This window comes from Macrotis lagotis, chromosome 2 (assembly GCF_037893015.1).
Source record: "Macrotis lagotis isolate mMagLag1 chromosome 2, bilby.v1.9.chrom.fasta, whole genome shotgun sequence".
Taxonomy (NCBI): Eukaryota; Metazoa; Chordata; class Mammalia; order Peramelemorphia; family Peramelidae; genus Macrotis; species Macrotis lagotis.
Genome location: NC_133659.1, coordinates 184,957,138 through 185,029,226, shown reverse-complemented (window position 1 = coordinate 185,029,226; position 72,089 = coordinate 184,957,138). Strand labels below are relative to the sequence as shown.

The window sequence follows — 72,089 nt, the reverse complement described above, 5'->3', positions numbered from 1 at the left end:
TGATGCAGAATCTTTTGGGAGGTGTTTTTTTTGCAGAACCTATCTTCTCTTAGCCCAGGCTCCTCTTCTGATCAATGAGTTCCTTCTCAGAATCCCATTTGAGGAAATCTCCTTTCAGCCATTGTGCTTGCCTCAGACTGGGACTAACCTATGATCTTCCAGATTGGCTCCCTATCTTTCCCAGGCACATATTTAAACATTCAATAGCTACTTTATCAATCTATTTATCTGATGGCTTATATCCTCTTCTAAGCATGGAGGAAAAGGCTTCCACCATGATATTTTCTGCTATCTTGTCTTCTGTAAGGAGTATCTCTGGGGAATTGGGGAAATTTATCAGTCACCTGTGGCCCAGATGTGGAGTCTGAGCTCACCATTTGTTGGGGGGTGGGGTGGGAGGGTCGGGAGGTAAGAGGAGAGAGCTTCCTTTCTTTTCCTTCCTGTAAGACAAATGGCTTAGGGAACTACTAGAGATTCTGCCATCTGCAGCTAAATTAAGAGCTATGAGCTGTGGGAGTATGTCCCCCTTGACTCACATGAGCCCTCAGTGCTTTATTGGCTGACCCTGGTTCAGTGACTCTGTTGGTCTTGAAGGTGGCTCATGATGACAGTCTTTCTAGAGATCAGCTTGGCCCTATTCTAAATCTAATTTTTTGCTGGTGCAAGAGGATCCTTTTTCTCAGTCTGATTTTTAAAAAAGGCCAGATATTGCTTTTTAAGGGTTTATTGATGACCCTTATTTCTCATCTCTGTTCTTTCTATATAAGCACTCATCCCCCAAAACTGATTCATTCCTTTAACAAAGAAAAACAAGTAAAAATAGCTGGAAAAGTAAATACATCTGACAATGTACAAACATTCTGCCTTCGTAGTTCTCCATTCCCCTGCAGAGAGAAGAGAGGGGTATTTCATTGTCATATTTCCCAGTGTAGCATTCTTTTAATGATCTTTTAATTTATACTGTATGATCATATCGACTATTAGGTCATGATGCTTGGGAATAATTAATTCTGTGTCAAGCAATTGCATTACATTTCAGCAATCAAAATTATGATAATATAAAATATGATCATTGTTTCTAGCCCAATAGAAGTATGCAGTACAAATGTGAATAATGAAGTTACTTAGTGGGATTTATTTTTGCACTAAATGGGATTTAGTTGTATTATTATTGCGGTTCTGCTAATATTACTTTGAATCTGCTATACAAATTTTCCCATGTTTCTCTAAATGCCTCAATTTCATAATTTAGAGAAACAATAATATCCATTACATTAATATACCATAGTTTGTTGGGTCATGAATAATGACTAAACAACCTTTCTTAGTACTCAGTCACCTCAAAAAGATCTATGATGAACATTTGACTATATATTTGAATTTAGTTTTTGTCTCTCATCTCCTTGGAGGGGGGTGGGTGGGATTGTTGGTTCAAAGGACATGGACAACAGGTTAGTCAACTTTCTTGCAGAATTCCAAACTGTCCACAACTCTATCAACAGCATTCTAAGGTACCTTTATTCCCACATCCCCTCCAACATTGACAATTGTCTTTGCTATCTTTGCTGATTTATAGGTTAAGGTGAAATCAAAGAATCTTTTTTTTTCTTTTTATCAATCAGCAACTATTTATTAAATATCTACTGTATGACAGGCACAGGTCAGTTGGATTTTGTCCTTCATTATCAAAGAAGATCAAAATGACATCACTATGTTTGAGATAAATTACAGTGTGTACAACTGTGGCTGATCAGACCCATACGAGCTCAGAATGCTCTATCACAGGTTGGGCACAAATGATCCCTGTGGACCTGGGATGCTTACATATCTCACATTTCCTTTGAGCTGCTTCAATTCTGCCTTCCTCATAGAGTGCAGTACCTTCACTGATGAGGTCATGCCAGGCTGGGCGGTCTGTGCCAGTATCTCCCATGCTACACAATCAGTTCTAAAGCTCTCAAGAGAGACCTTTAGGATGTCTTCTGACCTCCTTGTGAATACTTGCCCTGTGTGAGTTCTTCATAAAAAGATGAGAATGAAGAGATGGTAATGAAATGTCTCTGATGGAGAATTTCCATTTTAATGGGGGTAGACAATCAGCATATACAATCTATATACAAGATGATCAGGGTGGGCAGAGGCAAGGATTGGAGGGTAGTTGAAGTTGGTGGGGAGGGATCAGGAAGAGGACTAGTAATTCAAAAATTTGTGGATGAGGAGAGAGAACAGACATGGGGGACCACCTTGGCAAAGGCTTGAAGATGGGAAATTGAGTACACTATATGAGGGACAGTAAGAAGGTCAGTTTGATTGGATTATAGGATCCATTGAAAGGAATTAATGTGTAATAAGGTTAGAAAGATAAATTGGGGCTAGGCTGTGAAGGAAGCTTGATTTAAATCTAAATAGGGTTGTTTTCTTTACCAAAGTACCTTGCCCTCAATAAAAAGTCATTGTGTATGAGAGAGAGAGAGAGAGAGAGAGAGAGTGTGTGTGTGTGTGTATATGTGTGTCTGTTTGTGATGTATTTTCTGTCCTGGTCTCAGGATGTAGTCTCTCTCTCCATTCTCTACTCCCATGGAACTCTAAGGAGGCAGCTTTGCCGAAAACATTGTCTAACTTCCTCCTTGACTACAGGCCCAGATCCCCTCTGACAAAGAGCTCCATTGTCCTCTTTCCCAAACTCTGGCATATATTACATACAGTAAATGATCAGGGGAAGAAGGAGCTCCAGGAAAGCAGGGGGCTCAGGGTAATTTAATGACCTCTCACATGATTTCAGCCCATCTAGCCTGGCGGTGTTTGTCTGAGAGGGAATAGTCAGCTGCCCCCAGAAGAGTCACAAATTTCCCAGGATCAAGAGCTGTGTGGTTCCAGTCAAGGAGATCCCACAGACACCCAGGCCCCACACACTCAACTCTCGCCTGCCCATCCTTGACTCGCACACCATAGTACCTCTCTTCCCTTCCTCTCCTTTCCCCCCCCAACCCCCCCCCCCACCTCTCTTAGAATAGGCCTCTAGAGAGGATGTGGAGAAGACATCACAGCCTTCTCCTTCAGCCTCAGCAGGCAAACAGGAGACAGTTTTGCCATTGTGGGCTCTGGACAGAAGCTTCTCTCCTGCACTGCTCGGGGTGGGGAGGGAGGGAACAGGTGGCTTAAGAAGTCATTAAGGGGGATATGGCACGGGGATTAGAAAGTGTTTGAAGGGAAATGGGGCTGTTCCTTTCCATTTTTTACCTTGTAGATCCCACTCTCACCCCCATGAAATGCAGCCATCCCCATTAAAATAAGACCTTCTGGGGAAAAATGGAGTGTTTGTTTTGGGCACTACCAGAATAGAGTTCTGGGAAAGGGCATACTGAAAACAGGCAACTCCTCCCTCAACCCTCTCCCCAATTGGATATTTTAGTCAGGGTTTACAGAAGATAATCCATGACAAACAATGGAAAGATGGTTAATTCATGGAATTATCCAGAGGCCCATTTCTTTAAGGAATGTTGAAGCTTCTCCTCTGGTTGACTCTCAGCATCTCAGTGGACCTTCTCCAAGATAGGGAAACCTCCCTAGTGCAGAACAGAAACATCTTTAGGAGGTCAGTGTCCAGGAAATCAGGATACTACTGTTCTCCCCTTCTCTAGAAAAGTGCCCATAAATCCTGATCACATATTAGGCTAAGGTTTGTGTTTTCAGTGTAGGCTGGGCAGGAGTCACTCTCCCCTGGAGTTAGGACTAATGGAATGGAAAAACCCATACTCCCTTTCAATCTCAGAAAGGTCATTTAAAGTCTAGAAAGTACCATGAGGGCAACTAGATAGCGCAGTGGATAGAGCACTGACCCTGGAGTCAGAAGGACCTGAATTCAAATCTGACCTCAGATACTTGATAATTACCTAGCTGTGTGACATTGGGCAAGTCACTTAACTCTACTACCTTGCCAAAAAAAGAAAAAAGAAAAAGAAAAAAAGGCAAAAGAAAGTACTATCAGAGTACAACATAGTAGTTGCATGTTGTTATTGGGTTGAGTACAATATTACATGACCCCATTTAGGGTTTTCTTGGCAAAAATACTGAAGTAGTTTTCTATTTTCTTCTCCAGTTCATTTGACAGATGAGGCAACTGAGGCAAACAAGGTTAAGTGGTTTGCCTAGGATAACACAGTGTCAGGATTTGAACTTGGGTCTTCCTGACCCCAGGCTTAGTGTTCTATCTACTGTACCACCTAGCTGCCCCAATGGTTGTATGACTCCTAGACAAGTCTCTTAACTCTGAGCCTCAGTTTCTACCTCTCTAAAATGGTAATAATGTTTGCTTTACCCATCTACACAGGTTTTTGCTAGAGAAACACATTAAATAAAGCACTAAAAACATGCATTTTGATGATGATCTCATAGGGTTAGGGCTATGGGGACATATTTCCTTCTTTATTCCCAGGAGAAAGACTACATTCTCACTATTGATGCAGGGAACAATCATGATAACCTACATTTATAAAGAACCCAGAGATAGAATCAGCATATGGCTGGGGCTTTGCCCAAGGTACTGTTAAGGGGCTGGTTAGTCTCTTCTTCAGGCTTCCATCCCACAGGATCCCTTGGCTATCCTGTATGTGTCTGCCTTCTCATCAGGGCAGATTAGTCCCATTCTGTTGGGACTCAAAGCAAACTTAAACATAGGCCTCCTCAGTCTATCCTCTTCTAGCTTTCCTTTTCCACTATTACCCTTTTTTTTAAGGCAAACCAGGTTAAGTGACTTGCCAAGACTCACACAGCTAGTACATGTCTGAGGCCAGGTTTGAACTTCCTGTTTCCAGGGCCAGTGCTCTATCTACTGTGCCACCAAATTTTACCTTATACCTTGTTCTCATTGTCCCCTCCATCTTATGATGCTCCCAGCTTTCTTCTGTAGATACCACAAACTCTTTCCAAAGTAGGCTTCCCTTCCCTCACACTTCTAGGAATAGTGGGCCAGGAGGAGGACTTGGTATGCTCCTTTCTCCTCACTGCCACTCTCAGATCATTTCTCTACCACTGACTCTCAGAATCTACTATTTTGACAATTTTTCCTAGGTCTTTGTGACTGCTATTTATGGATCTTTAGACCATTATCATAATTCCCAATAAAATCTATTTAGAGTATAATTCATAGTTTATAGAAGGAGAAAATGAAACTCAGATCAGTTTAGGGATTTTCATGAAGTCCCTATAGTTATTGGTGGAGTTGGCTTCCAGCCTTCTTTTCCTTCCATACCCTCATCTCCTTGAATACCCTGACTTACCAGTTCATTATTATCATCATCATCAACAATCCTATTAAAGTTTGCACAGCATTTAATATTCATTATTCCATTTGATTCTCACAATACATCCTATAACATAGGTACTATTATTACAGATGAGGAAACTGAGGTAGGAAAACTAAGCGATTTTCTTTAGGCACACAGTTAATCCTGAGGGAGGATTCAAACTCAGGTTTTTCTGACTCCATGCACAATATATCCACTATACCAACTAGCTGCCCCCTTTTATTAGTATCTTTAATTCCTATAATTTGTTTCCATTCTATCTCACCTGAGAAAGGGTGTTGTCATGCTTTGTAGCTTCTTCTCTCAACTGAACTTGACCTAGCTGCCAGAATGACTAGTTATCACTCTGATAAGCTATTTTCAAAGTATACATTGTACTTCAAAGCACTTGTGAAGTTCTTTGTCCCATTTGAGTCTCAATGCTCTGCAATGAGCTAGTTAGGGCATCATGCCCATTTAATAGATGAAGAAAATGAAATTCAAATCAATTAATAAATTTGCCTAAATTTAGGGAGGAGTCCAGGATTAATATCTAAGTCTCTTGATTCTAGTGTTCTTTCTATCATATTGTGCTGTTGAGACTAGTTCTGTAGAGAGGAACCTCTCTCCCTTTCTCTCATGACCTGCCATTATATCTGAGCATATGTCCACTGTTCTAGGAAATAACTCATCCATCCTTGTAGCTTTACTTCTATGGTTAAAAATACCTAGATATGATTATGTGTAAAATACTTATATGCATATGAGTATATATCTGTTTGTACATGAGAGAAAGAGAGAGAGAGAGAGAGAGAGAGAGAGAGAGAGAGAGAGAGAGAGAATGTGAGTTTGTCCAGGGGGATAAGTTGAATTGAATGACTTCCTTCATAGATCTGGAGGACTTAATTTCTGTCTTAGGTAATTAGACTATAAGTTCCAAAGGGGCAGGGAGTACCTGGGATTTAATCTCTTCCCCAGTACCTAGTACACTTTTTTACATACATTGGAAACTTAATAAATGTTTGTTGTATAACAGGACATGCACAGAGCTGTCCTACCTTCTTATGGCTAACTATGTATGTGTTGACTCTCAGGGTTTGGTTGCTCTGGGGATGATGAAGCCATCCACTTATTGTACACTGAGCAACAAAAGCTGGTGACTCAATGGAAGGGAACAACGCTATTTCTCTTCCTCTGAATCTCAAGTAATGCTCTCATGGAGAAGGTAGTGGTGCAGGGAGATGTTTCCCTTCATTCTACCCTAGTAGAAATGTGGATTTGTTAGCACATGGCAGTTGAAGCACATATCTTGTCTAGGCAAATCTGAGCTGCTGTTTCTGTGTTTGCTCTTTTCTGAGTATAGATTTCTGAACAGAGATCCTGAGATGGATAGGTCTAATCTTGGAGTGAAATTTATTAATTTGAAAGGTTTAGAGATCATGGATCTTCTGTAAGAACTGAATGGTGTCAGGGAAAGTTTCTGTACAGAGAGGATACCCTTGATAGGGGAGGAATTCAACCACTTGCATGGTTTGTCAGAAGACATAGAACTGGTGGGAGTTGATTAGAGTACAGAGTCAAAGGAAAATGTAACAATGCCTATTTAGCAGTCCTGAAAATGACTTAATGTTCTGATGGTTAAATTTCAACTTCTTGGCAGAGTACAGCAGTATTTATATTACAATAGCCTGTTTAAATTTTTTCTTGTGAGAGCCTTTTGTGTTATGTTTCTTTTCTGTATAGGACATAAATGACTGTTCCATAGTTGATTCATATACTAAACTGGGTTTATTTTTCTCCATTCCTTCCCTTTGGGGAGACCCTAGACAGGGGTCAAAAATCTAAGCTTTAAGTAACTTTTCCTTGGAGTGCTGGAATGGGGATGTTATGAACCAAAGAAGGTGAGGCAGTGGATCTGACCATTCTTTTAGATAGTCAAGGTTCTTCAGGACTGAACACAGTCCAATGTTCAACCCTCTTCATACACAGGAGATAGGTTCCTTAGTGACAAGTAAAAAGATATAATAATAGCCTCAGCTTCCTTGGGTCTAGTAGTTGTTCTAATGATTAGACTGGATTGAATGGAATCAGGTCTCTTTTATCTGATTTTTTAAAATTAAGTAGTTGAAGTCCTTGAAAGTTATGTTTTATCAATTTTTTTATCATCACCTATTGTTTTTTATAGGGGAAGCTAAGTGGGGCAGTTAGTAGAACACTGAGCTTACAGTTAGGAAGATCTGAGTTCAAATCTGGATTCAGATACCTATTAGCCAGTCACTTAGCCCTTATTTGTCTCAGTACCTTATCTGTAAAATGGCAATACATTGGAGAAGGAAATGACAAATCATTCTGGTATCTTTGCCAAGAAAACCCATGGACAAAAAGTCTAGGGAGCTACATGAAGTTGGACACAATGGAATAGCAACAATAACTGTTTTTAATACCTCACCAATTTCCCCTTAACAAGACCCTCTCCCTGCATAGAACCTGGATTTTAACAACAGAGCAAGATATTAAAATAAACTGCTATAGTATTGGAGGATGATGTAGATATAATATATTCCATATCTGTATCCTTCCACCTCTCTACTGGGAAGAAGTAGGTACTTGTTTCCTCAACAATACTCTGGGGCTGAAATTGTTCATTATGGTTTATTAACATTCAGTTGCTCCTATGATCACTTACATTATAAGTGCAAATCTCATCTCTGACAAATATTATCTTTGTGACCCTAAGTTTCTTAATATTTCTGTGCATTCAAGAAACTCTCTAAGACTATAAGTTTCTACTCATCTTTGCTAAGTTAGTTGCTTAATAAAAGTTCCCAGTACAGGTTCTGTAAAAATTTAAAAAAAGTTACATTATTGTATTCATTATGTATATTATTCTCTAGGTTCTGCTCACTTTACTCTGTATCACTTTTTACCAAATAATTAAAAAAAATCTTTCTTTAAATGTACCAGGTAGCTGGTTACTTAATAGAGCAATGCAATAAATTCTTTTTTAAAGGGAAGAATCCTTTATAGTTTGGATTTTTATGTTTGTTACATGATCCCCTATGCATGGGTATGCATATCACATACCCATGTGACATGTTACTGGAGTTTTCTTGAAATAGGGGCACATATGTACTGTCAACATGCAAAATGGGTATATAGTTAAAGGGACATAAAAACATCTGGTCCCACCCTCTCATTGGATGCATGAAAAAATAGAGGCAGTGTATAAGAGAAGCATGATTTGAAGTAATTTCAGGTGCATTTGATACTTTATGACCCCGTTTGGGGTTTTCTTTGGACAGATACTAGAGAGATACTAGTTTTGCTATTTCATTCTCTAGCTCATTTTACAGATAAGGAAACTGAGGCAAACAAGGTGAAATGACTTGTCCAGAGTCACACAACTAGTTAATCTTAGGCCAGATTTGAACTCAGGAAGATGAGTCTATCTACTTCTATCCACTGTGCCAATCTAGCTCCAGGGCTAATTCCAGATGTTACCATAGGATCTAGGGTTAGAATGAACCCCAACTGTCATCTAGCCCAATACCCAGTTTAAAGATGATAAGTAGCAGAACTGGGATTCAAACTCAGGTCCTCTAACTTTAAATCCTACTTTCTTCTATGTTGATGGTAACATCTAATTACCTTTAAACCTAATGCTCTCTCTAAAGCAAGGGAGTAAGCTGGGCATGAGTACCTGCAGTTCTGGTAGCTCTGCTTGGGGTCCTATTAGTCCCCACTAGCCAAGTCATCTGTTTCCCTAGTCTATAGTGAACGCAGAACAATTTCCTTCTTTCAGTGAGCATTTTTTTCTCTGTACACTACAATTCTGGGGACTTTGCATGTTGGCTGATTTTTATGCTATTCTTGTAACATCAGAATTAAATCCAAGCAAAAGACATTACTTCCCCAGCTCTGGGGAAGAGTGAGAGCTGGCAGTTCTGTTGAGAAAATTAATAAAGGGGGAGAAGTGCTCACAGACAGACTGAGCAGTGAGAAATGAGTTAGGTCATGTCTCTTTCTATTCAATCGGATATTAGTCTCGACCCTGATGTCACCCTAAAGCTATTAAATATCACACTTCATAGAAAAGGAACTTAGTCCTCTACCCAAGCTTCTTATCATGATTTTTTTTTTAGGTTGGCTTCTCTTATTGATTGTGGTCCATCTAAGCTTTTTTTTTGCCTGGCCCCAGGATCCCTAAATGACTAGACTTCAGACATGCCAATCCTATCTAGATTAAAAGATGAAGATATTAAATCTTGGTCTTGTGACAAGGATCAATGAGATATCTCCTGAAGGTTCTGTGTTTGAATAAGGTAGAATTAGGTTTGGGAAGTTTAGCAGTTTGGGAAGCAGTGTTCATGAGAAAATGTCTAAAAGGTGTCAGTTTGGAAAGGGTGTGACATAACAGTAAAAAAAAAAGCTAGTTTTGTCTTAGACTGGATTGTGTTTATTGGTACCTCCTTCAGGCTACCTCCTCAATCTGGTACTCACAGGTTTGTTGGTGATGTCCCTAAAGAGGTTATTACTCTCAGGTTCTAGGGTACCTGAAGATATATATTTCTAAAACTATAGTTCACAGGCCTCTATTGGTGAATTTCCTGTTAATAGTCAGTCAGCAGACATAATTAGCTCAGAGCAATAGTATTTATTAAGTTGGCACACTACTAACACTAACTACAAAACAGGTTCCCCATATACCACAGATGCACTTTCCCAGAAATAGACACAGTGTGTCCATGTGAAGAGTAGACACAACCTTAATGCCTAGGGTAGTGAGGAATTGTCTATGTATCTCCAGAGGGTGGAACCAGAAGCAAGGGTTGGAATTTCTAGAGAAGCAATTTTGACTCAATGAAAGGAAAAAACTTACTAACAATTATAACTGTTCCTGAGCAGAACAGACTTCTTTGAGATTGTGATGAATAAATACAATAAAAGTGAACTGAAGTACATACTCCAAGTAAAATCGATTAACAGTGATCCATTTAAGTGGGTCAGACTAGTCACCTCGGTAAAGCCAAAGACCTCAATGAGAGGGGGTGGGTCTCTTTATTTTGCAGGAATGGTTAGTTTTGGACCTTAACACTGGCTACACTAGGAAAAGGGGGTTGGCATTCACTTGTGGCTAATCACACCCTGCTCTTAACAATTAAGGAATGCTAATTGTTTTATGTAACTCATCAGCCTCTTGTAAATCTGGTTCAAAATTGGAACCACCAGGTTATTTGCTCCCTAGGGGGAGATCAAACCTCCCCTAATTGCACAGACAGGCAAGAACAAATGACTTGTCTTTTGGGGGAACCCAGGTTAAACTGATTGGGGTATACAAACAATGAGCAGCTGTCCTAGGGGCTAACAACTTGATTGATAACAACTTTCACTTTCAACCATACCTTTAAACTAACTTGGAGGGAAAACTAAAAATGAGCAAGATGAGTTCAGGCAGTTTATCAACTCAATTATAAAAATCAATACGGCATAAAATTAATTACATTGTAAATTCAGAGGTAATATTAAATTTTATCTTTTAATAAGATGTTGTGAGTACCTATGCTGGAAGTCTTCAAGGAACATATTTATGACTACTTGTTATCAAGGAGATTCCTGCTCACATTTAAGATGGACTATGTTACTTCTGAGATTATTTCAATTATGATTTCTGGCAATTATGGAAGGGGTGGCATTTTGCTTAGGAATTATGGGTGAATCCACAAAGAGACAATGCATGTGTTCAGAGAAGGGATGACCATTTCAGGAGAAGAGGATGAGTTGAGTTACAAAATGCCTCTGGAAGATAGAACCACAGTAAACTTTATTGATGCCTGTGAAGTTGGGTGTAAATAAAATCTTTCCAAGGCATGAAGGGAGTTTTTTTTAATTTAAAAGGAAACTCATAGTAAATCTTTTTTATTGACTTTTTTTTGCAAGGCATTGGGTTTAAGTGACTTGCCCAAGGTCACACAGCTAGGCAATTATTAAGTGTCTGAGGTCAAATTTGAACTCAGGTCCTCCTGACTCCAGGGCCCGTGCTCTATCCACTGTGCCACTGAGCTGCCCCTGAATCTTTTTATGATGTGCAGAATGTTATTGTATTATGAATCTATCATTGTTCATTCATTCAGTTGTGATTTTTTTAGATCATAGCACATGTCTCTTTTATCTTCTACTACTTTCTGAAGTCTGTCCAAGTTCACTTTCATTGCTTCCATGACATTATCTTTTCATCTACTCCTCTACTATTCCCTTCTCCTTTTGCCTTCAATCTTTCTCAACATCAGGGTCTTTCCCAATGATTCTATGTCCTCACTATTTGGCTGCAGTATTTAAACTTCAGCTTCAGTATTTGTCCTTCCATTGAGTAGTCTGAATTAATTTCCCTAAGTATTGACTTATTTGATCATACTGCCCAAAGGACTCTCAAAAGACTTCTCCATTGCCACAATTTGGAAGCATGGATTTTGTGGTGCTCAGCTTTCTTAAAAGTCTATCTCTTACAGTTATACATTTCTACAGGAAAAATCAGAGCTTTGACCATACAGAGAAAGAAGTGATTCAGGAGAGGTTATAGTATGAAGCCATTTTTAATTTATTCATAGTATCTCCTTTTCTAACATTCACTTACACTCTTGGGTTGCATCCCCAGTGGATGTCTGCTAATTTTAGATTCTTCTAAATCTACTTTTGTGTGTCTCTACTTTTACTATTATATTATAGCTCATGATTATTGACCATTGTTCTTCCCTTTAACAGCCTGCGACTGGACAGAATTAGTTCCTTAGCAAAAACATTTACTAAGATGGAGTAGTGAAAAGAGTGGCTACAAAATATGCCTCTCCTCTCTCTCCCTAGGGAACCTATAAACTGGGACTTGTTCTTCCACCAAAAAACATTCCACTTCCATAAGAAGAGTGAGTGAAACCTCAGAGTACAATGGAAACTAGGCACATAATAGCTAAGGCTATTCACTCCTCTAGTACTGATATACCTCAGAGTTCTTCCTCTCTTCTTGCAGTTTTTTCTGCAGTTCAACTGTCAGTTGAAAGAATTAGCTCTCTTGTGAGTCTATAATCAGCTTTCTCTATTGATGCCAGAGGTCCACTTCCTTGAAACTACTCTCTCCCTGAAGTGACTGCCTCTTTGTATCAGTGTCTGTCTGGAGAGGGTGTCTCTGTTTCCTCAACTATGTTTCAAACTGATTCATGAATTGCTGGATAGAATATTTCATCTTAGAGGGCTAGACCTGGACACAGGAAGACTCATTCCTGAGTTCAAATTGGGCTTCAGATACAAAACTAACTGTGTGACACCATGCAAGTCACTTAACCCTGTTTATCTCAATTTCCTCATCTGTAAAATGAGTTGGAGAAGGAAACAGCAAACTGTTCCAGGATCTTCACAAAAAAAAGCCCTAAAGGGGTTCACAGAGAATTGGACAAGACTGAAAAACCACTAAACAAATCTCTCATTTTAGGTTAGCAGCTTTACAGCTAATTGTTATGGCTAATGGTGGAGAGTAGGGGTAGAGGAGAGAGAGAGAGAGAGAGAGAGAGAGAGAGAGAGAGAGAGAGAGAGAGAGAGAGAGAGAGAGAGAGAGAGAGAGAGAGAGAGAGAGAGAAACCTTCCTTCCCTACAAGATTGATTCCCTTTTAGGAGCCAGCTTTTTCCTCTACATCTGGCTTCTAGAGAGCATTGTCTCCAGCTCTTGTCTGAACTACATAACCTTCATGTTGTAGTCAAATTGACTGGAATATATCTCTCAAGGGTTGCCTGGGGACTTGGTCAATCATTATGCAGTGATGTTGCTCTCTAAGGATGAAATCAGAGAAATGTTTTGCTTTGGCAGTATAGGAAGGTGAAACATCTCTAACCGTTTTAAAGATATTAATACATAATCATCTATACATAATTGCATCCTGTGATTATATCATGCTGGGAGGATGAGGTCCAACCAAATCTCTGCCTCTTCCTCATATATTGGTATTATGTTTGCAAATTAGGGCAATTTTTCAGCAAGTAAATGGATTCTTTCTGGGCACAAAAACATGGAATAAAGTGGAAGAATGAAGGAAGGAAGTAATGAAGGAGAGAGAGAAAAGAAGAGAAGTAACAGAGAAAGAAGGAAAGAAGGGAAAAAGAAAAGGAGAAAGGGACAAAATGTGCCAATATTAGCTATTTTGGAGAACTTCTTAGGAACAGAAAGTCAGAATCCATTAATGTTCTATTTAATTCAAAATATCCTGAAGGGTACTCAAAGGAGAGAATAAGGACAACGCATCAGTTTGACAGTGCACATAATTTACCTAGATGTAAAAAAAGACCCATGATTTTCTTTTTCCTTCCTTCTGTTTTTCTTTCCTTCCTTCATCTCATCCTTTTTCCTTTTCTCTTTCCCCCTTCTTTCCTTTCTTCTTTTTTCTTTCCTTTCTCTCTTCTCTTCTCTCTCTCTCTCTCTCTCTCTCTCTCTCTCTCTCTCTCTCTTTCTTTCTTTTATCAGAAGATCATACAATTTTAGAACTTCTTATGCTAGGTACTCTTGAAAAGGAATATCAATAGAAAATTGGTATTCTGGAAACAGAAGGAAGCAATAACATACCCTGTTGGCCAGTCTAACTGAAGGATAATGGGTGAGCCAACTTAATCCACATAACAGAGGGAACCCCTTCTTTCATATTGCTTCCCTCATGCTGTCATTATTTGTAAGAAAGGTTACAGGACTGAGAGGTTTGAAAACTACTTCAGTCAATAGAGTCTTGTTTTATAAATGACCTCTGGCTCAGTTGAGCAGCTTGGAACTAATTTCCAGTCCATGGAAGGGAAAGAAAGTCTCCCACTTTAGAATACTTCAGTTTTGAAGAGCGAGAAGGCATGGAACAGTCTCCCTGCCTGACACCATTTCCCTTCTGTAAGTGAGCAGAGACACATGGGACAATCTCAGGTTCCAAAATGCTGTCAGAAACAGGCACTGTCCAAGGTCCAGGCTTGGAGCTGCTGATGTGTTTCGGAAACACTGAGTATTTAACATGCATATGAGTTTTAAAGCTAGTTTTCCTCTGCCTGGTATTCACAGGCAACTTCTCACTTGGGAAAGAAGGGACTATAGAGTAACTCAAGTTAGGAGCTTAATAAATGCTTACTTCATCCTTGATACTCTCCCAAGAGGGAGAAACCACTCACTGAAAAAAAATCACAGCTTGGAATCTCCCTTATTTGGATCTTCACCAAATAGTTCTCTTCTAACACACTTGCCAAAAGTTGGAAAAGCTTGCCCTGAGTGGCATTTCCCACACACGGCTTTGTGAGGTAATGGAATCAGAGGTCCATAGCTCAAAATGTGGAGAATCTCTTAGTCTTGTCTTAATGAATATTTGGCAAAGGGTTAATGTCCAATATTAGACTGAAATGGACAATATTCCATGCTTGATTATAACCCAGAAAACACCTGATTGAATTGTGAGTGCACCTTCAATTTTGTGGGCAGGATTTTCTTGACTGATTTGAAAAAATTACTGTGACTGACTTAGGAAATTAAGCTATTCATATCTTAAAAGGAATTTGATTTTAGTTTATATTCTGTTAAACATTGTACTTGGTACTCAGTGAACTTTTAATAAACACTCTTTTATTCATTCATTCATTCATTCAGTGAACATTAGCCAGAAGTCTGTTGTAGAACATGAACTCTAATTTTTCTTAGAATATTTGAAAAGGATCTTAGAGATCATCTAGGTCAACACTCTTATTTTAGTTAATTCTTAATTATTATTTTTGCAATGGATAGAGTACCTGGCCTGGGGTCAGGAAAACCTGAGTTCAAATCTGGTCTCAGACATGTACTAACTGTGCAACTGTGGGCAAGTCAGTTTACTCTGTGTGCCTCAGTTTCCTCATCTATAAAATGAGAAGGAAATAGTAAACCACTCCAGTGTCTTTGCCAAGAAAACAAATGGGGTCCATGTCAGTCAGACACAACTGAGATGACTGAACACCACCACAAACAAATTTAATATAGATATTATAATAATTTTCAGAAGTGTTGAATATTATTACATCAATAGACTTAGCTTCTACAGTGACAAAAATGAGCACCATATTTGAGTAAAAAGATCATGAATAAGACTAATAGTAGGGAGTCCATTTAAGATGTATGATTTATTCAGATGTTTCCCTAAGTCTCATTCTCTTCTTCTTCCTCCTTATATTCCCCAGGTTCACCAGCAGTGGCATCCTGGCACTACTATTATTCAGGTATTCATGTTGTTTTCTGCATCTTAATTCCATCTCATTCATATCTTCATCTGTGGGCCAGTACAAGAAAACTTGATGGCAGAACATAGCTATAAATTGTTCCAGAATGCACCTGAACAACCTCCGTTAGCTGTGTTGTTGCCTAGAAGGGTGGAAATCATCTTTTGCTTACATGACAATGCCACATTTGTTATTCTTTACATTGCTAGGAATCTACTCTCAAAAACAGTTGCTTTCTTGTCCTGCACATAGACAAACATATGCTTATCTACCTCCTTTATGAACATGTGGCCCTAGAATATGGCAGGCATAGTCAGCTACTGTACTGGGGATATCCTATTTTTAGAACTAAATCTAGCATGAAGTGATAATGGGGGAATGGCACTGTTTTTTGCTAGTTTGTAGAATTGGAGTTAGGGGTGGTGACTCCATGACTGGTGGCAGAAGGTAAATGGTTGGGGTGTTCATAATTGGGTATGGTCAGTTTTAGGGTTTGGAAGTAAATATCATACAGAATTTTAGTGCCAATGGAATAGGTTCCTTTTGTGTTATCTACCAATGGATAGATTGACAGGTTTGCATTATTAGACTGAACTACACTGAAACCTTGGGAAAAGACAACATACTAAATTACTCATGATTCAATCTGGTCACTCTTCCCTTGATCTCCTTTCAGGGTTCTGTTTTCAGATTCAATGTTGCCTCCCAGTGAATAGGTCAGACAAATCTTGCAAACACACATCTTACTCCTTTATCCTTATATCAGTAGACTTAGAATCTACTAATTCAAGCTCCCTCTGTGCAGGGGCCTTTTACCCGGTTATTTCCTTTACCACAGTTGCCAAAAATGAAGTTATTTGACTTACAGGTGTAGCCAAATGTCCAACAATGATTGAATCCATTGTGCCAGGCCTCAAATCCACTGAGATACATTTTTGTTATCAGTAGTTTTATTGTAGTACACATTGATTCTCTCTAGTCACATTCACTATCTCCATGGTAACTGGCAGCAAGGGGAGGGAGGGGAAGGTCAATACCATGTTCAACACGGTTGACTTCTCAAACCTTGGCTCTCACTTAGTGGCCACATTGATCAGTCTAAATGTGTATGATGGTATCTACTTATGAAAGTGGTTGTCTTTTTTCCTCACATGGCCCAAGCATTCATTTTCCCAAGGATGCTATTGAGAGCAGTACTTCCATTTTTATAGACAAGGAAACTGAGGTTCAGGGAGATGATTTGACCAGGTTGCATAATGAGTAACAAGTTGGCTCCACATGCAAATATATTATTAGATAGTACCCCTGAACTGCCATGATTATGATCTGTTTGTTTTAAATACAACAATAACAATTGTTATTGTAGTTCAGTTGTTTGTGTCTGATTCTTTGTGATCTCATTTGGGATTTTCTTGGCAAAGATACTGGAGTGGTTTGCCATTTCCTTCTCTAGCACATTTTATAGATGAGAAAACTGAGGCAATCAGGATGAAGTGACTTGTTTAAGGTCACACAGCTAGTAAGTATTTTAAGTTGGATTTGAACTCAGATAATTCTGATTCTAATGTTCTATTTGCTGCCTTGATAATAATAGTTAAATTTTTATGGTTCTTTAAGCTTTACAAAACACTTTATGAATAGTTTCTCATTTTATTCGCACAAGAATCCTGGGAGAAAGAAACTATTATCATTTTCATTTTATGGATGAAGAAATGGAGACAAAGATTATATGATTTGCCCCAGCTAGTCAGTGACTGGGGCTGGATTTGAACTCTTTATGGATTTAAAGTCTTCCTGACTTTAGGTCCAGCTCTTCATCCACTGTACTATCTATCTACTACCTTTTTAGGGCTTAGATTGTTTTGGACCAGATCTTTTGATTTTCCGCATTTTCTTGCTTCTTCCATACCCATTTTGTGTCCTTATTGTTCTACAATCTTAATCTGTTCTCCTAGTTTATACTTTGTTCTCCTAGTTTATCACCTTTCTTCCATGTCCATTATACATCCAGCTAATGATAAATCCTTTCAGTAATGCCTTTTCCTCTTCCCTTGACCTTCCACCATTGCTTTCCTCTCACCTGAGGTAAGCTGCAATGCTTCATCTGTCTTTTCTCTTTCTATTCATAACCCTAGAGGCTGCTAAAGGAAATCATAGGCTGACTATATTCACTACAAGATTTACCTTAACTGAATCATAGAATCATAGAATCTAGGAAGTTGAGAAGTAGGAAAGTCTAGGAGAGATTTTTTTTTTAGTTATAGGAAGACCTGAGAATTCTGTAGTCTAAGGAGGAAGGAGTCAGCAATGAGGGAAAGAATGAAGACTTGAGAGGAAAAGAGATGATTAATTGAATAAAGCAACAAAGGACAAGGAAGGATATAGGTTCAAGGACAAACAGAATAGTGTTAGCAGGGAGGAAACCCACCTCATTAATCCACCAGTTAACAAGCACTGGCCTAGACACAGGAAAGACAAAGATAAGCATGAAATAGTAACCTATCTTCAAGCTTACATTCTATCAGCGAATATAAAATGTACAAACTTTTATATATATTATACATGTATATATAAAAATATATTATGTATATAAATAAATATACAAGTATATAAGTATTGGTAATTTCTAAATACATACAAATAAATAATGCACACACATATAATTGGAAATTGGAAGAAACCTCCTTGGTCATTTAACCCAACTCATACATGAAAGAAATTTCCTCTAATAATTGAGTATTATAAGTTTAGTTTTTCCTCCATACAACTTTCATACCCCCCCTCAATTTTCTCTTCTCCAGTTTAATTAGGTATAATTCCCTCAAAAAAGTCCTTCACTAGGGGTGGCTAGGTGGTGCAGTGGATAAAGCACTGGCCCTGGAGTCAGGAGTACCTGGGTTCAAATCCGGCCTCAGACACTTAATAATTACCTAGTGGTGTGGCCTTGGGCAAGCCACTTAACCCCACTTGCCTTGCAAAATCCTAAAAAAAAAAGTCCTCCACTATCTTAATTGCCTTTTCTGTATACTTTCCAATTTATCAACGTCCTTCTTAAACCATAGCAACCATAACTTTACACAATACTCCAAGTGAAGTCTGCTGTGGGTAGAGCATGGTATCACCTCCCTATTTCTGGTGGTTATGCCCCTTGTGATTCAGTTCAAGAGCTCATTAGCGATGGCAGAAAGTAAAGAATTTATCCTCTTGATCAGAGTGAAAGAGAAGAGTGTAAAATCTGGCTTGAAGCTTAACATAAAAAAGCCAAAAAAACAAATGCAAAAGATTTTGGCAACTGATTCCATCACTTCCTGACAAATAGAAGGAGAAGAAATGGAAGCAGTGTCAGATTTTATATTTTTGGACTCTAAGATCATTATCGGCAGAAAATGTGGTCATGAAATTAAAAGAAATTTGTTCCTTGGAAGAAAAGCTATGGCAAACTTGGATAGAATATTAAGGAGCAGAGAAATTACTTTGCCAATAAAGTCAATATAGTCAAAACTATTATTTTTCCAGTAGCAATATATGGTTGTGAGATTTAGCATTGCAGAATTGATACTTTCAAATTGTGGTGTTGGAGAAGACTTTTGAGAGTTCCTGGAACAGCAAGGAGATCAAATCAGTTAATACTTAAATTAATTCAGTTGATTCACTGGAAAGTCAAATACTGAAACTAAGGCTTAAATATGTTGATCATATAATTAGAAGATAGGACTCCATTGGAAAAGACGCTGATGTTGGGTAAGATTGAAGGCAAAAGGAAAAAGTGATGATTGAGGATGAGATGGAGAGATAGTGTCATGGAAAGAACAAACATTATCTTGGACAGACTTTGAGAGATAGTGGATGATAGAAGGACCAGCATACTATTGCCCACGGGGTCACAAAGAATCAGACACAACTGAACAACAACAAAAAATGTCAAAATCACAGAACTGATTCATATTGACCTTTGAGTCTTCTAAAACTTCCAGATCTTTTTCAGAACATCTGCCAAATATTAATATTCCCCCCATCTCAAACTTATGAGGCTGCAAAATTTACATTTATCCCTACTGAATTTTTTCTTATTAGATTAAGCTCAATGTTCTTAACTGTTAAAAATCCTCTTGAATCTGACCTTATCACCTTTGTATTAGCTATTCCTTGGTATTATCTAGGATCTCATAAGTTTACCCAACTATGTTTTTAATCTGTCACAGCATTTCTTATCTTGCTTTTACTCTGCTTCACTGTTTACTTTCTGTTTCCCCACAAACTACCTCTCTGCAAGACTCCACCGTCACCGTCATCCCATCACTTTCCCTTCCAGGGAAAGACTAGACTATCCCATACAATCTCCCCCATTCCCCCCTTCCACATCATAGACACTCTCTCATCTTTTGTATCTCTGCTTTTGAACAAAATGCTTGGATCCTATTTCCTCTTTATTTCTGCCTCTTAGAATTCCTAGTTTCTTTAAATCTCAGTTCAAGTATCATCCCTTACATGAGATATTTCCTGATATCCCCTCAGCCTCCATCTAGTAATACCTTCTCTTTAAAATTATCTTGTATTTATTATTTGTTTTTAATTATGTATATATATATATATATATATATATATATATATATATATATATATATATATATAGTTTTTGTAAGGTAATGGGGTTAAAGTGACTTGCCCAAGATCACACTCAGATATTAAGTGTCTGAGGCTGGATTTGAACTCAGGTTCATCTGACTCAAGGGCTGGTGCTCTATCTAATGCTCCACCTAGCTGCCCCTATAATATTTTATATATTATACACATTATATATAAAAATATGCATACATATTGTATTCCCTGATAGAATATAAGCTTGAGGACAAGCTACTATTTCAATTTTATGTTTGTCTTTCCTTTGTGTAGGCCAGTGTCTGATACACACACACACACACACACACACACACACACACACACACAGTTTAATAAATAAATGCTTGTCAATTAATGGATTGATGAGGTGAGTTTCCTCCCTGCTAACACTATTCTGCTTGTGTCCTCGATCCTATATCCTTCCTTGTCTTTTGCTATTATTCTATTAATCATCTCTTTTCCTTTCAAGTCTTTGGTATTTCTCTTATTTTGACTCCTTCCTCCTCAGTCTACAGAATTCTCAGATCTTCCTGTAATTAAAAAAAAAACTCTCCTAGATTTTGTTTTTCCATAGATTATTTTTCTACTTGTTTCTCCTTTCTACTGTCAAACTATTGGGAACAGATTACATTCACTCATCCTGTCCACTTACCATCTATTCATTCATGAATCTCTTGCTATGATTGAGACTTTTTTTGACACAAGAATTTATTTTGTTTGACTAAACATGCTTCTAATAGGCTCTGTTGTTCTTGCTTTTTCAGGAAAGTAGGAGAGGGGAGAGAGAAAGGAGGGGGAAAGAATGTGAACCTGAAAAACAAAATTGGATTAAAAAATTAAACCCCTTATCAATAACTTGTCCTTATCAAATGAAAAAAACTCTCATTGAAGAACCGATGGGAATGAGGGGATGAAGGGAGGAGGAGGAGAAATCTCATTCCCATTTTCCTAAATCCCACTCTTCCATTCTCATAATAACCTCCCAAAGTTATTATGAAGATAAAATAATAAAATAAGTTATTATGAAGATAAAATAATGTATATAGAGCAACTTCTAAACTTTAAAATGCTATAAATGCCAGTTATTATCATTATTATTTCATCATCTCCCAAGGCTTCTATTATCATCTTTAAGCAGATGATCTCCATAACTATTATCTCTGGTCACAATCTCTTCCCTACTTCTGGTCCCACATTTCTAATTGTTCACCTGGACATCCCCACTTGTGTGTCTCAACATACCTCAAACTTATTAACACTAGCAAGGCTAAAATTGAATTCATCATTTTCTCCTCTAAATCATTCTCTCCTCCCAACTCATTTGTTTTTGCTGATGGAATTTAGGGACAAGTCAAGGTACTAGTGTATTTTAGGCAAGGATTTTTACACACTCTCCCTTCAACAGGCAGTTATTTTTATTACTGAAATTATATTGCAAGTCAATGGGAAAATATTTTATTTTGCCAAGATTTCCTTTGCACCATTTTCAGGAATATATAGGGGGAGAGATGGAAAATAGTTTCATCTGCACAATGTCTTTTCCCCCTCCAATTTTCTTTGCATTCAAAGACTGCCTATTTTAGTTTCATTTAGGCAAGAATCAGGTTATCACCAGAAATGAAAGATAAGTGTGCACAAGATAAGTGTGCACAAGATAAGAGGGAAAGGAGGGGAAAAGCCCAAGTATTTTGTATTTTTTATTGATGTTTTGCTTCAGGATTTTAAAGTATAATGATCTTGAAAAGTAAGATTGATGAAAAATATACAGTTGTGCTTTACAAAAAATTACAGATGCTAAAGTCAGCCATCCCAGTTGATGAACAATTTCCATGGTTTTTGTAACCATTTAAAACCACATATGAAAGATCAAAGATTTCATTCCTGACTACCTTACCTTCTGCAGTGCATTGACTCAGGGGGATTAAGAACTAGCCTGAGTGGGGTTTCCTTTGGGAAATGGGGGGAGGTGTTTCTTTCCCAGAAATATCTGTTATCATTCATCAGAGCATGAGGATTTTAGCTGTTTTCAGCTGTGTTTGACAATTTGTGACCCCATTTGGGGGTTTTTGGTAGAGATATTAGAGTGGTTTGCCATTTTCTTCTCCAGCTTATTTTATAGATGAGAAAACTGAGGAAAACAGGATTTAGTGATTTACCCAGAGTAAATTTACCCATCTAGTAAGCCTCTGGGACCACATTTGAACTCAGGAAGATGAGTCTTCCTGACTCTAGACTTGGTGGCCTAGCTACTATACCACCTAGCAATAGGTTAGATGGTTTTTAAGCCAGTGCTCTCATAGGCATATCCCTGCTCATCAACATTATTGCTCTATCACTGAAGAGGAGGTACAAATTATGAGAACTATACCCCTATGGACAATGTAAAGGAACACAGTGCCTTTTTTACAGTAGGTATAAACAAATGTTTGTTGTATTGAATTGAAAAGAGTAAAGATGAATCTATCAACATAAAAAGGGAACATTTCATTTGGAATATTTTGTGTTGGAACTCCGTTATGATATGGAACCCTGACATTAGACAACTTTCTTTTTTCATAGGCCACCCTGTCCTACTATTGACCTTCTTCATATTGAGGTCCTCATTTACAATTCTGAAATCCAACTTCCCAGACCATTGGCATTTTCAGATAATCATCATGAATTAAGGCATAATCTCTGTATTATCAGTCTGTACCTCAGAGGGACCTCAGAGATCACCTAGTTCAATCCCCTGATTTGGATGAACAAATTGAGGACTATGGAATAGGAGTAAAATGACTTGGTACAAATGATGTGTTGGAGGTACAACCTGAACCTTGGTCCTCTCTCACTAAAGCTAGGGGACCACATAGCTTTGGGCTTAGTGTTATACTGTATGGGGTATGGAGGAGGCCTACTGACCACACACCAACAACCTGGTATTAACTTTGTAGAGATATGTTATTATGAGGGGGGTCTCTTTCCTCCCTTCTCTTTTTTCTTCAACAGAATTAGAGGCAGCTAAATTAAATATGAATAGGCCCATTTGGTTATATCATGTCTCAAATAACCCAACTCTAGGATTTTAAAGAGACATTTTAGCATTCTCCTAATATGCTGCCTCAACCCTCCCACACATACCAGGACCAAAGCTTTGAGGGTGATATTCCAGTGAGAAAATGGAACACTTAGCTCTATGGTCAGATACTTGTAAAGCAAATTTTGTTAGATCAAAGGGAAAGGCTCTTCAGATTCTTATGACCAGGGAAAGGCATTAGAACTTCTGCCCTTGGTATCCTCACTTATATTTGTTTTCTGGAAAATTTCAAAGTATCAAAAAAGAGGGGGATCCAAAGTCTTAAACTCAAAGAACAGATTGGTTGGGATGAGCATTGGGAAATAGGTGTCCATTTCCTTTATTTGTTCTCATTCTGGAAGGTCATCAATAGAGCCATCAAATGTGCCACTGGATGGAGAGACATCTCTCATATGTAGTTAAGAACTCTAGTTTGAGCTCTGGCTCCATGATGGGACTGGGAAAGAGAATAGGAGAGGCAGGGGATGGGGGAATCAGCATATAGGATAAGTCAGGGATCCAGGAAGTCCCTCAGAAGGACCACCTTAACTGAAGAGGGGAAGCCTTTTTAGTTTGGCCTAAAGTCTTCAATTTTTGCAGTTGCTTCCTGACATAGGCACCCAATGACTTTGTGGTTGGATTGGGATGGGAGGTGGGAGAGTCATTAAGTTTTTTTTAAAGTAGACAAGGTCAGTAAATTAAATCAAATAGAAGATTTTTTTCTCTGGAGCCTTCAAGGTTCCATAGGAGTTGAGTTTTTTAAGTCTCCCTTTTAATAGAGAGAAGAGTTTGGGGATGTCTTTCAGGGTTTCAGGGGTATAATCTGTAGAGTAGGGCAGGTGGGGGAAGAGTTGTTTGGGGTCATAGCTCCCCAGTCCCATTTCTCTCTTCATAGAGTGTCTCACTCTGAACTTAAGGAAGCTGCAGAGTCCACATCTTCAGTATCTTGCTCCTGGGGGGAAACAGGCTGCCCCCCTTTCACTCGCTTCCATTTCATCCTTCGATTTTGGAACCACACCTTGACCTGGGAAGAAGAAAGGATAAGAACAAATTTAATGACTTAGAATTGATGTGACTTCTCCCCTATGTCAATGTTTAATTTAGCCTTAAAGGATAGAATAGCCAGTTACTTTAGCATACTCAAAGAGTAGAGATGGAAAAGGCTGTATCATCAATATTTTCATTCATTTCACTTTCTTCACTACTACCTATTCCAGAGAGCCCAAGGGTCTGCCTGAAGACAAACCTTAAGATCATCTGGGAGACAGGAAAGAAGTACATTCATTAAACAGACAAAGGGCTTGGGGAAAAGAAGATAAAATGGGGAAGGGGAGGGAAGGCAGAAGGAAGAGGAAGAAAAGATAAAAGGAAGGAAGAAAAGATAAAAGTAACTGGCATTGAGAAGAGAGAAAAAGGAAAATAAGAAGGGGAGAGGGGAAGAGAGAAAAAAGGAGTAGAATGACATGAAAAGGAGGAGAAGAAAGAAGAGAGAGAAAAATGGAGGAAAAGGGAAGGAAGGGGATGAGGAGAGGCAATTGGAAAGAAGAGGTAGAGGAGAGAAGAGGAAAGTGCAGGATAGAGAGAGAAGGACTGTGGAGGGAAGAGTTAAAGAAGGACTCAGGAGAGGTGGGGAATGGAAATGAGGGGAGAGGAGGGATAAGGAGAGAAAGGAAGGAAAGAGAAGATAAAGGAGAGGAAGAAGAGAAGAAAGAATAGGGAAAAGTAAAGTTCAAAGAGGTTCCTATACCTGACGCTCAGTGAGGTCCAGGTTCACGGCAATCTCATATCTCCTGAGTCTTGTCAGGTAGTTGTGATGGGCAAATTCTGCCTCCAGTTCCCTCAGCTGTTCCTTAGTGAAGGCTGTCCGTTCCTTGCGAGCTTTGCTACTGGTTTCTGGTTTCCCTCGGCAGTCCAGGTTTTCTGGAGGGGCAGGGAGAGAAAAAATAAAGAGGTTGAAGAGATATTGTTTTTCTCAGAAGGAAGACACTAATTGAAGAACCTGTATCGAATTCTTCCACAAGCCACTGTGTCTTTTTCTGCATCTAGTCAGGACTATTTTTCTCCTTTCTCATTTTAACAGACCTCCTGAGAAACATTTGACCTCTCTCACCTCTCTAGGTAAGTTGGACAGTTCTTTTTGCTCCCTGATCTAAATTCTCTTAATCCCCCAACTATATAATATATATATGTATATATATACATATATATTTATATGTGTGTGTGTAACATGCATACACATATAAACATATACAACAACAATTCAATTCAACTCAATTTTTTTATATTAGCTGCATGATTTTGGATAAATCAATTAACCTCCTGAGTCTCATTTTCCTCATCTGTAAAATGATAGGGTTGGATTAGCTGGCCTCTGAGCTTTCCTTCTAGCTCTGGACCTACGATCCCAAGATATTAATTCAATAAGAATTCATTAAGCATCTACTGTGTTCATTGTGCTCAATCATGAGACCCAAAGACAACCAAAAGTCTCTGCTCTCAAGGTGTTTACATTCCTTTAGGGGGACCACTTGCAAACCAGTCAGCTTTTTCAGTGTATTTGACTGGGGAAGGTGGGGGAAGAAATCTGACTTCTTTTATCTTTTGAAATGTGGAAGAACAGACTGATAAAGAAAGCTGGGTCTTGTTAGTCAATGTCAGTCAGTCAATTTTCTTTTAGTCATGTCTGACTCTTCTTGACTCTACTTAGTGAAGGAGATGGAATGAATTGCCATTTCCTTCTCAAGTTCATTTTACAGTTAAGTAGACCGAGGCAAAGAGGGTTAAGTGACTTGCCCAGAGCCATACAACTACCAAGTGTCTGAGACCAGATTTGAACCTAGGAATTTGAGACTTCCTGACTTCAAATATGGTGTCCTGTGTACCTAGCTACCCTAGTTACTCAATTTTAAGTGCCTACTGATGTGAGAAGTGCTAGGGATACAAAGAAAGGATCTCCTACCTCTTCTTTCTACTCTTCCTCCCCTCCCCCCCCCCCAGCCAAATTCCTGTTGTCAAGAAGCTTACAGGTCAATGGGGTAGACAACATGCAGACCAGTATGATCAAATAAAATATACACAGGATAAATCTCAGGTAATCTCAGAGGGAAAGTGCTAAGATTAAGGACTGGAAAAATTGTCTTTTGCAAGATGGGACTTTAGGCAAGAGCTCAAGGAAGTCAGGGAAGCTACGAGGCAAAGATGAGGAAGAGAACATTTTAGGCAGAAGTAACAGCCAGGGAAATGCCCAGAGTAGGAAATGGAGCCAAAATATTGTGGAGAAAAAGAAATGACTTGCCAGAGCTCCCCATCAAGCACTCTGAACACCTTTAAATAATACCATAAAACACATTCTGAAATGGCAGAACTCTCAAAAGGATGAATTGAAATAATTTTCAAGCCTAAGGCAACTTAGAAGGTTGGTAGGAAAGGTCTGTTGCACCTGGGTGAGAATAGAGCACAGACTCAGCCCTAGCAGATCAGGAGCAGCTCTTAGGAGTCATTGAATCAGTAGTAGCATTCCATGGTTAGTAAAGGGGGCGGTGTTTGAACAACTGATCAAAAGGAGATTAGAGGGTCCCTTTGCAGGCACTGTGGGCTGGACTCTGTTGTTTTGCCCATCATCAGATCTGGGTTGCAGTCCTGGTATCAGTGTGAGGAGGAACATTAGCACACCAGAACTTGCAGTCGCATTGGAGCAGGGATTTTTGTCATAGTTTCAAGGGCAGACAAGACTTCTTGTGGTCACTCACAGGCTAGAGCACAGGTCAGGAGAGTAGTAAATATACCTCTCCTTAGATCATACCAGCTTGGAAGTACTGAAACTTATAGGTTCCTAGAAGTATCTTTGAAAACAAGTACACAAGGGGCGGCTAGGTGGCACAGTGGATAAAGCACCAGCCCTGGAGTCAGGAGTACCTGGGTTCAAATCCGGTCTCAGACACTTAATAATTACCTAGCTGTGTGGCCTTGGGCAAGCCACTTAACCCCATTTGCCTTGCAAAAACCTAAAAAGAAAGAAAACAAGTGCACAAAACTCCTGAAGGTTGGGAGCCCTCCACCTTGGAAGCAGAGTCCCATTTTAGCAAAGGAATTAAAAATCAAGAAATAAACTGGGAAAATGGGCAAACAACTGAACAAAATTCTGGCCATAGAAAGTTACAATACTGTTGAGAAGATCAAAACACAAATTAAGAAGTTAACAAGTCAAAGTTCTAATGAATTAGTTTCAGACCATGGAAAAGTTCAAAAAGAATTTTGAAAATCAAGTAAGAGAGGTAGAAGAAAAATTAGGAAGTGAAATGAGAATGATGCAAGAAAATCATGAAAAAGGAGTCAATAGCTTGATAAAGGAGACAGAAAAAAAATGCCTAAGAAAATATCACCTTAAAAAAACAGAGTAGGCCAAATGGCAAAAGAAGTACAAAAAAGTCAATCAGGAGAATGTCTTGAAAAGTAGAAATGACCAAATGGAAAAGGAGGCACAAAAACTCACTGAAGAAAAAAATTTCTTATAAATAAGAATTGAGGGGCAGCTAGGTGGCACAGTGGATAGAGCACTGGTCCTGGAGTCAGGAGTACCTGTGTTCAAATCCAGCCTCAGACACTTAATAATTACCTAGCTGTGTGGCCTTGGGCAAGCCACTTAACCCCATTGCCTTGCAAAAACATAAAAAAAATAAGAATTGAGCAAATGGGGGCTAATTTTGAGAAATCAAGAAACAGTAAAATAAAAGCAAAAGAATAAAAAATAGAAAACAATGTGAAATATCTCATTTAAAAATAATGAAAAAAACAATGGAACTAGAAAACAGAATCAAGAAAGACGATTAAAAAATTTTTTGCATAACCTGAAAGCCATGATAAAAAAAAAGCCTAGACATTATCTTTCAAGAAATCATCAAGAAAAACTGCCTTGATATGCTAGAACCAGAAGTTAAAGTAGAAATTCAAAGAACTCATCATTCACCTCCTAAAAGAGATCTCCAAAAGAAAACTCCCAGGAATATTGTAATCAAATTCCAAAGCTCCTAGGCAAAGGAGAGAATATTGCAAGCAGCCAGAAAGAAACAACTCAAGTATTGTGGAGCCACAATCAAGATAACAAGATTTAGCAGCTTTTTGATGAAAGGAATAGAGATCTTGGAATATAATATTCCAGACAAAGGATTTAGGATCACAGTCAAGAGTAGGTACTCAGCAAAACTGAATATAATCCTTTGGGGGGTGGGGGGAAGAATGTATATTCAATGAAATAAAGGAATTTTAAGCATTCTTAATGAAAAGACCAGAGTAGAACAGAAAGTCTGACCTTCATAATAAAAGACTTAAGAGAAGCATAAAAAAGGCAAACAAGAAAGGGAAATCACAAGGACTTAATAAAGTTGAACTGTTTGTATAACTACATGGGAAGCTGATACTTTAAGCTTATAAAAACTTTCTCATTATTAGGGCAATTAGAAGTATATATGGGTAGAAGACACAGGTATGAGTTGGAAATGAAGGGATGATATCTAAAAAAATAAAATTAAGGGATGTGAAAGGGAAAGGAAGAGATAGAATGGAACATATTATCTCACATGAAAGAGCCAAGAAAAAGTTTTTACAATGGAGGGAAAGAGAGGGGAATCAGTGAATCTTAACAATCATAAGAATTGACTCAATGAGGGAATAACATACACATTCAATTGGGTATAGAAATCTATCTTACCCTATAGGAAAGTAGGAGGGGAAAGGAATATGAGAAGGGGGTGTGTGAAGTAAGGGAGGGGAGGTTGGGGAAGGGGTGGTCATAAACAAAATACTTTTGAGGAAGGATAGAGGGAAAGAAGTGAGAGAATAGAATAAATGGGAGGGTAGAAATACATTTGGCAATTATAACTATGAAAAAATTTTAAAGCAAATTTCTCTGATAAAATTCTCATTTCTGAAATATTTAGAGAATGGAGTCAAATTTTTATAAATAGGAGCCATTACCGAACTGATAATTGATCAGGACATGTGAACAGTTTTCAGATGAAGTAATCAAAGCTATCTACAGCCATATGAAAAAGTGTTCTAAATTACTATTGATTGGAAGAATGCCAATTGAAACAATTCTGAGGTACTACCTCAAATCTATTAAATTGGCTAATAGGAGAGAAAAGGAGAATGACAAATATTGGATGGGATATAGCAAAAATGAGAAATAAATGCCCTATTTGTAGTTATGAAAAGATTCAATCATTTTTAGAATAATTTGGAACTATGCCCAAAGGATTATAAAACTGCATACATTTGACCTAGCAGTGCCACTACTAGATCTATATCCAAAAAAATGATAAAAAGCAAAAGGGAAAAGGACTTATATATATGGAAATATTTTTAGCAGCTTTTTTCTGGTGGTAGGGAATTGGAAATTGGGAGTATGCCCATCAATTGGGGAATGGCTGAACAAATTGTTCTATGTGGTTGTGATGGAATACTATTGTGCGAAAAGTAGTGGTGAGCAGAATGCTCTCAGAAAAATCTGGAAAGACTTAACATGAACTGACTCAAAGTGAAATGTACTATGTACAAAAGAATAGCTGCACAGTAATTAGCTAGGAATCATTTAGCTATTCTTAGCAATACAATGATCCAAGAAAACTCTGAAGGACTTAAGATGAAAAAATGCTATCCATCTCTAGAAAAAGAATGAATAAAATCTAAATACAAATTAAAGCATACTTATTCACTTTCTTTTTTAAAGTTTTTTTCCCCCCTTTGGTCTATGTTTTCTTCCACACATGACTAAAATGGAAATATGACTACACAGGAATAACCTATGTCAAATTTCTTGCCTTCTCAATAAGGGGAATGGGGAGGGAGAAAGGGAGAGAATTTAAAACCCATAATTTTAAAAACAAATGTCAGAAATTGTTTTTTTCATGTGATTGCAGAAAAATAAAATATTAAAGAATTTTTTTAAAAAGAAAAGAAAAAAAAGAAAATGCCCAGAGTAGGCAGATATGCAAAGTACATCAAAGAACCAGTGTCACTGGATTAGGACATGCAGAGTGGAGTAAGGTTTAAAAGGATTGGAAAGATAGGAAGGGACCAGGTTGTCATATAAGACTTTGAACATTAGGAAGAATTTATATTTGATTCTGGAGGGAAGAAGGAACCATTGGGTAAACAGTGGGTGATATGGTAAAACTTACTTGTAAGATGAGTTTGATGGTTGAATGTAGGATGGATTGGAGTGGGGAGAAAACTGAGGAAGGCTGACCCAGCAGTAGGCTATTGCAATGGTTCAGGTGAGAGTTGGTGAGGGCCTGCACCAGATGGTGAGTATCAGAAGAGAGAAGGGGGCATATTCAAGATATGTTAAAAAGGTAGAAATTCCAAGTCCTGACCACTGATTGGATATTGTGGAAGAGGGGAGAGAAAGAGGGATCAAGGATGATGCCTAGGTTGTGAGTCCAGGTGTTCCCTTAACAACAATTGGGAAGTTTGGGAAAAGGAAGGATTTTGGGGGAAAGATAATGAGTTCAGTCATTTATTCATTTAATAATTTACATATGTGTATATATATAGTACTTTCAGGGTTAGAAAGTTATTTTCTTATAGCATCTCTGGGCCTCAGAGTTCTCTGACCTGAAGATCAGAGGGCTTAAGTGATTGGCTTATATAAACCCAGGTTTCCTGATTCCTATGGCATCATTTTTTTTCTGGACAGAGCTTCTGATCTCAAGGAACTTACAATCTAATTGGTCCTTGGATACTAGAAAAACTAATTGATAACAAGAGGCAGGATATGCTGAATGAGTGGTATAGTGACTGCTATACATAGGAATTTAGGGAAAGGAAGTGTTGGACTGGATCAGTCCAGGAAGGCTTAAAGGAGGAGGAAGGGTCTTGAAGGATGAGCAAGGTTTAGTTTGTTGGTTTGTAGATTTAGAACTGGAAGGCACAACCAAGGTACAATATACCCATTTTATAGATAGAAAAGAAGGAAAATGACTTGTATGAGGTCTCACAGGACTCTAATAGTGGAACTGCAATTCAAACCAAGGTCTCCTGACTCAAAGTCCAGACTTTTAACCTTATGTGGGACAATTCCCAGTTCTTATCTACAAAAACTTATGCCAGAGGCCATGCATCATGGAAAAGTATACTAGCCTGACAGTAGGAAGACAGACTTATAACACGTACTAGTTGTATAATCCTGGATGACTCAGTAGATCTCTGTTTTCTGATCCATAACATCTGAATAGAGGCCCTTATATTATCTACTTGACAAAGATGCTGAGAGAAAAGTGCTTCATAATAGTAAATGATATTTATATACTGATTTATGGTTTATAAAATTCGATATATTATTTTATCGAACTCGCTGAACCCTTGCTAGCTAAATTTATTATTATTATTATTATTATTATTATTATTATTATTAATATGCAACTCTGAGGATTCCCATTTTAGCAATTAGAAAACTGAGGTCAAGAGAGATTAGGAGTCATCCTGTGTCACAGAGCTAGGCTATGACTTTGAGTTTCTCTAATTCCAAATACAACACTTTACTTTTTATAGTATGTTATATAGGCTTAAGAGGTCATAGATATGTAAATATTTTTATTACTGTTAAATCTTACCTGTGGTCTCACTGAGGAACTTCCTCTATTTGTATAGATTTGGCACCTGCTAATTTCTAACCTTAGAGAGCTTCTTGGGGACAACGAGGAATTAAGTAACTTGTTCAGAGAGCCAATATGTCTGAAAAAGACCTTAACTCAGTTCATCTTTCCAACCATTAGCTCAAATTATTTTCATTTTTATTACTCTTACTAGTTTCGTGGAATGTGTTGATCAGTATACCCTGGATCAAGTAATTTACTTATTTTATTTTTTCCAACCCAACAAATTAAATCATAGAACATAAGGGACAGGTAACAAGGACAAGGTTTTAAACTTTTAAGGAAGTCTAAAGGAATTTGCCATAGAATTAAAAGTTTGATAGAATTAAAAAGGAAGCTTTGTTACCCACCCAGCCCCATTCTAAGAAGTGTGAAACAAGTTTTCAAACAAACTTCAGGAGCCAGTCATTAACACCAATTCTAGGTAGCCTTCAGTAGTGAGATCTCTAGTAGCAGAGAGAAGAGCTGTGGAAGTTAAGACTCAGCTCTTGAGAGACAATCTCTTCCTTGGGAGAGAGACACTATATTGAGAAAGAGCAAGTAGAGAGCAGAGGTATGACATTGGGAAATAAAAAATAGAACTGGCTATGAATTTAAGGGAGAAATAATCTGGAAATTTTGGAAATTGAGATTCAAAGAAGAGAAGAACTTGGGAACTCAGCTGAGTGACTTTTCTAGAAGAATACTAAATTCAACAGGAGGCAATGTGAGGAGAAAAGAAATGATATCAGTACCCTGTAGTGTCTTGCCTATATTTGTTCTCTATACGTGTATCTCTCAAACAGCATACTCTGTGTATATGTTTCTTTTTAATTTTTAATTTTTTACAATTTTTCCCCAATCTTGCTCCCCCCCCCCCCCCGCAGAAGTCTGTTAGTCTTTACATTGTTTCCATGGTATACATTGATTTAAGTTGAATGTGATGAGAGAGAAATCATATCCTTAAGGAACAAAAATAAAGTATTGTGCCTGATTGTTGGACAAATGGAATGAGTAAATCCACCAAGGTTGGTCATAATCCCCATGTTGCTGCTAGGGTGCACAATGTTCCTTTGGTTCTGCTCATCTCACTCAGCATCAGTCCATGCAAATCTTTCCGGGCTTCCCTGAATTCCCATCCCTCCTGGCTTCTAACAGAGCAATAGTGTTCCATCACATACATATACCACATTTTGTTAAGCCATTCCTCAATAGAAGGACATTTACTTAATTTCTAATTCTTTGCCACCATGAACAGAGCTGCTATGAATATTTTTGTACAAGTGATTTTATTAATACATAATTTTTTAATATATAATACCCCCTCCTCCCCAAAATATAGACACTCATGCGAAATGAAGTAAAGGAAAGAGGAAAAAAATGTGTTTCAGTCTGTGTTCTGATACCATCAGCTCTGTCTCAGGTGGGTCACATTCTTTCTAAGTCCATCATAAAAGTTACTTCCATATTTTTCCACTGTTGCTGATTGTAATTCCCTCCATCCATTCTTCCCCACTACCATATATTATATTTTCTCTCTCCTTTCACTCTGTCCCTCTTCTAAAATATGCTGTAGGGTAGCTGGGTGGTGCAGTGGGCTGATCACCAGCCTTGGGGCAAAGAGGCTCCAAGCCCACATACCACCCCTGAGACCCAGCAACCACCCAGCCCCATGGTCCTGGACAGCTCACCCAATCCCAGCCCCTTGCAAGAAGTAAAAAACAAAATGTGTTATATCTGACTATTCTCTCCTTTGATCTATCCTCTCCTCTCTCACCCACATCCTCCCCTTCCCCCTTTCCCCTTTCTCTCCTTTTTACTCTAGATGCCTATACCCTATTGAGTGTGTATGCTGTTTCTTCTTTGAGCCATTTCTGATGAGAGTGAAGGTTCCCTCATTCCACCTTGCCTTCCCCCTTCCATATCATTGCAAAAGCTCATTGTAAAAAGAAATCTTTTATACGAAATATTTTAGCCTATTCCACCTCTCCTTTCTCTTACTCCCAGTGCATTTCCCTCTTAGCCAATGACTCCATTTTTACAATATATCATATCTTCAAATTCAGCTCTTGCCTGTACTTCATCTATAAAAGCTCTTTCTACTTGCTCTATTAAATGAGACGTTTCATATGAGTATTATCAGTATCATTTTTCTATGCAAGAATACATACAGTTCATCATCGTTAAATCCCTCATATTTTACCCTTCTCCTCTGCTCTCTATGCTTCACCTGAGTCCTGTATTTGAAGGTCAAATTTCTGTTCAGCTCTGGTCATTTCAACAGGAACATTTGAAATTCCTCTGGTTCTTTGAAAGTCCATCTTTTCCCCTGGAAGAGGATGTTCAGTTTTCCTGGGTAGTTGATTCTCAGTTGCATTCCAAGCTCTTTCGCCTTCCTATGAACCCTTAATGTAGTTGCTGCTATGTCCTGCATGATCCTGACTGCAGCTGCACAATATTTGAATTGTGTCCTTCTGGCTGCTTGTAATATTTTCTCTTTGACTTGGGAGTTCTAGAACTTGGCTATAATATTCCTGGGGGTTGGTTTTTTTTTTTGGATCTCTTTCTTGGGGAGATTGGTGGATTCTCTCAATTTCTATTTTGCCCTCTGCTTCTAGGCTATCAGGGTAATTTTCCTGTAGGATTTCTTTAAAATTGAGGTCAAGGCTGTTTTCCTGACCATGATTTACAGGTATCCCAATAATTTTAAAATTATCTTTCTGAATCTGTTTTCCAGATCTGTTTTTTTTTTAAATGAGATGTGTCACATTTTCTTCTAATTTTTCATTGTTTTGGTGTTGAAGTATTGTGTCTTGACTTCTTGTAAAGTCAGATTCCCTTAGTTCCATTCTATATCTGAAGGATTTGTTTTCCTCAGAGAGCTTTCTTATTTCTTTTTCCATCTGGCCAATTCTGCTTTTTAAAGCATTCTTCTTCTCTTCAATAACTTTTTGAACTGTTTTATCCATTTGACTTATGCTGGTTTTTAACATGTTATTTTCTTCAGCATTTTTTTGGATCTACTTGACTAAGCTGTTGACTTCTTGTTCATCTTTTTCATGCATCTCTCTCATTTCTTTTCCCATTTTTTCTTCTATCTCCCTTACTTGATTTTCAAAATCTTTTTTGAGCTCTGTCATAGCCTGAGCCCAAATTCTGTTTTTCTTGGAATCTTTAGATGCAGGAGCTTGTACTTCCTCATCTTCAGATTGAGTATTTTGAGCCTTCTTGGGATCATAAACAAAGAATTTCTCAATCATGTTCCTCTTTTTTCTCTGTTTACACATTTCTCCAGTCTGTGTCAGGTTTTGGGGTGCTTCTTGAGCTTTTGAGTATTATTGGGACAACTGCTTTGGGTTTTTTTGGGGACACCCACTAGGACCTTTATTTCTCCAAGGTCTTATGTTCTTTTGCCTGTGCTTTGATATGTAGATGACCACAGGCACTCCCCTCTGCCCTGGAACTGTGAGGAGAGTCCTTGCTATCTTAGTATGGAAGGCCAAACTGCAACCTGTATCTGAGTGTGGGCAAATAGCAGAGTACTACCCCAGGGAGAGCAGAGAGATTTCTGCAGTCTTCCCTGACTCCCTTACCTTCTGTGGGATGTGCTCTGGAGGTGCAGGCTGGTTTCCCCAGATTCCTGCTGCAGGTTCTCACTGCAGGGCTGCTCTGAGGTCAGTGCTCCTCACTCTATACTCATTCTGGTGCAGCAGAGTTCTCTCACCTCCCCTTCAATCAGTTCCTGGTGATCCCTGGACTGGACTGGACTGGGCTGAGCTGAGCTGTAGCCAGGCCCTTTTGGGGAGATCCCAGTCCTGGTGAAACACACCTTTCCAGCAGAACTTCTAAGTTATATTGGACTGGGAAAATGTATCACTCAGTCTTTCTGTGGGTTCTACCCCTCTAAATTTTGACTAGAGTCATAATTTGATGGCTTTTGGAGTTTTTTTGGGAAAGAGTTTCTGGGAAATGCTGCCTTCACGCTTCCATCTTCCTCTGTGTATATGTTCACCCTTCCCACTGATGCTTAATGTAATTGTAGAATATGCCCCAGATCTCTAGCAAGGGAGTATTTTGTAGCTATTGTTCTTTATGTTCTGTTTCAGTAAATGCCTTTGCTTTGAACTATTTTGTCTAACTGTTGTCTATTAAAGGGAAGCACACTGCTGGGGTCTTGTGAGCTATTGAATCCAGAACCACAGTATAGTTTGAACCTGGGAGTAGTTGCTCCCTGGAAAGTGCCAAGTTGGTGAGGTGGCTCAGAGTGGATAGAAAACTATTTTAAATTTATTATCTTATGACCACTGTTCACAATTACTACAATTATTACCATTATCACCATTGCTGTTGCCATTACCACTCATACTATGGTAAATATGTGTAGCAAACTATTGAGATTCTCAGTGTCTGTGTGCTGGACTTCCCAAATCCTATCAGACTTCATTCCTTATCCTCTAGACCTGGAGAGTGCATGAGGAGAAGGGGAGGGGAGTAGTTGGCTCCTTCCTTCTGTAGAAGGGCCAAGGAAAGGCTCATGCTAAAACAATTTGTGAGCAGACAGTGTTGGGTTTCCCCATCCTTCCTCTGAACAAAACACTTTGCTCTTGTTAATCCCGTCTCTCCCTCGCCTCCCCACCAAGTGATTTCTATGTTGTGGCCTCAGGTTTTACATCATTAAGATGAATTGGCTGCAGGGCCTCTGAGGAGGTCTGTTTTCTCCTCCCTGAGTCATCTAGACAAAGTGCAGAGAAAGCCACAAACACCCCAAATCAACAAGGATTTGGAGTTAGGAGCCCAGGGCTAGGTGGGAGGCACTAAGGGTGGAGGAGGGAAGGGGTTATTGTCTGGTGTCAGTGCTTCTTTTCCAGAGAAATTTTGCTGTCCTGGAATATATCAGACCACTTGAAGTTCCTGGCCCAAAGTAAGAGGTTATAAAAAGCTTGTTCATTAATTTATTCAAGGGCTTATTAGGGCTCAAGCAAGCCCTTTATATCTATTTTAAAAAATCATGATACTCAGTAAACATTTATTATTAAGCTCAGTACTGCATTAGGAACTGAAAGGACATGTGGATGTTCAACAACTTGCCCTCCACAAACACACGCAACACTTTCAAATGGAATCTGCATTATTCACATTTTCTCCAATACTTTCTTAAGTCTAGAAAATCAACAAAACACTCTATCAAGCCCTGATTTGTAGCTGTTTGCTGATCTCAGAGGTATAAATACTTATACTGAAAATTTTAGTTTTTTGCAAACTAGATCTACCTCCTCCATCACATCCTTGAATAGAAATATAAGACATGATTCTGTTCCCAAGAAATTTACAATGCTTTTTGGGATTTGTGATTAGTATACATGTATAAGTATGTGTATCTATATCATATATCTATATCTCTCTATATATCTTTAAACAGCAGTGAATACTCAAAAAGTAATTTATAAATAACTCAATTCTCTGGTTCTGAGTGTGTGGGTAATAGGAGAGTTTAGGGGTAGAGTGGGGAGTAGCTTAGGGAAGACTTTATAGAGAAGGACAAACTTAAGCTTGGATGGAATTGGAGTGTATGGAGGAAGTGGGAGGAGGTATTCCAGGTATGGAGAACAGTAGGGCACCACATACAGGAGAGATCATGTGATGGTGGAGTTTTGTTAGGTGTGGAATATGAAATTGGGCTAGGGAAAGGAAGGTAGTAAAGAGATGAGCCTCACCTCATAGGATACAATACAATGGAAACTCAATAACAATGATATTTAAATAGGCCATAGGACACAGAGAGCCTGGCCTGGAATCATGAAGGCTCATCTTCCTGAATTTAAATCTGATCTTGGACATTTACTAGCTGTGTGACCCTGGGTAAGTCATTTAACACTATTGGCCTCAAATTCCTGATCTGTAAAAGGAGCTGGAGAAGGAAATGACAAACCAAGAAAACCCCAAATGGCTGACCTTATGAATTGGATGACTGAAAAGAATGAAAAAAACCCCCAATGATATAAGGAAATTATTGGTGAAAGTGGGTGTGACTTTTGATATAGTGTTTTCCAAACTTTTAGAACTGAGCCATAATTATAGCCTTTGTCCATATAGCTCTTCGAGATTTACAAAGCACTTTCCCTCATTTGAAATATTTTTAAAAATCCAATTTTATTTCTAGACACTTTCCCTTATCTCCATGAAGTAGGCAGTGAAATATTGTTGTTTTACAGATGACATATGCATTAAATTCTAGGCCTGCTCATCATTGAGCCCCTTTTACTCTGGGGATAGATGGAGAGAGGAGTAGAGGTCACTCTTTTGGCAGGGAAAACAACAGGACCACCTGTGGGGAAATAGACCTTTCAAGAAACAGAAACATGGGGAAAATGTGGAGGGAGGGGAAAATGTGGAGGGAGGGGGAAGTGAGGTGAAGAGGGTAAAGGGCTTAGGGTCATAGGGCCAGAAATGTTTGAGTCTCTGAGGATTCTTGGTCCTGACTGTCTGTCAAGGATCATTAACCATGGAAGAAATTACTCCAGCCTGCCTACTACTAAGTTGACTTGAAAGAAGCAAGGAGGTTTGCTCATCAGCCCAAGTAATGAGTTCCTTTACTTTCCATTGCTAGGTCAAGGAGACAGGTCAAGCCTGGACTAGGCTGGAGGCCACAGCTCAAGGGGATGGGGAAAGGTAGGGAATGGAAGTATGGGGGAGTAGGGTGGAAAGACATGTGGTGGGATCAGCTGTCACATACTCTACTTGGTTATAGATTCTGTCTCTTGGCCAAGTTTCTCAGTTTTTCCTCCAAAATTCCTAGGTGCTAACATCTACAATTCAACTATAGTGAGCTCTTTATGAAGGATAGACCCTGGGGAGAGGGTTAGAAGAGAGATTGAGACAGGAAGGGAGAGAGGATTGTGAGAGGCAGCAGGAAAGAGAGCAGCTGAAAAGATCTTGGCTAACTGAAGGCTGTACTTGGGTCCTGAACCTGGGATAGGGTTACCACCATGGACTTGGCCCTCCTAACATCACATAAACTGGGAGGTCCTGAGACTTGTAGAAAGCAATGGAAAACTCAGAAAATGAGGTTTTCTGCCTTAATTTTTCCACTTACCAACAAGGGAAAAATTCAATTTCTTTTAGTTTCCCCATATTTTAAATAGATATAATGCCCCTCTGAGTCTTTTCCTATTTACAAAATAGATATGATACTTGTTCTCCAAGAGTTGTTTTTGGTGGAAGAAAGATAACAAATGTAACTATAATAGAGGCATCTTGGGATAGTGAATAGACAGCCTGACCCTGGAACCAGGATAATCTGAGTTCAACTTCTGCCTTCAACACAAATTGACAATGTGGTCCTGGGTAATCTCTCAATGTTCTTAACAACTGTTTAATATTACATTTCAGAGAAGGCAATAACTTGCACCTGTAGAAGGAGTTTCTCCATTTGGGAATTTCCTATGATAATAAAATCACAGGTCTAATCACTAATCCCCTATGGAAAGAATTATAAAGCAAAAACCACACTCATACAAAAACCATACTCATATAACAAGTCCAAGTCTTGTTACAGTTTTATACTCTTAGAGCTTGGACTAAGATTTGAGGACACCCTGTATACAAAAACATAAATGTTCCAGCTTATGATGGAACCATACTGACCATTTATCTTCTACTTAGTACATGGGAAAATAAGTACTGGTCAACAAAGCCAGCTCCTTGTTCCCTTGCTATCCCATATCTCTTCCCTGAGGCAATGAGAGAGGATGGTCACTGGAGAGTCACAGGTGGAGGAAGAGTGTGGCTTTCACTTAGCCTGTGATTTCCTGACCAGAATAGGCCACAGGGTTGGCCTCCTTCTAACTAGGTCAAAGTCAACCTGTCTGAGACCACTCCTCATTTTCCATTTTTATATTTTATTACTGTTTGATTTGAGAGATGTAATATCATGGCTAAAATGTTCCACACCCCTCCTTCAGCCAGATGTGGAAGCCCTAGCCAGTCCTTTTTTTTTTTTTTTTTGGTTTTTGCAAGACAATGGGGTTAAATGACTTGCCCCGAGTCACACAGTTAGGCAATTATTAAGTGTCTGAGGTCGGATTTGAACTCAGGACCTCCTGATTCCAGGGCCTGTGTTTTATCCATTGTGTCTCCTAGCTATCCCCTATTTGTCTTTTCTCATAGCACAATAATATCTGATTAGAATTTTTGTAATTTTAAAATTCATTTCAAACAAATACAAAATAAGAAAAAATTGCCTCATACATAGCAGAACATAAGAAATTCAATATAAAACAATAAATTCCTTTTCAAGAAAATCTACATAATATTGTAGTATTTATGGTTTTCAAAGAACTGTAGTATTCATTGTTTTTGAAACTGTCCAGTTTTTCTGTTTCCTTATGTTTTCTTTTCTTCTCTGCTATGCACTTTTTACTTTATTTTTTTCCCTTCCCTCCTCAAACAAGGCTATAATTAAGTGCATATATGTATATATACATATACATATATTTATCTATTATATATATATATATATATATATATATATAATATACATATAGGTATACATATAGGTACTTGGGTGGAGAAGAGGGTAGAGCACTAGCCTTGGAGTGAAGAAGAGGAGAGTTCGAATATGGCCCAAGACACTTGACACAAGTTGTGTGACTACCATCTCCAATCATCCTGAGTCATATCTGGCCACTGGACCCAGATGGCTTTGGAAGAGAAAGTGAGGCTGGTGACTTAGCACAGCATCTCCTCACTCAAATTCAGTTCACAGATATCTATAAAGATACACACACACACACACACACACACACACACACACACACACACACATATATATATATATATATATATATAAATATATATATAATTTACTCATACACCTATAGGTAAGAACTACTATGCTTATATTTCTATTTGTCATCTGTTTCCCTGAAGGTTGACAGCATCTTCCTTCATAAGTCCAAGTTTTTTCAAGTTTTTTCTAAATCAACCAGCTCATCATTTATTCACCACAGCAGTATTCCAACCCAATCACATTCTAAGAGATTATCTATCAAAGTTCCCCCCATTTTTCTGCATTCCTTCTATGTTTGGTTGCCTAAAGTTTTTTATACAAGAACATTTTAATTTAAAATAATCAAAATTATTCTTTTTACACTTCAACAATTCTCTCACATTACACTGCAGTCTAAGATATGATACTACTGAATCTATTTCCTTTACATCTTTTTTTTTCCTCCTGGTTTCTTTGAAATTCCTGACCTTTTATTCTTTCAAATCAACTTTGTCATTATTTTTTCTACCTTAGTGAGATAATTTTTTAGTGATTTAATTGGTATGGCATTACCTAAATAGATTAGTTAGGTAAAATTGTCACTTTTTTATTATATTGCCTTTACCTACTTATGTACAATAAATATTACTTCAGTCATTTAGCTCTGACTTTATGTGTATAAAAATATGTTTATGTTTATATAGTTCCTGTTTCTGGTTTGGCAGAGATACTCTCAGATTATTTTATGCTGTTTAGTTATTTTAGGAGGTCTAAAATAATATTGAATAATATGACTGACAGTAGAATTTCCCTATTTTTTTTTATTAAATCTATTTTATTTGTTTATTTATTTATTTTTGGAAAGGCAATGGGGTTAAGTGACTTGCCCAGTTAGGTCATTAAGTGTCTGAGGTCAGATTTGAACTCTGGTCCTCCTGACTCCAGGGCTGGTGCTCTACCTACTGCACCACCTAGCTGCCCCTATTAAATCTATTTTATCTTTAATTTTTTCTGGGATCATGATTACTACTCCTGCTTTTTTACATAATAAATTCTACTCCTGACCTTTATTTTATGCTTGTGTGTAAAGCAGCATATTGTTGAATTCAAATTTTTAATTTATCAACTTCCATTTTATGGGTATATTCATCCCATTCACATTCTAAGCTATAATTACTTATTGTATATTTTCCTCCTTCCTATTTTTCCTCACTATACTTCTTACCCTATTCCTTTCTCTTCTCATTCCTTTGTTTTACTTCTACCTGCTACCTTGTCCTTCAATTCCTTAACCTACCCATCCTCCAAGAGTTCCTTAGTTTCTCCTATCCTATCCTCTTGCCCTTTTCTTTCTGAATTTAGAGGACTTTTATATACATACATACATACATACATATATACATACCCTTCTAGATACATACATACACACATACACACATATGATATTCCCTCTTTAACCCATTCCCACTGAGGGTAAAGTTTCAGCCTTCTCCCTACTAGCCTTTTCTGTATCAATTTTTCTTTTTCTGTCTGAGATAATTGCTTCTTTTTATTTCTCCCAGTTTTTTTTGAACATCATCCCAAACTCACTGCCTTTCAATACACCCATCCCATTTTTGCATTACTCAAATCTTTAGGAAACTTTTCCTAAGTCTGTCCTCCTTAGTCTCTCTCTCCAAACTCTCTATTCAGAACATCAGGGCAGGACTGTGGTGGGTTGTTCTGGGACAGAGTGAGAAACCCTTCTTTGTCTAAGGCTTGGGAAGACATGCAGATGTCTCTTGCAAAGATCTATTTAGCAGATCGATTGTCTCTAGCTGGCTGCGTCCTGGGGCTGGGATCAGCATTTCTTAGAGATCCTCCCCCCCCCCCCATGCTCTGCATAGCTGAACTAGAAATTCCTAACCATCCCTCCGGTTTGGTCATAAATCATTTGGTTTAGAGAGATGGAAAGGACTTCTTGTCAAATACCCTTTTTACAAATAGGGAAACTGAAGCCCAGAGAGGTTAAGTGATTTTTCCCAAAGGGCACACAAGATTTGAACCCAGGTCCTCTGATGCCAGATGTGGCTTCTGATGTCTCCCTGAGTTCTTGGTTTTTTTTTTTTTGTTGTTGTTGTTCTTTTCTTACATTATAAACATGAAGGATGCAGCAGATAGGGCCACAAGATGTGGTGTAGAGGAAAGAGTACAGACTGGGAGTCAAAAGGCTTAATAATAACAATGCTATACATGTCTAAATCTGATATTTACTATCTGTAGGACCTTGTTCTAATCCCTTCCCTTCTCTTCATCTTCAGATATAAAGACAGAGTTGGATTATATAGCTCTGAAGGTCTCTTCCAGCTTTAAATCTTAGTATACTATTGCACCAGGGAAGTCCTAGAGCCCCTCCTGTCACCCTCTTCTCTATATTCTCCACTTTCCTTCCACCAGATACCATTAAGCTGTCTGACCCCAGTGGGGAGAGAGAACATGATTTCCTGTGCTTTTCTCTTTCCTTCCCTACTGTAAATACAGATGGAGAATAAAAGGAGCAGGGAAGGCATTAGTCCAGGAAGAGATATTTATTGTTAGCATGGTTAGTCAGGAAGGGGGAATCCCAGGCATCACACCGACATTCCACATGACCTTGAGCTGCTTGGAAAATCCTCTTATAGATGCTTGGTTTTTAAAAATGTACTTCTTATGGCTAGTTTTGGAGGGAGAAGGGTTGGATTCAAAGTCCCATCTCTATTATATACAGTCAGCAGCAAATTTTTATTATAGTTTAGTTGTATATAATTCTTCATGACCCCATTTGGGGTCTTCTTAGTAAAAATACTGGAGAGCTTTGCTGTTTCCTTTTCCAGCTTATTTTCCAGATGAGGAAACTGAAGCCAACAGGGTTATTTGCTCAGGGTCACACAGCTATTAAGTGTCTGAGGTACATTTTAATTCAGGTCTTTCTGAATCTAACAGTCTAACCACTATACCACCTAAACTGCCCAAAACCTTTGGGACATGCTCTATGTGGGCATGGTTTCTTTCTAGATTGATAGCTTCTTGCAGATAATTTCATTTTTGTCTTTGTTCTCCCAGAGATCATAGTACCTGATATGTCGTTGGTGCTTAGTCAATGCTTGCTGACTGATTATAATGGAATTCTAGTGCATTTCTCCTGTTTCAGTTGCTCAGGGCATAGCAATAAATATATCTTCAAAAGTTTCAACAATTCATCACTGGCTGCTCCTGTTGGTGGGCAGTAGTTAATTGTCTCTAACTCCCATGCCAAGCCACAAAAGCCTTTATTTGGAAGGTTTACCCTAAGTCATTACAAGGGTCAGAGGGACTCATGTTTTTTGTTAGAGGAAGAGAATGGTACAGAGGTTCTCTGATGAAATCCTTGACTGCGCCCACACAGCTGCCAGTGGGATGTATATGTCTGTGTTATTGTGGTTCCTATGTTCTTTTATTCTGTGGAAGGCTGATTATTTCGTAAAGGGCTGTCACTTCTGGCAGTCTCACTTAAGGTCAGCATTTTATCATGGCTGAAAGAAGACTCAAACTCTAAGTGGCCATACCAGTGACCATCTCAAACCCATGAAGTTCAACCTCAGTACCAGGCAGTGGATCATTTTGGAAATAATACCTCACACTAATAGGAAAACATGCTTCCTGCCTTTCAATAAGGAGGTGGTGGACTATAGATGAGGAATGAGGCATGCAATGTCAATGTGTTGATTTATTTAATTGTACTTCTGTGCTACAAGGGAGAGCTCTAAGTGGGAACAGGAGGGGAGCATCATTAAGAAGTGAGTGGTATGAAAAAGAGGGCATCAATCTAAGTCTGGAAGGGATCTCAGGTTATCTTGTTTAACTCTCTTATTTTACAAATGAGGAAACTGAGACCCAGAGAAGGTAAATGACTTTCTCTTGGTAACATATAGTTAGAGTAAAAGGAGGAAGAAAGGAAAGAAAAAAAGAAAGGAAGGCAGCGAGAAAAGTAAGAAATAAAGGAAGAAAGGGGGAAAGGAAGGAAGAAAAGAAAGAATGAAAGGAGGAAAAAGGAAGAAAGGGAAGGAGGAAGGGAGAAAGAAAAAGAATGAAAGGAAGGGAGAAAAGGAAGGAAGGAAGGAAGAAATAAAGAAATAACATTTCATCTTGAAGAAAACATTGCTGCTCCATTGCAAAGAAAAGAAACTTTTTAAGGTTATAGGATCATGGAAGTTGAGATCTAGACCTAGAAGTGGCCTTAGATATCGTCTAGGTCAATCTCCTCAGGAAACTGAGACCAGAAAGATTAAGTGACTTGTCTGAGGTCACCTGAATTGTAAGTAGCAGAGTCAGAATTCAAATTCAGGTTCTCTGATTCCTTACCTTGATAACCATGAATGGGGACACCAGTATTAGCAGATTATATAAAAATAAAGGGAGAGAAAGAATAAATAAAATAAAAAGGAAAGAGAATCCATGTGGAAGGGGGAAAGTCAGGAATTGGTGTCTACTTAAACTTCCAGGGAATGATAGATGAGAAGATGAAATAAGGTGGGGACAGCAGAGGGTAGGGAGTAAGGTGTGATAGATCAGCAGTGTTAAATAAGACAGGGAGAGTTGGGATGAGTTGGGATGGGTTGAGAACCTTCGTGGTCAGCAGGATTGGGAAAATGACTGTGAGGTGAGAGGTTATCTCCTAGTAGGGGGTAAGGTCAGCTGGGAACACTGGGAGGGGAAAGGGAGTGGGGGATGGGTTGAGGCCCCCTCTGGCTTTGTTTATTTTTATAAGTTCCAGATGCTGTTCTTAGCTGTCACTGAAGGAAATGGCATGCTTGAATGCTGGGGCCTACTCACACCATTTCTCTGGATTTTTGGTTTGAGGGAAAAGAAAGATGTAAAAAATAAGAAACTTTAAAAAAAGGAGAAGGGAGTCTTTCCTGGCCTGTAGCTCAGGAGCCAGTTTGGCTGGGAAGGCCTCACTCTGATGGCTGGGGCCTGACTGGGAAGGTGAGCCTGCTCACATTGGGAGGAATATCTTTTTGGAGGGCTGCCAATTAGAAGCAAGTTTATTATGAGGCAGCAGCCCTCCAGATCTGCTCATATCCCTAGGGTTTAATCCTTCCCTTTCTCAGGGCTGGGAGCAGCAAACAGATGAGTTTGGGAAAGGTTTTCAACATTTTAAAGCCAAGGAAGGAAGAAAACAATCTTTAAACAAAACACCTTTATACAGTCAGTGTGATTCAGGGGAAGGAAGGGTGAATTCCATTGGAGTCAGAGGTCTTGGATTCAAATCCTGTATTCAGTCACTTTATTGGACCTCAGGTTTCTATTCTGTAAATTGAGGGGTTAGATGAGGTGACTTCTCCCTTTGGTGTGGACCTTGAGGATGGGTCTAGAACTATTGAAAGTCTTTAAAATGACTCAATCTAATAAATAAATATAGATTAATAAATTTGTTTTTATATATATATATAAAATATATGTATATATAAAATGTATCCATCTATCAGCTAGTTGCACAATGGATACAGTGCTGGATCTGGAGTCAGAAAACAGCTGAGTTCAAATCCTACCTCAGACATTCACTTGCTGTGTGATCCTGGGTAAATAAGTTAACTGCTCCGTGCCTCAGTTTCCTCTTCTGTTAAAATGGGCATAACAATAATACTTACTGGTTGTTGTGAGGAGATATTTATAAAGAATTTTCTTTGCAAACCTTAAAGTGCTAGCTATTATTATACACACAAGAATATATATTCACTACCCTATGCATACACATATGTGTATATAATTATATACATATGTATATTACCATTTAGAAAAGGCTAGATTCAAACAGTTCTCTCTCTCTCTCCCTTCTTTCCTTTCCCTCCTATGTCTTCTCTTTCTCCCCCTTTTTTCTCCTCTATTCCACCTTCTCCCTTCCCTTTTTCCTCCCTCCTCTTTCCTTCTCTCTTTCTGTGTTACATCCCATATATATAATATATATATAATCATATGTGTATATACTTATACATACCAGTTTGAATATCTGTTAAATAATGAATATTTGAAAATATTTATAAAATGGTGAAATACATTCTAAATACATTCTTCCTCTCTAGCTTTAAGTCTGGCAGTCTATGGGCCTAAGTCACTTAACCTTTCTAGGCCTCAGTTTCCTCAAATGTAAAATGAAGGAATTGGACAAAATGTCCTTCAAGACCCTACCTACCTTGAAATCTATGATTCCACATTTATCAGTGTGAAAAATTCCTACTGTAGAAACATATTATACCTGCGTAGATGGACAACTGGTCTGAAACTGAGGTTTTAAGAGATTTGCCTGAGGCACTGGGAGATTCTCTGACTTGTTCATAATGACCCTGGTCTTCTGACTCCAAAGCCTCTCTCTCTCCATAATACCACTCTGTTTCTCCAATAGATAATAGGTCTTGAATATATATATATATATATATATATATATATATATATATGTATATATACACACATATATATATATTTTTTTACTATTTTACAAATGTTTGTAAACGTGGTTGAGAAGTAACTAGTATATACTTATTTAATGAATTCACAATAACTTTTTTCCTACTGTATTTTTTCTTTTCTATTTTTTAAGCATTTGAGGTTAAGGAACTTGCCCAGGGTCATATGACTAGTACATGACTAAGGCAAAATTTGAACTCAGATCCTCCTGACTCCAGAGCTGGTGCTCTAATCCACCGTACCTTTTAGCTGCCACCAGTGTATTTTTTAAATCAAGACAAATGAATGGGGGGTGGGGATGGGGTGGGGTGGGGGAGGGTGGCAAGAAAATTTTAGACATAAAAAAGCTGTTTTCCTATTGGAAAAGATTGGGGAAAGTGCTTGGCTAAGATGCCACATGTCCTGTAAACATGGGAAGGGACAGAGAGAGAGTGCTATATATCAAATTAACATTTATTAAGTGACCTTAACATCCAGGAACTGGTTTCTTATCTATAGTCCATTATTAAGTTATTAAAACTTAGCTGCTTCACTAGTAAACAATAAACTTTTCTCCTTAACTTTCTCTGGTCTCCCTCATGTTGTAGTGGCTCCAAGGCAGGACTAATAATAGATCAGGAAGACCTGGGTTAAACCACTCCTTAGTCCCTTCCAGCTCTCAATCTATTCTACCCACAGCCTTGGATCTTAATTTCATCTTCCTCCCTGAGGGCTGTAAACCTAGAGAAGGGATTTCTAGCCTGCCTGCAGCTGTGTAGTCATTCAAATCAACTTCCGGCTGTCTCTTGTTTGGGAGAGGGAAAGGGGGACTAGTGAAGGAAGGGAGGGAGCAGAGTAGCAGAGAGTGTTGATAACTGCCTGAGGAAGGTCAAATAGGGCAGAAACTCCCAGGCAATCCCTGCAAAATCCAATGTCGGACACTTGACTCCCATCCTACCCCATTTTCAATTAATACTGGCATCTATCTGCATCAGGTTTTCCATATAGGATAAGTCAAAAATTAGAGAAAAACACTCAGGTTTACCAAAGAGATCTCAAAAATCATCAGTTCAACCCCTCACCACCTGTATTTATTATTATTTTGCAGAGTTAAAAACAACAACTAATCCAAACTTAAGATCCAGAGAAGGGTGATGACTTGCTTAAGGGTGTATAGCCAGTAAATGACAGGATGACAGGGTTGGCACCTGGATCTCCCTAGCCCCTACTCTCATACTGCTCCCAGTTTCATTTAGCATTCTGATGGAGAGAATTAGAAAACTGTTTTCCAGCTGATGCTCTCTTTTGCCTATTGAGTTTTTGGGGACGCAGATTTTCCAGTTTTCATGGGGCATTTAGGTCATCACAAACACAATAGTACTGAAATGCTAACTCATTTCTCCTTTTCTTGATCCTTGTAAATATCAATGAATATTCTGAAGTTGAAAAAAGGAAGACTTTTCCATTGGTTTCTGTTCTTGTGGAGGAACTGAATTTCTGGGGCCACAGGATCTTCAATTTAGAGATAGAACAGACTCTAGGGGACAGCTAGTGCCACCCCTTTATTTTCTAGATGACAAAACTCAGGTCCATTGTGAGGAAATAACTTGACTAAAGGCAAGTACAGTGAGTTTGAATTTGAACCCAGATCCTCTAACTCCAAAGTTCAGAAATACTCTTTCCAATACACCTTCCTCTTTCTCCATCTTAATTCTGCACTTGTGTTGCTTTGCGTTATTTATGCTTTAGAAGTAAGCCTCATTTGGTTATTAATAGTTGAGGGATTTTTTTTGCCTAAGTTTTCCAAAGTCCCTTAATGTTCCCTTGCTGTAGTCAGAATCTTCCCTATCTTTTCATAGAATTTTGTTGTTCAATTGTGACCCCATTTGGGGTTTTCTTGGCAAAAATACTGGGGTGATTTGCCATTTTCTTCTTCAGCTCCTTTTACAGATGGAGAAAGCAAGTCAAACAGGGTTAAGTGACTTGCCCAGGGACAAAGAGCTACTAAGATTGAAGTTGGATTTGAACTCAGGTTTTCGTAACCCAAGGGCCAATGATCTAATTGTTCCTTTAAAAAAAAGATAGTTATACTTAAAATTACCCTCTAGAGAAATGTGAAACTTGTCTCCGAGTAGATGACTCTGGTACTAAGAAATTTTCCTATCCCAAGAACCCTTCAAATGTCACTTTGCGTTCAACCCTTAAGATACTGAAAGCTAAGTATCCAACAATGGGTGATAGTGGCCAGGAGGAGTTTGCTGCTCTGTGCAAGGAAATCAATAGACTGAAGTAACTGAAGGTGCTGCCTAGGGAAGTAGTGAGGTTCCTGCCTCTGTAGGTCTTCCAGTTCTGTGGATGATGGTTTGTTAGCAGCATTGCAGAGGGAGTTCTCTTGGGTTAGGTGGCTTCTGATGTCCCTTTCAGCTGATATCCTGTGTAATCTGAAGCTGCAGCCCAGACGATGGCTTAAAATGGGTCTTTTTCTTTCTCACTGACCCTTGCCCCTCTTGGTGCTAGTTTTATGTCTGAGGCATATTTTACTGCCACAAGCTCTGTGCCTTTCTCAGACAACTGAAAGCTTAAGTACTGCTTTGGTTACTGTATCCTACAGGTACCCAGAGCAGAAGATATTCATTCCCAAGAAACTCTCACTTTAAAAAGACATATGTCTATGTCGTCTCCTCTTCCTCTTAGAATACGAGCTTCATCAATGTTTCATTTGTCTTTATTGTATTTTATCCCCAGCATCTGGCACAGTGCCTGTTATATAATAGGTGCTTAATTGATAACAAATGCTTATTGATTGATGGATCAGAACCACCAAGAATAAAAGCAGCGCCAAGGATGAAGAATATGTGAACAGTCAAATATATGTGTGCTCTGAGAATGGAGGGTGAGGCTGACTGGTGTCAGACTTGATTAAAGCAGGGAAGAAATGTGATTGGGGAAGAAGGGCAGAGTTAGGCTCTAGACAATTAGGGTTTTACATATGATTGAATTTATATTAAATGAAACAGGCAAATGTTAAAATTCTTTCCCTTGAACTCTACTTTGGCAATTTCTTTCACAATAATAAATTCAATTGACTTATAATTTTTTTGGGAGGGGACTCCTACTGTTCAGTTAGTTTAGACAAACAAATAGCTGTCACCTCTGAGGGGTATTGACTTTGATAACAATGAGATCCTTGGAAGAGTTCCATATAAGACAACATCGCATTTCATAAGTGAATAGATTTATAGAAGAGAGAAACTTTAAGAGGACATTGAATCTAACTTTCTCATTCTACAGATGAGGAAAGTTGTCAAGTGACTGACCAAGGATCACATATGTATGATTCAAGCCAGGTCATCTTAGCTTCAATGTATTTTACAATTATTATCTTATTTAATCCTCACAACAACCCTGGGAGGTAGGTTCTGTTGGTATTCTTATTTTATAGTTGAGGAAACTGAGGCAGATGAAAAGTTAAGTGACTTGTACAGAGTTAACTATCCACTATGCCATATATATATATATATATATACATATATATATGTATATATATATATATATATATATATATATATATATAAAATGACAATAAGTGGAGACTGAACTAACAGAACTGAGTAGCCAATTAGTAGTATGTCTGAGCAGTGGCATTGAGAAGCCTTTTCTTTAATAGACTTGAGATCTCTGAGTGGAGTGAAGCCAGTTTGGCTCTCAGGAGGACAGTAGGTGGAAAAGGAGAGGGAAAGCAAAGGTCATATACTATTTAATCTACCAACTGTTCAGCCACCTCTTAAAAGATTTTGCTAGTAAAATATGATTGAGGGGCAGTGGACAGAGCACTGGCCCCTGGAGTCAGAGGTCCTGAGTTCAACCTAGCTTTATGACCTTGGGCAAGTCACTTAAGCCCATTGCCTTATAAAAGCTAAAAAATAAAAGATGAATGAGATACCTTCTTCAGTATCTCTTCTTTCCTACCTCTGCCAACCAGATCCCTGGAAGAACCTGAAAGACTCCAGTTGATTTAACTCCCTGAATTTCAGGATAGAGTAGTGGTTATGCATATCTTAAAGGCAGGGGCTATTCCTTATTCATCTCCAAAGCTTCCATGACTAACCCCCATTAGTTAAACTATTTTGTGATTCTAGGGATAAGAGATAACTACATGTTGAATTACTTGGGGGTCAATGGTAGGATGAAGGAGAAGTGTTGTCTTTGGGATAAGATCTGTTTATTTGGAGCTGATATGCACCTGCTTAGTTTGGGAAAAATTCATATTTGGTCATAGATTTTGAGCTAAAAGGGACATTTGAGGTCATAGGGTCATCTATTTGGAACAGAAAGTTTCTTCAAGGTTATCCAACTCAACCTCCTTTTTGAGGAAATTGAGGCTCATAAAAATTAAGTGGTGTGACCAAGTTCACCTAGTGGTAAACATCTGAAGGAGGGCTAATACTCTTTCTACTATACTACACTGCCTCCCTAGTAATCATGGGGGGGGGGGAATTAGGGTAGAGGGGTTTGGTTATTGATTTCAGTCCCCTCCACTTATAGAAGAGGAAAACAGATTTAGAAATGTTAAGGAGTTTGCCAAAGATCATAGAAATAGTAAAAGGGAAAGGTGACATTTGAACTTGGATCTTCCAATTGCAATTCCAGTATTCTTTCTGCTTCACCAAGGTATCTCAGAGGATAGAGCTGGACTTCAAGACAGGAAGACCTAAGTTTAAATCCAGACTCAGTTCGACTCTGTGCAAGTCACTTAAACTCTTTGTCTACTTCAGTTTTCTCAGTTGTAAAATGGAAATAATAATAGCACCTACCTCCCAGGGTTGTGAGGGTCAAATGAGATAATAATTGTAAAGTGCTTTGTAAACACCATTACAGTGTGTGGCACATAGCAAGCATTATATAAATATTGTCGTCATCATCATCATCATCATCATCATCATCATCATCATTGTTGTTATTATACTTTTAAACATAAGATGACATTTCCTGTGTTGGGTTGGTTAATAATTCTGGGACAATATGGAAGTGAATGAAATACCAGGGCCACTGACAGCCTCACCTCATAAATATGTGCTGTTTTTCCCAAGGAGGACCAGACAACAGCACCAACCCACCCTGTTACAGAAAAAACAACTCAGAACATATGGTCTCCTGATGGCTGGTCAGCAACATCACCTCCATAGATGGAGACCTTGTTATTGCAATGACTTTCTAAACAAAATTACTCCATGTGTTATTTGTATAATAATAAAACCAGAAATAACACAGAGGAGCATTCAACCATACTCAATGAAGTAGCCTTGCCATTTGCAAGCACCACTGGAATATTTAGCCATCTACAGCAATGAAAAATAATTGGAGCAAATTTGTCAAATCCTGACCAACTATTGGGCTTACCCTGTCCCATCCCAGTCTGTTTTTATTCACTATTCTACTATTCACTATTCTACTGGAAACCATTTATAACTTCCCTTTTCAGAAATCGAGAGAGATGTAAGAGAAACAGTGGGAATGCAAAATGAGAGCCTTCCAATTTAATGCAGGAGCCGACTAACTTAAAGTTATTGGATGAAGACAAGGGGAACTGATATCTTAACTCACAGAGTTCTAGGAAAGGTGGGAAGGTTATTCTGATCACTTGTGGAGGTAATAAAGGGTCACCTCTGCTTAGCATACAGGGATACACTTGGCAAAATCTATTGATATATGCAAAAGTATTACATCTAATTGAGATTTTAGAGATTATTTAATAAGATGATTTTTAAAAAACATACACTGTGCCATTGCTTTTAAAGAAAGGAAATTATTTCTTTGGAGTCTTTAATTGTTCTGTACACCATGTAGTGAGGCAGTATTGCATTGTGTCTATTTGGTGCCTTAAAGACATCAAGTATTACCTCTAGCACATACTGGCTGTATGACAGTGGGTACTTCTATGTTTCAGGAAACTTTCTAAGACTATAATTTTATCAATGAGGATAGATTCTTAGGCAGCTAGGTGGCTCAGTGGATAGCATTCTGGATCTGGAGTCAGAAAGACCTGAGTTCAAATTTGACCTCAGACACTAGCTGGGTCATCCTGGGTAAATCACTTAAGCTTGTTTGCCTCATTTGCCTCGTGTGTAAAATGAACTGGAGAAAGAGATGGCAAATAACTATTATCTTTGCCAAGAAAACTCCAAATGGGATCCTAAAGAATCAGACACAACTGACAACAAAAGGCTTAACTTAAGGCATCATCAAAGCTACTCTCTGTCAGGTAGTTCTAGTCCTCCAATATACCAATATAGATTACTAGCTTTGGAATCAGGGTCAGCTCCAAGGTTCATTCTGCCCACTTGCCTTCAGTCCAAGGATTTCTGACCTCAACCCTGTGTTTTCACAATGAAATAGTTTTTCCTGCTTCTGATCATAATCCTGGGTAGTCCCCTAGATCATTCAGCTTTCTTTTTGTGGTAAATGAGTTTGCTTTTTGGGTATCTTGACAGAAAGTGGTGCCATCTTCCCCCACATTTGTGCCAAGGTGAGAAATGAGACAGACCCTCTACATTTCCTGCCCTGTGCCAGACCATTCTGAATCATTGCCTAGTGATACTAGCACTCATTCATTCCTGCCCCCAGTCTCTTTTATCTCCCTAGATGACAGAGCTCAGAATAGTATTTGCAAATCACAACACTCTGCTTTAGACATGATGTAAAACTTCTTCAAACTAAAGTCATACTAAAGTGACATGGGCTATTGAGTTCATTCTCACCAGAGACCTTCAAACACAGGCTGGATAACCATTCATCTGATGTGTGGAAGACACGATTCTTTTACAGTTATGGCTATGGAGGTCCCCTCTAACTCTGAGATGCTAGGATCTTTCCCCTTTCACCAGGTTCATGGGATTCTGACCTAGACTAACCATTCCTTAAAACACCAAGGGACATGACAATTTATGTTATTGCGGTTTCCTCTCCCTCATCCCCTATGAGTCACATCTTTCTCCACCCCCCCCCCCCCAATTCTCCATTCATTCTCTTGCAGTCAGCTCTGCCACACGGTCTTATTGGGTTGATAGTCAAAAATGCTGAATGGAGAGTTTTGACTGAAGTCCCAAATCCAAATAATTGTCAAGGGTGTGACTGCCAACCCAAGGGGATATTAATTTTAGGCAAGTAGTCACTGAGTTCCAAGTGTCCCTTGCTTCTCTAAGGATTGACTATGTGTGATGTCTACCTTATGATTTAGGGTCTCTTCAGAGTCAGGTGGGGGTTGAGCAGGCTAGGGAAAAAGGGGGACTCAAAGGCATTGTGGTAGCACCTGGAGGGTCAATTCCAGTTTCCTGTTTTTTCCTGAGTTTCACTGTTGTCTGGCTGTCTATCCTTCCCTTGAGTCAAGAGACTATTTGACAGGATTTAGACCTTAGAAATTGTCTTTCCTTCTCTTCACCACATATCCTTTCCTTGGCACAGTGTTTCCATGGAGTGTAGAATCCTAGAGTAAAAACTTTTTAAACTAGAAAAGGCATTCGGATCATCCCATCCAACCCTCTGACTTGGAGAAGAGTACTTATCCTGACATTATAGTCTAGGTAACTAGGCCCAGAGAGGTTGAATAATTTGCTCAAGGTCACACAGCTTATCGGTACCCATGTGCCTGGCCCTCCCATCTCTCCCATGCCACTTACCTGAATTCTCCTTTTTCCTTTTTGCTGATTTTTTCTCAGTCTCATTGGCAGTGGTACCAGCGACCCCATAGTCCTCCCCTAGGCTCCCTACAGCATCCATGAGGCCAGGGCTGCTTTCACCTACCTCCCCAGAACTCAAGGTTGGGCCTGGGGTGAGTCTTCTCCGGGCCTCAGAACCAGGGAAGTGCCAGTCAGGGGGCTGAGGAAAGGCAGGGTGCTGGTCAGCAAGGAGCCTCTCCTCTCGGGGCAGGCTATGGGGAGCAGCGGCCAGGCAGGAGGCAGAGAAGTCAGGGTACGCAGGGAAGTCTGGTTTCTGGTGGAAGGAGAATGGAGCAGGAGGGTAGTGTGGCAGTGTCATTGGCCCGCTGACCTCAGAATGGGGGCTCCGCAGGCAGCCCCACAGTGGGGCTGGAGAATGGGGCCCCCTCATACAGCTGTTGGCTGTCGAATCCATCTGCGTCTCCGGCTGCGATGCTGGGCTCAGTCCTCTCACGAGTTCAGTTGTTGCCCTTTATAATTCAGATTTTTTTTTTAAAAAAAGGAAACCACAAAAAATACAAACCACTTAAGACAACAGAACACCCACCCAAATAATCCCCAAACAAAATCTCTTCACACACACACACACACACACACACACACACACACACACAGAGACACATCAAATCTCTCTCTCTCTCTCTCTCTCTCTCTCTCTCTCTCTCTCTCTCTCTCTCTGTCTCTCTGTCTCTCTCTCTGTCTCTCTGTCTCTCTGTCTCTCTGTCTCTCTGTCTCTCCCTCTCTCTCTCTCCCTATACAAAACTTCAGTCCCTAACTTCCCACTCTCTAACGAGTCAGCCTGTTTATTTTGGTTCTATTGTAAATGTATTTGTTGGGAAGCGGTGGATGTCAATGAACATTTTCACTGTCCTGGCTTAGACCCACCGGCTGGTTAGGAGTCGCTGAACAGCCCAGCCCAGCCCAAACGTACTTCCCAAGACTTGAGACTCCTGTGAAAGGCTGGTCGGGGGGGGCTGGGGAGACACTTTTTAAATACTCTGGTGGGGAGAGAATGACAAGTTTCTGAAGTGAAATGTGAGAGAGGGGAAGGAGGGGTTAACCTGCACACATTAGATCCTCCAACCAAAGCAAAGCAGTCAGCTATTAATCATCAGAAACCTTATATGCACATCTAATGGGATTTGCAGATGGAGACTTTTTAAAGAAACATTGTATGTATTTTTTTTTTAAAGGGGAGAGAGCAGCGCACACATAGAAAGTCTTTCATGTTTCCCTGTAACACTATTAAGTTATTTTTATTGCACTGTTAACAAAATTCCCCGAGTCTTGGATTTGGAAAAAGCCTCAAACCAGATCCAGAATCCATCTGATGCCAAATTCTAGGGAATAAGAAGCAAGAGACAAGCTTGCTGACTACATTTAATTTAAAGGCCATTCTCCTATGGACTTCAGAAGGCAAAATTATTTCTAAGTGATTTTGTCCAGATCTTGATAGAGGACCATGTTAACCTAGATATAAAGAGATGTTCAGACACCTAAAGAATACCAGATTGGTTCATTTTCTCAGCAACTTGCCACAAGAATGGATACTTTCCTTCCTAACAGGAGACATTCTCTCTGATTTGCTAAGGCATCCTTTTTAGGTAGTAAGGCTGGTTCTTCCTCACACTAACAGGATTCTCAGAAATTTCCCAAGTCCTTATGGAAAGGACTCCCTCTGCATCCATGCTGCCTTCCCTCTTTCCTTCCCCATCTTCTTAGTTCCTCCCCATCCTTGACTTTTTATATAGTCAATGCTTTTTACCATCTGTGATGGAAAAGGGAGAGAGAAGACCTGACTTCTTCAAAGGAATTATCTTTGGCAAAGGGGTTATAAACTGTGCCTGGACAATTGCCTATAATATTACTATAAGCTCCTATCTTCTAATGTTTTAACTGTGGGCTTTTTAACTAGTTGTAACTGAGATCTGAAATCTGGGGAGATATCATTCCCTGAGTGATATTTCAATCAAGCCCATCCTTCCATGTTATGCTTCATGTACTGCAGCACTCCTAAAAAGTTATTGTCATTTCTCAGAGAAATAATACTCTGAACCCATGGGGAGAACTCCTCTCTCACAGATGGGGAGCTGGGTGACTGGTGCCATCTGGAATGTCTCCATGGGCCAAAGCAACAGAAATGGGTCCAGAAAATGTCAACAAATTGAAGTCTGAAGGGTAGTCTTTAACTTTGTCAATGCTGGTATCATGGAGCCTGAGGGATGCCCCAAGCTGGGAGCTCCAGGGATCTTAACTCTGCGGCTTGACAGAAGAGTGAATGGAAAGGTGGGGGGAGGTCTCATTAGGCAGGCTTTGGTAGAATTGGGTGTGAAGTCACATCTTTTAAGGCAACATGGAAGTTTGAGGCAGCTCGTTGGTTAATACTAAGCACCCAGTGAGGGCAGAATTCTGAACATCATTGTCAATGAGTGTTTTTATGTATGCATGGGGGGAGGATGCATGATATTATAAGGGTTCCTATTGGTCAAGCTTAGGTAAGAAAAAGACATCATTCTTTTTCTCTGGGACTTAACAACTTAGTTGGGGAAGTGGGGTATACCTGAATGAAAAAGCACTATATCATCTTAATATGGTGCAAACTGAGTGTTTTAGGACTAAGGGGACTCAGAGGCAACATGTGATCAAAGGAGGGTATAGCTCCTCATGAAAGTCTTCCTAGAAGGAAATGACTTTGAAAGGAGATGAGGGGCTTGGATTAGCATAAAAGGGAATTCCAGCACATAAGAATGACGTGTGTGTGGTGTGTGTGTGTGTGTGTGTGTGTGTGTGTGTGTGTATAAATATATAAAATAAAATTTGTCCTTCATTTTTGAAGAAGACCATGATATCAGGGAGATGATGCCTTGACAAGCAGGTGAATTGAATTTGAGTGAGGGGGTGCTATGCTAGGTCGCTAGCCTCAACTTTCTCCTTTAGAGTCATCTGGGTCCAGTGGCCAGATATGAATAAGGATGACTGGAGATGGCCCTGGATGCGAGGCAATCACGGTTAAGTGACTTGCCCAAGGTCACGTAGCTAGTAAGGGGCAAGTATCTGAGGTCAGATTTGAACTCCTATCCTCCCAACTCCAAGATCAGTGCTTTATCCACTGTGCCATCTAGCTGCCTTTAAGTCATATGTAGTGAATTCGGGTGAGATGCAGATTAAAAATCTCTGGCATTTACTTAGTTATATGATCCCAAGCAAGTCACCTAATCTTTCTTAACTTTAGTTTCCTTAGCTATAAAATGAGAATAATAGAAGCAGCTAGGTGGTACAGTGAATAGACCACCAGCCCTGGAGTCAAGATGATCTGAGTTCAAATGTAGCTTCAGACATCTGATACTTACTAATTTGTGATTTTGGAGAAGTCACTTTTCCCCACTAGAAATGGGGTTATTATGTCTTCTACTGATCTCTCTTACATGGTTGTTGCGATCCAGGATAAATGACATAATCCTTATCAACTGTTTTGGAAACCCTGCAATCCTACTTATTTATTGTTGGCTAGGACTTGTGATTTCACTGGTAGGGGTCACTCCTAATGAGGAAAATACCTCTACCAACTGCATGCAGGTCAGCACCTGCAACCCTGATAGAGTTGCCTGTGGGTGCCAAGTGATTAATCCCTTGTCCAGGGGCAGGGGTAGGATCTGAACAGTGGTTTTCCTGATTCTTAGGTCAGCTGTCCATTCATTATTGCTTCTTTGTAATATTCTTTTTTCTTTTAGGTTTTTGTAAAGCAAATGGGGTTAAGTGGCTTGCCCAAGGCCACACAGCTAGGTAATTAAGTGTCTGAGGCTGGATTTGAATGTAGGTACTCCTGACTCCAAAGCCGGTGCTCTATCCACTGTGCCACCTAGCTGCCCCTGTAATTATTCTTTATAGGCCTTATTGCCTATCTGGTGTTATCATCATCATTGTTGTTACTGTTATAATTGAGCACACATAGGCTCAGGGTTATTCTCTGGAAGCAGCTGAATACTAAAGTATGTTAGTGTACCTGTCTTCCTTTGCCTGTTAGCTTCATAGACCTTTTCATAATCTCTGAAGAGTTAGGTTCTTCCACAAGATAATAAAAGTGTCCTCTAATATAGTTTCTCCTTCTTGGCTTCTAATATAGTTTTTCCTGGTTGGCATGGGCCTAAAAAGGCCGAATGTCTCCCACTCACCTGTCATCAAGGCTGAGAACATCTCTACTGATTCCAAGCACAGCACTCTAACCACTACATCACACTGCCTCTGTGGTTCCGAATCATGGTCTGTAATAATAAACCACATGATTGTTGTTCATTCTAAAGGAAGAAGAAGGAAAAGGGAAAGTCCAAAGGAATTGTATCAGATTGTGAGCTCTTAAAGCCAACTATGGGAGGATGGAAAGGAAATGCTCCTGGGCAACACAGAAAAGCCTTTCAAGAGCAGGATCATTGACTTGGGAATGGTTATGTTTGGATCATTGACCCAGACTTGAGGGGCTGGTTTGCCCAGAACCCAAATGCTACCCTACATTGTCTAGAGAAGTCCATCACTCATAATGCCCTTCTGTGCTTTCTCTTTCTCCCTTGGGCTTGGCAGTAGGACTTTGGAATGGGATGTGAGCAGTGGGGTGAATGGAGAAGAGGTAGGTGGGTAGAGGGCAGTGCTCTTGGTGGTGAGAATGTGCTGGCCTTGCAGCCCCCTGACAGCCCCCTCAGCAGCTGCCTGTGTCTGTCAGTAGCCCCTCAGGGGGGGGGTTGTTTGCCCTCTATATCTTTCTGACAGTTGACTCTTCTGAAACCAGAAAAAACAACAATTCCCCCTTGTCACTGAAACCCATTTGTTAGATGCTGCTGGGGACTGGCACCTTTAACCTTCTTAAAGTCAACATTTCCCTTGTCAGTATCTAGGTCTGGCTAAGAGGCCAAGATGGATGGAAAATGATTGTTTGCAAAAGAAACTCCTTTAGTGAGACCAACAAACTGAACTAGGGGTTTCCAAAAAAGGAGCAAAGGATACCAAACTTAACAATTCCACTTTTTAGGGTCATGGGAGGATGGGAGAAGAGAGTCAGCAAGGTGGGGACATGGCCTAGGTTCATCCTGGCAAATCAGCATGGTAGAATGACACAAATGTGAGTAATGAGTAACCAGAGAGCAGAACATGATGAATGAATGAAGAAGATGAGGGAAATGGCAGTGATAAGCATATCATTTCAGGACCACAATATCCAAGGAGTTCCCAGGAAACTTGACAGCATTTTCTCAGAAGTTCTTTACCAATCTTAAAGCACTATATTAAAGTGAACCTAACATTATTATGGATTGTGCACAAATGATTACATCATAATCATTCAACTGACAATGGCAGGGCTCAGGATGGGTGAGTGGGGTGCAAACATTGCAAATATGGTTCTTAGAAGAAGAGGAGTAAATATGTCAATGAGAAAATGCATAATTAAAAAGAAGGGTTGATTGTGAGGCAAAAGTAAAGGATAATCAATGGACAGCCCATGAGCTCTGCTAACTTTTGGCTATCAATAAAAAGCAAGGAAGGTGTCCAGTGTATTGGGTGAATTTTGTGCAGCAAAATTATGGCAGGACATATTCAAGAATCACACAGGATGGGGTGGCTAGGTGGCGTAGTGGCTAAAGCACCGTCCCTGGAGTCAGGAGTACCTGGGTTCAAATCCGGTCTCAGACACTTAATAATTACCTAGCTGTGTGGCCTTAGGCAAGCCACGTTTGCCTTACAAAAACCTAAAAAAAAAAAAAGAATCACACAGGATGGGCAAGTTTGGATGAGTTGTAATCTGCATTTCTGGAGGGAACATCCAAATTTATGAGATTCCAGAGTCACTTAAGTAGTTGGATAAGAATAATTTGGGGCATCAAGATGACTTAGCTTAGAGCACTGGCCCTGGAGTCAGGAGTTCAGATCTAGTCTCAGAAACATACTAACTGTGTGAACTTAGGAAAGTCATTTAACCCTGTTTGCCTCAGTTTTCTAGTCTGTAAAATCAGCTAGAGAAGGAAATGGCAAATGGGATCACAGAGAGTCAGACGTGACTGAAATGACTCAAAAAGATTTTACTTCTATCTTCTGAGTAGTGCAGATGACAGAATTCTGGGTCTGAAAAGAGGGAAGAACTAGGTTCAAATCCAACTTCAGACCATTACTAGCTGTGTGGCCCTGGGCAAGTCACTTAATTTCTATCTGCCTCTGTTTCCTCATTTGTAAAATGGGAATAATAATAATTCTCACCTCCCAAGGTTGTTGTGAGGTTCAAATGAAATAATATTTGTAAAATACTTATCAAAATGCCTGGAACACAATAAATTAATAACTGCTTGTTTTTTTCCTAAGAAAGGTTCTTTTCTCCCCTCGTTAGTTATATTCTAAAAGAAAGAAAACACAAATTCATCCTCAAAAAACCCCCAAAAAAACAAAAAACCCGCCAAAACCTAAACAACTCCCAAAGCCAAATCCAACCCCCCCCAAAAAACAAAATAAAGTCTTTGTTGTTTGTTAGTTTTTTTCTTTCTCTGGAGGCAGATAGCATTTTCCATCATGAGTTCTTTGTAATTATATCTTTATATTTTTGAGAATAGTTATGGCATTCATATTTGATTATCATACAATATTGCTATTACTATTAATTGTGTTAATGTTCTTTTGATTCTGCTCACTTTACTTTGCATCACTTCATGTAAGTCTAAGGTTCTTCTTGAAACAAAGGCCCATCTTCCTCAATATTCTTCTGGTACTATTGTATGGCCATGAGATATGGAATATTATTTCTGAAGGACTGGAGTTGAGGACCACCCAAAGGTTTCTGAGAATGTTAATTATAAAAACCTTATTCAAGAAATGAAGGAGAGGAGAAAGATGGCACAATAAACATGATGCAAATAAAGGATTATGTAAAGGATATATCTATGTAAAGGACTATATCTATCTCTATTTCTATCTCTATATCTATCTTTTGCTTAAGAACACTCAGTCAAGAGGAACATAATACATGTTAAGTAGCTCAGTTTACTTTGGGAAAACTCTAATTGCTAGGAAGTTTTTCTTTACAACAATTTTAAATTTGTTTTTGTAAAACTATCACCTATTGCTCCTGGTTCTGTTCTCTAGTCAGGCAGAATAAGTCTTTTTTCTAGGTGATAATCTTCCATTTTGTTTTTTTAAAAAATTTTATTTACCTAAGGCAATGAGGTTAAATGACTCACCCAAGGCCACAAAATTAGGTGATTTTTTAAGTGTCTGAGATCAGATGATTTAAACTCAGGTGCCCCTTACTCCAGGGCCAGTGCTCTATCCATTGCACCACCTAGCTTCCCAATCTTTCAGTTTCTTGAAGACAACTATTATATTCCCAATAAGTCTCCCTTTTTCTAGGCTTTCAACCATTCTTTCAAATGGTTCTCATACAGGATGAACTCATTTAGTCATTCTGGTTGCCCTTCTCTGGAGCTTGTCACTGCCCTTCATAAAATTTGACATCTAGAACTAAACACAATACACCAGATGTGTTTAGAGAAAGGCAGAGTTCAATGATTCTATTACCTTTCTATTCCTGAATGTTATTTCTCTCTAACAGCAACAGAAAATAGAATTATCTTTCTTGGCTATCCCTATCACCTTATTTACTCATACTGAGTTTGCAGTTAATTAAAACCCCTTATCTTTTTCAGATGCAATGTTGTCTAGTCATTCCTCCCTTATTTTAGTTTTGTGAAGTTGATTTTTTGAGCCCAGATGCACTTCTTTACATTCATCTATTATATTCACACAATCATAAATTGAATTGCATTAGATTTGGCCTAATGTTCTAGTTTGTAAAGATCATTCTGAATCCTGGTTATTATCCAGTGTTAGCTATTCATTCCAGCTTCATGTCATCTGTAAATCTGATGCCATTTATTCAATGAACCTACAATAATGTTAAATAGCATAGAGCCAAGCAGAGATCCTTGCACCACTCTATGGGAAATTTCCTTCCAAGCTGTCATCAAATCATTACTGTTTATTCTCTGGGTCCAGCCATTCAACCAGTTCCAAATTTATATAATTGTGCAATTGCCTGATCCACACCTCTTCAACTTTCCCACAAGAATAGCATGAGAGACTTTGTCAAATGTTTTGCTAAAATTTTATTAAACTATATTTAATTTCTCTGTTCTACCACTCTAGTAATCTTGTCAAAAAAGAAAATAAGATTAATTTGTAATGACCTGCTCTTGAGAAAGACATGCTGTCTCTTGTGATCATTGTTTTCTTTTTTGAGATATTCATTAACTTTAATAAAACTTTTCAAGGCAGACTCCTAGGGGAAAAAAAAGTCATCTATACTTGTTGCCTGACTCCCTTTTATCTCATTTATTTTTCAGATCCTTAGAATTTATTTACCTCTCCTACCACTTGACTGAAAGGACTACTTCAAAAGTTTACAATGATTTCTTTATTGCTATACCCCATGACCTTTTCTCAATCTGCTTTCTTCTTGGCCTTTCTATAGCTTTTGACACTGCTGACTACTCCATTCTCTTGGATATTCTTCTTTACATGACCTGGTTCTGTTACCTGTGTGATTATTTTTTCTCAGTATTCTTTTTTTTTTTCTTTTTAAACTTAAAGGCAATGGGGTTAAGAGACTTGCTCAAGGCCCCACAGCTAGGTAATTATTAAGTATCTAAGGGCACATTTGAATTCAGGGCCATCCTGACTCCAGGACTGGTGCTTTATCCACTGCGCCACCTAGCTGCCCCTCAGTATTCTTTACTACATTATTAACTCTGCAGTGTTCCCATACTGTGCATGTCCCCCAAGGCCCTTCTCTGTCTCTCTCTCTCTCTGTCTCTGTCTCTCTGTCTCTCTCTCTCTCTCTCTTTCTATATATATATATATCTCCTTCCTCAATTATCTCAGCTACAAGTGGTTCATTGGTTCATTGACAATCTCTATGTAAATGACTCCCAGATCTACAAATTCAACCATCTTCATTCTCCTGAACTTCATTCTACATCACCAACTGTCTACTGATAATCTTCCCTTGGATTCCTATAGGTTTCTCAAAAATATATATTCAAGGGGGCAGTTAGGTGGCGCAGTGGATAGAGCACTGGCCCTGGAGTCAGGAGGACCTGAGTTCAAATTTGCCCTCAGATACTTAATAATTACCTAGCTGTGTGGCCTTGGGCAAGTCACTTAACCCCATTGCCTTGCAAAAAACTAATTCAAAATGGAATTCATGGGCCTCCTCCTTAAACCCACTCATTTTCCAAAATTATATCTTTCTGTTGAGGGTATTAATAATAATAAATAGTAACAAATCATTAAATCATTATTTATCACTTTCACAATTTCAAAGTCATACTTAACCCTGCACTTCCTACAATGTCCTCCTCCCACCCCATCTAGAATTTGAGAACTCCATTTTCTTTATGTAAGTATACACACAAAACACACAGCATATAGTGTGTACAAGCATGTAACAGATGTATAATGTGCCTAAAAAAGAGGTTGTAGTACCTCTATTTATGGTATATCTCACATAATAATGTAACTATACACTATGAATGTATGTTTTTATATATATATACACACAGACATACATCTCTCTATATAAATATGTCTTTATACAAACATTTTGGTCATTTTTCAGTTGTGTCTTCATGACCCCATCTGGATGTTTTTTGGCAAAGAAAATGCTTTAACATTTTCTTCTCCAACTCATTTTACAGTTGAGAAACTAAGGCAAACAGGATTAAGTAACTTGCTCAGTATCACACAGGGAATAAATGTCTGAGGCTGGATGTGAATTCAGGAATGTGAGTTGTCCTGACTCCAAGCCTGGTACTCTATTCTGTCACATACATACTGTACATTCACGGAGAGTAGGGAAGTATCACAGATTGAAAATCTCTTTTTTTCTCTGTTTTTCTCTCTCTCTCTCTTTCTTTTTCTTCTCTCTCTCTCTCTCTCTCTCTCTCTATATATATATATATATACATATATATATATATATTATGTACACATACACACTCACACTAAGACATATATATATATATATCCATTCATCCATCCATATATATGAATATAGATCTGTCTGTATGTATATCTCAGGGTATTGTTTCCTTATTAAAACCTGTGGAATCTACCTTATTCTTTATAATGAGCCATGACAGGGGCTTAGCAATCATATCAGCCAATATTTTCAATGTTCTTGATGAAGGTAGTTCATTTAGATCAGAAAGGGGTAGCCTATTAGGGGTAGCCAGGCATTCTCTTACCATCTCCCTACTTTTGTTGGCTATCAACTTCCTTAAAACATTTTTGTTCTGTTCTTTTCAGTTCGAAGATCATTTTCTATGGTAGAGAAGTAGGTACTACCTTTATTCAGCTTTTTCCCTGAATTTGATCCTGGGTCTGGGCTACTTCACAGCTGCTAGGAGATCTTCTGGAAACTCAGTATAGCCCAGATAGAGATGAGTCTACATCCTGATTAGATCTAGATAGCCAGGGTCTAACTTCATTGGAGCGTTAGAGTAGCCATGACCTTGTGGACAAGAGCAATGGCTGAAGTGGGAGTGACTCTAGGGCTTCCTCTGGGCAGCTCAGGCCCCTTATTCTCTCATTCCTGCACTTCAAATGTACCTAAGGCTTAGAGATTACCTCGGAAATTGGATGAAACTGGCAGAGGCAAGGCAACAGAGCCTGTTCTGGAAGACCTTAGGGATACTAAATTCTAGTCTGGCAATAATTCATGATTTAATCTAAGATAAATCACTTCCTCTCTCTGGAACTCAGTTTGCTTTTCTGTAAAAATGAGGGGTAGCTAGGTGGTGCAGTGGATTAGAGTGCTGGGCTTCAAGTCAGGAAGACTCCTCTTGGTGAGTTCAAATCCAGCCTTGGACACTTATTAATAATATATAATCTGGGGAGGCTAGGTGGCATAGTGGATAAAGCACTGGCCCTGGAGTCAGGAGTACCTGGGTTCAAATCCGGTCTCAGACACTTAATAATTACCTAGCTGTGTGGCCTTGGGCAAGCCACTTAACCCCATTGCCTTGAAAAAACTTAAAAAAATAATATATGATCTTCTGGAGAGAAGATTTCAAAAAGTCAAAGAGAATCAAACAACAACTACTTGGATCACAAAATATTTTAATTTAGAGAAAGGATTTTATTAGGGATCTTAAAAGTAAAGCATGGGAGGCAAGTTATTTTTGAGGACTTAAAAAAAATCTAACATTCTGAAATTTTGGCATTAAGTTATTTTAATGTAAAACTATTCCTCTTTTACTGACTCACAGTATTTAGACCCTCTTAACTTTATCCAGTTGCTGCATTTCAAAATCAAGAATAAATCACTATCTACTCTTTTCAATAGAACATTCATGTCTCCATCCCTGTGTACATTTAAATATATTACTAGTAAACATGCCAAAATAAAAAAAACACAACATATGATCCTGGAAAAGTCACTCAATTAAGTTTGCCTCAGTTTCCTCATCTATAAAATGAGTTGGAGAAGGGAATGACTATTCCAGTATCTTTGCCAAGAAAATCCCAAATGGAATCCTGAAGAACTGGACACAATTCAACAACAATGACAACAAAAATGAGGGATTTGCCTGTTGATAAATAGTCAAAGGATATAGCATGCAATTTTTAGAGGAGAAATTCAAGTTCTTAATAGCCATATGAAAAAGTGTTCTAAACCACTAGTAATTTGATAAATTAAAATTAAAGTAGCTAAGGATTTCCCTCATATCCACCAACTTTGTAAAGATTACAGGAAAGGAAAATGACAAATTTTGGAAGGCCTATGAGAAAGTAAGCCCATTAATACACTGTTTGATAGAGCTTTGAATTGGTCCAGCAACTGGAAATTGGAAAAACTTTAGGTACACTTGAAGAGTAGGAATGAGAGAATAAAGGGACTGAATTGGAAAGCAATTTGGAGATATGTCCCAGAAATCACTGAACTGTGCATGCTCTTTGCCTCAGTCTTATCATTACTAATCCTATACCCCCATAGATCAAACAAAGAGGAGGAAGAACCATAGGCATGAAAATATTTATAGCAGCTCTTTTTATAGTAGTAAAGAACCAAAGAAGAGGGTACCCATCAATAGGGAACTGGTTGAACAAATTATGGTATATGAATGCAGTATACTACTATTGTGTAAGAAATTATGAAAGCCATGCATTCATAGAAACCTAAAAAGACTTGTATGAACTGATATAAAGTGAGCATAACCAGGAGACCAATTTATAAAATAACATTGCAAAAAGAAGTGACTTTGAAAGATATAAGAACTCTGATCAATGTTAAGATCAACCATGATTGGGGTGGCTAGGTGGTGCAGTGGATAGAGCACCAGCCCTGGAGTCAGGAGTACCTGAGTTCAAATCTGACCTCACACTTAACAATTACCTAGCTGTGTGGCCTTGGGTAAGCCACTGAACCCCATTTGCCTTGCAAAAACCTAAAAAAAAATTAAAAAAAAGATCAACCATGATCTCAGAGGACTGATGATGAAATATGATATCTACCTCCTGACAAAGATGGATTCATGACATAGAATGAGATATACATATCTTGACATGGTCATTATGGAAATATTTTTTTCCTTGACTAGGCATATTTGTTACCTGAGTTTTGTTTTTCTTTTTTCTTTAAATTAGAAGTGAGATGGGAGGAAGAGAAAATAACTGCTTGTCAATTGAAAAATAAAATTTGGGAAGGCAGGGAAAGTATCAGAGAATTGGACCCAGCAGATAAGGGGGAAGAGAGGCCATGGAGGAAACTGAAGGTTCCATAAATATGTTTCTTACTTCATTTTTAAAAATATTTCATCAGAGTAAATTCATCTTTTGACAATACAGCAAATTAATTGGACATTTAAATGACTATGGTATGCCAAAATTGGAGGTAGGTGGGAAGGAAGATGGTACTGTTGCTCCTTACTCTGCCACAGAAAGTCTATTGAGAGAGAGCTACTTGTTACATTAAAGAATCCAAGAAAAAAAGAGGACAGAACTGCTCTCTTTTTAAGATATGCTGAATATGCTATTCATCCTAACTCAGTGGACCATTCTCTTTGGTGCAGTTCTTTTTTTTTTATATATTTTATTTTTTTAATTTTTGTTTTTTGCAAGGCAATGGAGTTAAATGAGTTGCCTAAGGTCACAGCTAGGTACTTATTAAGTATCTGAGGCTGGATTTGAACTCAAGTCTTTCGGACTCCAGGGCTGGTGCTCTATCCAATGCACCACCTAACTGCCACAATATTTTATTTTTTCCCTATTAAGATGTAGAGATAGTTTCCAAAGTCCATTTTTTTTGTAAAGTTTTCTCCTTCCCTTCCTTTTCTCCTCCCTTCCCCAAGACAGCAAAGAATCGGGGCGGCTAGGTGGCGCAGAGGGGCATCTAGGTGGCGCAGTGGATAAAGCACCGGCCCTGGAGTCAGGAGTACCTGGGTTCAAATCCGGTCTCAGACACTTAATAATTACCTAGCTGTGTGTGGCCTTGGGCAAGTCACTTAACCCCATTGCCTTGCAAAAATCTAAAAAAAAAAAAAAAGACAGCAAAGAATCTAATATAGGTTATACCTGCATAATCATGTTAAGCATATTCCTATATTAGTCATGGTGTGAAAGAAGAATCAGAACAAACTAAGGCAAACCATGAGAAAGAAAAAACAAAAACCTAAAAATATTATGCTTTGAGTTGCATTAACCCCATAGTTCTCTGGATGTGGATGCCATTTTCTGTCACAAGTCTTTTAGAATTGTCTTTGATTATTGTAATGCTGAGGAGAGCTAAGTCTATCATATTTGATCTTTTTTTTTTTTTTTAGGTTTTTGCAAGGCAAATGGGGTTAAGTGGCTTGCCCAAGGCCACACACAGCTAGGTAATTATTAAGTGTCTGAGACCGGATTTGAACCCAGGTACTCCTGACTCCAGGGCCGGTGCTTTATCAACTGTGCCACCTAGCCGCCCCATATTTGATTTTTTTTTAAAATTTAGTTTTATTTTAGGCAATGGGGTTAAGAGCAACTTGTCCAAGGTCACACAGCTAGGCAATTATTAAGTGTCTGAGGCTGGATTTGAACTTGTCCTCCTGACTCCAGGGCTGGTGCTCTATCCACTGCATCACCTAGCTGCCCCCATCATATTTGATCATCACACAATGTTCCTGTTAATGTGTACAGTGTTCTTTTGGTTCTGCTCACTTCATTCAGGTGATCAATTCAAGTAAGTCTGTTCAGATTTCTCTGAAAGCTGCCTGTTTTTCATTTTTTAAAGAACAATAATATTCCATTTCATTCTTATACTACAATTTGTTCAGTCATTCCTCAATTGATGGGCATCCCCTCAGTTTTCTGGTGCTATTGCTGATGCATCCTCCTCCTTACTTTCAGCCATCATGGGTGGGGAAGATTGATGAACCTCTTAGGACCTAGGATTTCAAAGCAACAAATATTCTAGCGGTAAGCATGTTTCCCTATAAATAGCTAGGACACAGGCTCAGCACTATATTTGATATACTCACTTTACCTAGAGCCTGAGTAATTTGCTTCTGTTTCTCCCTTTGTAAAAAAGAGAGAACAATACATGTAATATCTTCTACCTCACAGAGTTATTGTGAGACTCAAATGAAACTGTGTTCTTTGGAAAACCTTAAAACTTAAAAAATAAATGTCAGCTTTTATGTGTGTGTGTTTGTATATATATATATATATATATATATATATATATACATATATACCTCATGGATTACAGAGTATGTTAGATTTATAGTTAGAAGGCACGTTAGAGATCATCTCAGGGCCACCACTATTTTAGAAAGATCTACAGCATGTGGGCCAAACATGGTCAGCCTGAAATACTCCTCAATGTATGACAAATCAAATTAAAAAGTAATTGGGAAATATATAACAAAATAAACAAAAATACAATAGAACACAGACCATGTTAATATGTTTTTAGTGGTCCCATTTCTATTTGAGCTTGACACTATTGGTCTATATCCATATTTCACCTCAATTATGGCTGGGCTATCTTTTTAAACTCCTTTTTTGCATTATTTCTTCTGTAGGTGCCCTTCCTTTTCCTTAGACTCCATCTTTAAGTTCCCCTAATGCATTATCTTTTCCCACTAGAATGTAAGCTTCTTGAGGGTAAGAACATTTTTTCTTGCTTATTATTTGTATCTTTGAGCTTAACACAGTGACTGGAACTTAATAAGTGCTTAATAAGTATTTGTTTATTCCATCCATCCATCCATCCACCCACCCATCCATCCATCCATCCATCCATCCATCCATCCATCCATCCATCCATCCATCCTTTCCCTTTCTCCTCCCCTCTCTCTGTCTCTCTTTCTCTACCTAGCTAGTTCTTACACTTTTATTTTATGGATGCAAATGGCTTATTCCAGGTTGCATAAGAAGAAGATGAATTTAAATCCAAGACCACTGATCTCAGACCCATTGCTCTTTTAACTCTGTCTCACAATCAAATAACTTGCCCATGGTCACATAACTAGTAAATACTAGAGGTGGAATTTGAACTCAGATCTCTTTTGACTCAAAGTCAATTGTAAAGATCTGGATAGGGAGGAAGCAAGAATTCCAGGTCAGAAAGATGAAGGCAAATCCAAATACCTGTAGTAGGCAACAAGGGACTTCATGTTAGGCCATCTTTCCTTTGCTGTGATTCTCTTTATAGGTACACGAAGAAAAAGCATGGGCTGGAGAAGGTTAAGCTTCCTGTCTCCTTGCAGTAGTCACCAAGGACCCAACCCACTGAACCTGGGGGTTTTCTGCAGGAATCCTCTGCCCCATTTTTCTTAACCATTTGCCTGGGAGCCAACAGTGGAACTATTTGGGAAAGTGGTCTAACAAGATAGGACAGGAACTGGCAATCCGGGGATTTATGTAGTGTGGGAATGGCTCACATTTCCGACACTGTTTACACGGCAGTATTTTTTGAAAAGAAATAAATGCTAGTGAAAACCACAGCTGTGAATTACTTATAAGGGGCTATGAAAAGGGGGTGGGCGAATGGGGATATTCACTATAGAGCTCTGCTCCCTTTGTACCATTCTGAGAGTCCCCCCAAATGTTCCTCTTTGCTCCTTCTGGGTGGCCCTCCCAACCTCTGTCTTTTTTTTTTTTTGGCAAGGCAAAGGGATTAAGTGACTTGCCCAAGGCCACACAGCTAGGTAATTATTAAGTGTGGATTTGAACCCAGGCACTCCTGACTCCAGGGCCGGTGCTTTATCCACTGCTCCACCTAGCCACCCCAACCAACCTCTGTCATTCTTAGCCTCTGGTCCTGGATAGGGAGGTAGAGGTGGAGGGCAGTGAGAGAGAACCTGAGAACATTGCTTAGAAGGACCAGTATTAATTAATGGGGGTGGCGTGGGAAAGAGGGAGGATGAGTCTCTTGGATAGGGTTAGGTGAGGCTTGGTGGAGAAATCTGCAGAGCTGGGATGACATTAATTTGCCACTGTTTTTCCCTCCCATAATTATCTTCTGTTTATTGTACACATATTGCCTATACTTTTATATACATGCCACCTTTCTCATAGAATGTAAGCTGCTTGAGCACAGGGACGGAATAGAAGGTAGGTGCTTATTAAGGGATTGCTTGATTTGTTGACTGCCAGATCAACAAATCCAAGTGCATTAAAACTAGAAGAAACTTTGAACTTAGTTCAAACCTTTCCTTTTCCAGTGAGAGAAAGTGAGAATTTAAGATTAATTTCTTTATTCACTTATTCAAATTAAGCCATTGCTTAATTAAATGCTTGAGTCCAACTACATAACCCTATTGATTTTTTTATTTTGAATTTAAAAAATTTTTTAAAGTCAATATTCCATTTTTTGTCCATTGGGGTTTTCTTGACTTTTATTGTAGTAGTTAGCCAATTCCTTCTCCAGTGTGTCCCCATTTTATAGATAAGAAACTAATATAAATAAGTAATTTGCTCAAGGTTACACAGCTAGTAATTGTCTGAGGTTAGAGTTGAATTCCAATTTTTCTGACTCCAAATCTAGTGCTCTATCCATTGCAGTACCTAGTTACTGCAGTTAAATGTCTGTTCTATGTCATTCTGGCTCTAGAGTCAGAAGATCAGGATTTAAATCCCATCTCTCTTTTTTACCCTGTGTCATCTTACCTGAGTCATCCCTGGGCCTCAGTTTCCTCATCTGTAAAGAGATCTTCCAACTCTATGCTCTAATGATGCATTAAGGCTTCCATAACCTTCAGTTGCACTTCTATTATATAAAGGTTTCTTGGGAAAGATAGAGAAGAG

At 38.8% G+C, this 72,089-nt stretch overlaps 1 protein-coding gene across 4 annotated transcripts; it reads right to left on the bottom strand.

Annotated features, from left to right (window-relative positions):
• Positions 1–21,505: 21,505 nt before the first annotated feature.
• On the bottom strand, positions 21,506–58,961 carry MEOX1 (mesenchyme homeobox 1). Of its 4 annotated transcripts, none has more exons than XM_074223783.1 (4): positions 58,943–58,961; positions 54,732–55,240; positions 24,962–25,134; positions 21,506–24,238 (listed from the first exon to the last, which is right to left on the bottom strand). In XM_074223783.1, exons 2-4 carry the CDS (start codon positions 55,183–55,185, stop codon positions 24,116–24,118), a joined length of 750 nt encoding a protein of 249 aa, XP_074079884.1. In that variant the 5' UTR covers positions 55,186–55,240; positions 58,943–58,961; the 3' UTR covers positions 21,506–24,115. The 4 variants fall into 4 exon arrangements, with proteins under 4 accessions (XP_074079884.1, XP_074079880.1, XP_074079883.1 ...); XM_074223779.1 differs by lacking the exon at positions 58,943–58,961 and adding an exon at positions 58,774–58,907; XM_074223782.1 differs by lacking the exon at positions 58,943–58,961 and adding an exon at positions 55,702–55,763.
• Positions 58,962–72,089: the final 13,128 nt, after the last annotated feature.

Bases quoted from the DNA above. Each gene is read 5' to 3' on its own strand.
- MEOX1 (XM_074223783.1), bottom strand. From the start codon at position 55,185: ATGGATTCGACAGCCAACAGCTGTATGAGGGGGCCCCATTCTCCAGCC. The intron at 25,135-54,731 runs GTAAGTGGCATG...CTGCCCCTCCAG, and splicing joins AAGGAAAAAGGAGAATTCAG to AAAACCTGGACTGCCGAGGG. The intron at 24,239-24,961 runs GTATAGGAACCT...TCTTCTTCCCAG, and splicing joins TGGACCTCACTGAGCGTCAG to GTCAAGGTGTGGTTCCAAAA.